This window comes from Bos indicus x Bos taurus, chromosome 6 (genome assembly GCF_003369695.1).
Source record: "Bos indicus x Bos taurus breed Angus x Brahman F1 hybrid chromosome 6, Bos_hybrid_MaternalHap_v2.0, whole genome shotgun sequence".
In the NCBI taxonomy this organism is placed as follows: domain Eukaryota; kingdom Metazoa; phylum Chordata; class Mammalia; order Artiodactyla; family Bovidae; genus Bos; species Bos indicus x Bos taurus.
In genome coordinates, this window is record NC_040081.1 from 5711376 (window position 1) to 5783464 (window position 72089).

The following is a 72089-nucleotide window of genomic DNA, read 5'->3' on the forward strand; positions in this document are numbered from 1 at the left end:
GTACATCATGACGATTCATTGAGTTCAGGTTCAGCTGCTCAGATCGTGTCCACTCTTTGCTCCCCAAGGACTACAGCTTGACCCCATAGCCTTTGGGTCGAGACGGCAGCACGGCCAGGCCTCCCTCGTCCATCACCAACTCCCGAGCTTACTCAAACTCTCACGTGCCTTTGAATTGGTGATGCGTCCACCATCTACATCCTTCTCGTCCTTGTCCTCTGCCTTCAATTTTCCTCAGCATCAGGGTCTTCGTTCCATGAGCTCAGTTTCTTCACATCAGTGACCAAAAAGCATTGGAGTTTTAGCTTCAGCATCAGTTTGATTGCGTTGTTTGGGGTGGCCTTTCTGTATTCTGGGCAGCTTGGTGGTTCTCTTTTTATTGTGGAGATTCCTCACTCCTGTGTGGGATTGTATGATGGGCTTCGTTCAAGGTTTCCCCTGCTTAAGGGAAGCCGCCGTCCCTGTTCTGGTGGGTGGAGCTGGACTTCTCTCCAGAGTGCAAATGAAAGTTCCCAGTAGTCGAGTTTTGAGATGTCTATGGGTTTGCTGTGAATTTGGGCAGCCTGTATATTGAAGCTCAGCGGCTATGTTCCTGCGTTGTTGGAGAATTTGTGTTGTAAGTCGTGCTCTGGAACTTGTTGGCTCTTGGGTGGTGCTTGGTTTCAGGTGTAAGGTATGGAGGCTTTTGGATGAGGTCTTGTCCATCATAATGTTCCCTGGAGTCAGGAGTTTCCTCTGGTGTTCTCAGGTTTTGAACTTAAGCCTCCTGTCTCTGGTTTTTCAGTCTATTCTTAGAAGTAGCCTAAGACTTCTCATCTGTACAGCACCGATGAAAAAACATCTAGTTAATGAGAATAAGCTTCTCACTGTGAGGGACACCCTGAGAGTTTCACCAAAGTTAGATGTTGAAGAGAATAAAGGAGGAGGGGATAAGAAGTTTACCAGGAGAAGAAGAGGGGGAACAAAAAAGGGGAGAAGAGCAAGCTAGCCAAGTAATTCAATATTCGCTATGTGCTCTCCACACAGTCTGGGCCCCTCAGAGAGGCTCTCATGCACTTACCCAGAGAAGGAGAAGGAAGAGCAGAGAGAGGTGATCAGGGATAAGAAAAGAGGAACAAAGGAGAAGAACAGATCCGCCAGTAATCAGTTTTCCCAAAATGTCTCCATAAGCCGCGGAATACACAAGAGATCACAGAGTGGTAGGGAAGAAAAGGGTGAGAGGAGATAGGAGGCGACCTGGTGGAGAAAAAGGAGAGTCAAAAGGGGGAGAGCAAATCAAGGCAGTGATCACAACGTCCCAAGTAAATGGGTAAGTGAAGATGGTTCTTAAACGTAACAAAATTGACAACAAATACCAAAAGCAATATAATTAAAGTGTACAGTAAAGGTTAGAGTCTCCCAAATACAGATTAAGAAACAAAACAAGTCACAAACAATAACAAAACATATATAATGATTTGAGGTAATAGTAGGTTATAAAATTAAAAAATTAAAGAAAGTAATCAGAGGACTTAAAATTAAAAAATATTTTTATATGAATAATACTAAAATATATCTAGGAATTTCTCTACGGTGTTTGTGGGCAGTGTGGGGTTAGGTTCAGTTTCCAAGATAGTTCCAGTGATCACAGCTTATAGTTCTCAAGATCTATAGGCTGCCTTCCAAATGTAGTCAGTGCTAACTAAGGTTTTTAATCTGTTGCAACTGTCTTATCCAGAGCGGTTCCTCTGTTTATTTAATTCTTCTATTTGCTGGTGTCTAATTTCGCCTGACTCATGTGGGGTGAAGGTGTCACTTATTTAGGTCCCTTATTCATTGTGCTGTGGGGACGGAGGAGCACTGCAAACACAATATCCTGGCAGTGCTCACATGTCCTGGCCGCACTGGGTTTGCCCGCTCAACGTGTGTGTATCCTTTCCCAGTCACACTGCTCAGGCTCCAGGTTGCTCTGGCTGCAACCTGGTCCTGAGGCAAGGCCCTGGTTCGCGTGCACTTCCCAGGTCTAAGCCGTTCAAGTGTTCAGGTTAGTTCTCAAGGTGCTCCACAAAGGCACAGACCAGTCGGACTGCGTTTTTGGTGCCTTAGCCCAATGTCGAAAGCAGTCAGCGACCAGGTGCTTAGCGACCCCCCAGGTGTGTGTGTCTTAAATGACCTCCCCATCCCAGCCGCGTTGATTTGCTGGGTGGCAAGCAGGCCTGCCTGTCTAGGTGGGCCGTGTTGTCTCTTCTGGGGAGCTTGAGTCTTCTGGCCCTGCGACCTGTCCCCATAGATGTCACACCCCCAGAATCGCCAAAGTCATTGGTTACGGCAAATGGGAAGCTGCTTGCAGTTGTAGAGGATGCTCTCTCTGGGGCTGAGATTCGCCCTTTCAGGCTCCTGCTGCCCCGCTGCCTCCCCCTGTCTCTTGGTGGGAGGAGAGTCAAGTGCACAGCAGCTGCTCTGCTCTGGTATTCTCCAGTCCTCTGCCTCTGTGATGGGCCAGGGAAGGTGCCTTAGATTAGGGCTTTTTCACAGGAACAGTTTTTTTTTTTTTTTCTCTCTGTCTGGCTATCCCACATTTGGTTGCATCTCACATAGCTCCCTCAGATTGCCCTCAGGGCACTCAGGCCTGGCCCTTCCCTAAGCATGCACCGCACCTTCCATGTCAGAGCCCAGTTTGCTGGTGGCAAAGTGTGAGTGGGTTCCCTGGACTAGTTCCCTGGCGGATAGTTGTGTTAGGCATGCAATCTGTGGGTTTCTTCTTTCTTCCTTTTTCCCATCCCCGTTATGTTACCCTCTGAGATCCAAAACCCCCACTGACCTGCCATGAGAGGTTTCCTAGTGTTGGGCAAACTTCTCCCTCTTTTAAGACATACCGTCCCAGGACAGATCTCTGTCCTACCCTTCTTGTTCTCTCTTTTTTCTCTTTTATATTTTGTCCCACCGCCTTTTAAAAGACAATGGGCTGCCTTTCTGCGGTGCCTGCATGTTGCTCATGGCAGCATTCTAGAATTGTTTTTGTGGAATTTGCTCAGCATTCAATGTTCTTTTGATGAATTTGTGAGGAAAAGTCGTTCTTCTGGTCTATCTCTCACCCCTTAGGACTGCCTCTGAGGACGTGAACTCTGGAGTTCTAACCCCACACAAAGCTCTGTTTCCATTCTGCTCAGACCTAGGTGCAAATGACACTGGACTGAATGTTTATATGTCTGTTTGTTTTTATAAAGTCTTCCTTCTTGCAATTATCCCTACTACCATTCCAGTAATTGTCCTGACATTTCTTTCGTCTGAAAAAATGTCTTACAATTTAGCAAGCTACGGGGGCCAGAATAGAATTTCACTTAATGTATTTGTAATTCCTATAATAGTTATTCTATCCGCCAAAGCTACACAATTTCAGTTTAAATTCAACCCTAATTTGAAGCATGAAGGAAACACTAACCTAAATCTTCGCCCAGATTGTTTAAGAAAGATGAGGTTGTAAGTAACCTTGTTTTCACAGTCCTGGCACCCCTCCAGTCATTAATTCCAGGAAGCACCAACGGACAGGAGCCTGACAGGCTATAGTCCATGGGGTCAAAAGAGGTGGACACGACTGAATATTGACACATACTTTCCGTGGATATGTATATAACAGTTTATTGGTCGCACTAGAGCCCACAAGAAAACTCCTAACACACAAACTCAATGTACATTAAAAAGGCCATCTAGCCCGAACAATAAAAGCGTAGGCCTTAATGTCTATTTTGCTTTCATCTAATTGCTTATAGGCTACTGGCCATATAGCTTTGTACCAACTGATAGAGCTTTCTTCCTATAGAAGTATTTTTATTATTAAAGCTGAACATGAAATTGAATACATTTTAAAAACATGAATACCTGTGGGTAGTTTAGAAATAAAAGATCAGGTTAAAGAGTAGGGAAACCAGGTGCATAAAGCACCTCAACCCATATATAACATGTATCTTTTAACGTTTGTACATATTAATTAGGAGAATCTGTTCCTGAATTAAAATGCAATTTGCTTTCTCATTATCTCCGTTGTTAAAAAATGGAGGTAGTATGAATGTCAGGGCAGAAAATAGCCTAAGGCAAAAGTGATGGCATTCCTTCAGGAATGCACACCTTCCTGGAGGCTACACAGTCAAATGGAGAATGGGGTGCGTCCTGCTTAGGGGAGGCGACTGATGTCTAGCTGCCCTTAGCCTTCTGAAGGAGGGAAATAACGCTTTACTAATAGCTGCTATGTGCCATGTCTTGTGCTGGTATACAATATGTTAGTAGTCCAAGTCAGGTGTAAGTAGCCTCATTTAATGTTACTATTTTGAGCAAACTGAAGGCTCAAAAGAGTTTTACGGTACTCATCAATTAAGGAGAGCAGAATAGGAGCCTTCTGGGTTCTCTCACCCAGCACAAGTGGTTCAATCATTTGAATGGAATGGTGAACGCACTCACTTGTCTCCGAAAGCAAGTGAATGGGCATTTTAAAGATTTGGTTAAATTTCTTCTGTTTATTTTTCTACAAACTGGGTTCCTCTAATTGACTTTCTTTAAGCTGGTTATTTTAAGGAATATAAGACAGGTTTATGGAGGAACAATCAGAAAACATTCAAAGCTGGGCTACGAGAACAACTTTGGAACTCAATTCTTCACTGCTGAGTCAAGTCTTTTTTGAAAAATATTCCTTCTGACAGCTGTTGGTGTTAAAAATTCATCTTTTGGGTTATCTGAGACAATGTGTCACACACAACAAAAATGGCCCCCTGTAATCCTACCATATGGTCTGCAATTTGACTACTTCTCAAGGACCTGAGGCAGGAAGTGTTCTTGGAGCTGACTGAGGTGTGTGGCCCCAGAGGAGAGGTCCAAAGAGGCTGACAAGCCACTGTCAGGTAGATGTCTCGTGAAAGGCGATTCTTCAAAGGGAGAGAAATTGTGCATGAACTGGGTACTCAGAAACCAAAACAGGTTAACTGAACCAGAGGAGAAACTTTCCTACAAGATGTGCTTGATTTGATATTTAAAGAAATTTTGGCCTTTAAAAATGAGGGAATCTGAAACAAGAACTCACTGATATACTCAACATTAGGAAACCTGTATAACTAAGGTTAAGTGACCTCTGACACAAGGGCAAAGGGATATAGGAGCACTGTCTGGGGAATACTGTCACAGGGAGAATCTACCCTGAGTCTGACCACGCCTCTAGTTTTAACTACTGGTTTGCAGATATGGGCAAAGAAGAACATGGTAACACACAAGGATGCAATTAGCCTGCCTTCAGAATGAAGGGAAATGCTGATGTAACAATGGTTCGGTTTTCTCTCTTTCAGCACTCTGCCATGAACATGCTGCTGAAATGTAAGTGGGGAAAAGATCAGGCTAAAATAAGCTAAACTAACTAGTAGTGAAATCTCTCTTCTACATTAGTTCAGACAAGAAGACAGTTAGAAGAAGTTCTTCCAAACTGGCCTTTTGGCTTATCTATCCAGGACTGCAAGGAACCAAACACTCATTCACACCCACAAAGCCAAAACAGCTCTTGGGCTCCTCTGAGCGAATGTTGATAATGACACCCTGCCCCCCAATTCTGGTAGGTCTTAATTTTGTTTCTGTAACTTCCGAGAAAGGGGGAGTGCTGAGAAGACCAATGTTCTCTTCCAAATCTACCCCAAATGAGAAAGTCTGGCTTTGTCCGCTAAGAATTCATAACATCTACTTCAAAGAATAAGAATCTGAATTAGGTACTGCCAGGTCAGAAGGCAAGTACAAAGATGAAAAGATACTCGCATCCCATCGCTGATTCAACAAAGACGCCATCTATACCAGCTCAAAGACCAAGTTAACATGGATCTGAAAGTTAAGGCAGCTAGAGAAGGGCGAGGTGAGATAAAAGAATGAGAGCAGTCCTTTTCAGATCACCTTTATGCAGGAGAAAGGGGGCTTCTAGTCAGATTAGTGAAGCTGGCTGCCCTTCCAGAACAAGGAAGTAATAAAGGCCAACCGTATGTGGAAACGTCTCGTCTTAAGGGGCCTAGTTTCTGCAGGTTGCTCAGTAAGTAGTTATCTTAGACCAGCTGCGGCAGATTATGTAGAGAATCAGCTCTCAGAGAGCTGGTGACACGGCTGGCTGGGCAAATCAAGCCCAATGTCCATTATTTTCCCTTTCGGCGTTTATCGAGTGCTCTGTTTTTGCATAGAAGTGGGCGGAGTCGGCTGGAGGCGAGTTTTAACTCACAGGCATTTTGACCTTGCGGTAGCATTTCCTTCAGTTGACTCTTGCGTCGTAAGAATATCTTGAGTTCCACTCTCATCTCCATATCTCCTCCTGCGTCTCCTCATAGTCTCCTTCAGCCTGCCGTCTTCTCCCCCTTATGCATGCAAAATGTCTCCACGGATTTTGATAGGGAAACTCAAGTGTTTAAAGAGAAAGTAAGCATCCTCTGGCAAGATGAATCATTTGCTCTAGACAGAAGGGTCAAAAGAGAGTCCACAGAGTTTCGGACCGTGCTAATCAAATTAGTGATACTGAACTGTAAGCATTCAACTCCTTGTTCCTGCCCACATCTCTCCAAGCACTGCAAAGATGCAGGGAATTTTATGGTATAATGAAGGATTTATCATACTGCTACGCCGTCTAAGCTACCTACCCCAGAACTTGCATCTTTCAAACAGAAAAAAAATTAGGAGCGTAGCCATGACTTCATGCACCCCCACTTCATAAATGATAAACAAACGAGCCTCACCCAAGTAGTGCTATGCCCAAAGTCACACATGGATGACTGGCTCAAACAGATTCCCACATTCCTTGGTAACAACCTGGCTCCAATATCTCTTATGTTCTAAAACTGCAAGACGCAGAGGACATGAAAATACAAGGAAAGGAACTAGAAGCTAGATGAGACAGGAATGTCATCGGAGAAGGAGGAAGGCGTATTGAGCCTGATTTTGAGGGGAGGGAATAAGGAAACAGGACTGAATGGGGTGGACAGTCCCTGAAGGGGAAGAAACAAATGGAGCATGACATATGGCAAAAAGATTTTCCACACTTAGGGAAGACCATGATAATTGAAATAAAGAGAAAGCAGCGGTAAACGAAAGAGAGTGTGAAATCTACAACAGGCCTCAAAAGCAGAGGCGTTAAACACAGTAATTCACTGAAAACGGCAAAATCTGATTACACAAGTTTTACAATGTTCAGTGTATGAATCGTCAATAGATTGTTTGGGTGAAAATATATTAGAGACACTGAAAGAAAAAATTTCAAATTGACTTCGGTGCTGTCTTTTAATGTAACCCTCATATACACAGTCCTTCAAAACAGCAGCAAGCTTGGTGCTCCTGGCTTCTAGACATGAAAGTCCACAGTTTTCTTTTCTCTTTCCTTCCCTATAGGTATGCTTCTATTATTCATCAAAAAAGGGCCGTTCACAGAAGGCATCTTCAAGAAAATCCACCCCAGTATAAAATCATGCAGAGCCCTAGAAGAAGAAACTAACTGTGGACGACACAGTGAACTTGAAATGAGGAACAACTTCTTGTTATTGGCTACCGTCTTAAAGGTAAGGAAGTTTGCCCATTATGCCACACCGGTATAATCTTGGAAAGGTTATATGAACTGATCCTTCATTATGAATGCCCAAAACCTAATAGGCCACATAGAGAGGAAAGAGCTTGAAAAGTGAAAAACACTTCAAAAGCCAAACTGAAAGGAAGTAACGCGCAGATGTTATAAGCCATACATTAGATGATTTCCTTTTTCAATTGCACCATCTTGACTCTGAAACACTTCCATGCAAAGGAATAAACAAATTATTTCAAACTACCCCACTTACACAATTGAGTGTTTACCAAAACAGCTTCTGCTTTGGATGATATTCCTCATCACCTTCCCTAATGAAGGCCACATTTCCAAATAAAATTCATATGAAAGCTTTTGGAAACAAGTTAAACAGAAGTAAACCCCGGTGGCTCAGAACAGTAAATGAATCCCGCCTTCAATGCAGGAAACCTGGGTTTCCTCCCTGGTTGCCAGATCTGTAGTCCAGTCAGGTGTAAGTAGCATCATTTATGTTACATTTGAGCAAACTGACGCTCAAAGACTTTTAGGTAACTCATCCAATTAAGAGGCAGAATAGGAGCCTTCTGGTTCTCTCACCCAGCACCACAAGTGGTTCACTTACTTGAATGGACATGGTGCGGCACTCACTATGTCTCCGAAAGACAAGTGGATGGGCATTTTAAAAGATTTGGTTAAATTCTTCTGTTTATTTTTCTACAACTGGGCTCCTCTAATTGACTTCTTTAGCTGGTTATCTAAGCAGGTTATTTAAGGAAATATTAAGCAGGTTTATTGAGGAAATATCAGGAAAACATTCATAGCTGGACACGAGACACTTTGAACTCAATTCTTCATTGCTGATCACTCTTTTTTGAAAAACAATCCTTTGACAGGGGCTGTTGGTAGTTAAAATTCATCTTTGGGTTAGCTGAGTAAGGTGTCACACACACAAAAACTGGCCCCCTGTAATCTTACCACATTGTCTGCAATTAATGACTACTTCTCAAGGACCCTGAGGGCAGGAAGTCATCCTTGGAGCTGACTGTGGTGTGTGGCCTCCCAGAGGAGAGGTCGAGAGGCTGACTGATAAGCACTGTCAGGCAGGATATCTCGTGAAAGGCGATTCTTTTCAAGGGAGAAAATTGTGCATGACTGGGTACTCAGAAAGCCAAACAGGTAACTGAACAGAGGACGGAAACTTCCTACAAATGCTGCTTGATTTGAATATTAAATAATTTTGCCTTTCAAATGAGATCTGAACCCAGAATCCACTGATAACACTTAATATTAGGAAACTTGTGTAACTATAGGTTAAGTGTCTCATGCCACAGGGCAAAGGGAATAGAGAGCACTGTCTGGGGAATACTGTCACAGGGAGAATCAACCCTGTGTCTGATCACGCCTCTAGGTTTAACTACTGGTTTGCAGAATATGGGCAAGAAGAACATGGTAACACCACAAGGATGCAATTAGCCTGCTTTAGAATAAGGGGAATGCTATATAACAAATGGTTCAGTTTCTGTCTTTCAGCCTCTGCCATGAACATGCTGCTGAATGTAAATGGTGGAAATCAGGCTAAATAAGCTAAACTGCTACTAGTGAAAATCTCTCTTCTACATTAGTTTCAGACAAGAAGACAGTTAGGAAGAGTTCTCTCAAAAACTGGGCCTTTGGCTGTATCTCCAGGACCTGCAAGGAGAACCAACACCCGTCTCTACCACCCACAAAGCCAAAACAGCTCTTTGGAGCTCCTCTTGAGGATGTATGTGATAATGACACCCTGCCCACCCCAATTCTGGTAGGTCTTATTTTGGTTTCTGTAACCTTCCTGAGAAGGGGAGTGCTGAGAGACCAAGTGTTCTCTTCCAAATCTACTCCCAAATGAAGAAGTCTGGCTTTGTCCGATAAGATTCATAACATTACTTCAAAGAATAAGATCTGATTTAGGTACTGCAGAGTCAGAAGGCAAGTACAAGATGAAAAGATACTCTCATCCATTCCGCTGATTTCAACAAAGACCCATCTATACCAGCTCAAACCAGTTAACATGGACTCTGTAAGTTAAGGCAGTTAGAGAAGGCGAGGTTGAGGGAAAGAATGAGAGCAGTCCTTTACAGATCACCTTTATGAGGTGAGAAGGGGCAGCAGTCAGATTAGTGAGCTGCTGCCCTTACCCAAGAAAAGAGGAAGTATATAGAGGCACGTATGTGGAAAGCTCCTGTCTTAAGGGGGCCTGTTCTTCTGCAAGGTTGTTCAGAGTAGTTATCTCTTAAACAGCTGTGGCAAGGAATTGTGGAGATCAGCCAGAGGCTGGGACAGGCTGGGAGCTGGGCAAAATCAACCCAATGTCCATTTTTTCCTTCGGGTGACAGAGTACTTGTTTTGCATAGAATGGTGGGGAGGTCCTGGAGGCGAGTTTTAACTCCAGGCTATTTTGACCGCGTAGCTTTCCTTCAGACTCTGTGTGTAAGAATCTCTGAGAGTCCACCTCATCCTCATATGTCTCCTCGTCTCCTCAAGTCTCCTTCAGCTGAGTCTACTCCCCCTTATGATGCAAAATGTCTCACAGGGATTTGATATGGAACTCAAGTGTTTAAGCAGAAAGTACACATCCTCTGGCAAAGATGAATCATTTGCTCCTGACAGAATGTGTCAAAAGAGAGTCACAGAGTTCGGACTGTGCTATATCAAATTAGTGTACTGAACTGTAAGCTTTAACTCTTGTTCACTGTCCACTGTCTCTCCAAGCACTACACTAGATGCAGGGAACTTTATGGTATATATGAAGAAATTTATCGTACTAGCTACGTGCTAGCTACTACCCCAGACCTCGCGTCTTTCACAGAAAATTTAGAGGGTAGGCATGACTATCATCACCCCCACTTCATCAATGAAAAACAAAAGAGCCTCACCCAAGTATGTGCTATGCCCAAAGTCACACAGTGGATGACTGGCATAACAGATTCCACATTCCTTGAACAACCTCGCTCCAATATCTGTTATCTCTCTAACTCTGCAGACAGCAGAGGACATGAAAATACAGGAAAAGCAACTAGAAAGGCTGATGAGACAGGAATGTCATCGGAGAAGGAGGAGAGGCGTATTGAGCCTGATTTTGAGGGCAGGGAATACAGGAAACAGGACTGAATGGGGTGGACAGTCCCTGGAAGGGGAAGAAACAAATGGAGCATGAATATGGCAAAAAGATTTCCACACTTAGGGAAGAGCATCTATAATAGGCAATAAAGAGAAAGGAGCAGTGAAGGAGGAGAGGGTGAATCTACAAAAGCCTCAAAGCAGAGACGTTTAACACAGTAAATTCACTGAAACAGAAAATCTGATTACCAAGTGTTTACAGTGTTTCAGTGTATGAATGTCAGATCAATTGTTGGGTCGAAAATATTTTTAGAGACACTGAAGAAAAAAATTCAAATTGACTTCGGTGCTGTTCTAGAACTGTACCCTCATATACCACAGCTCTGTCAAAACAGGAGCAAGCTTGTGCTCTGGGCTTCTAGACATGAAATATCCCACAGTTTTCTTTTCTTTCCTTCCCTATAGGATATGCTTTACTTTATCAATCAAAAAGGGCCATTCACAGAAGGCATCTTCGGAAAATCACCCAGTATAAAATCATGCAGAGCCCTAAAGAAGAAACTAAACTGTGGAGACACAGTGAACTTGAATGAGGAACCAATTCTTGTTATTGCCTCCGTCTTAAAGGTAAGGAAAGTTTGACCATTATCCACGCACGGTAAATCTGAAGGTATATGACTGATCCTTCATTATGAATGCCCAAGAAACCTAATAGGCATAAGAGAGGAAGGAGCTGAAAAGTGAAAAACACTTCACAAAGCCAAAACTGAAGGAAGGTACCGCAAATGTTATAAGCCCCATACATTAGATATTTTCCTTTTTCATTGCACATCTTGACTCCTGAACACTCCATGCAAAGGAATAACAAGATATTTCAAAATACCCACTTACACATTGAGTGTTTACCAAAACAAGCTTCCTGCTTTGGATGACTTCCTCATCACCTTCCTAATGAAGGCCACATTTCCAAAATAAAATTCATATGAAGCTTTTGGAAACAGTTAACAGAAGTAACTTCCCAGGTGGCTCAGACTGTAAAGAATCCGCCTTCAATGCAGGAAACCTGGGTTCCATCCCTGGGTTTCCAGGATCCCCTGGAACAGGGACTGGCATACGACTCCAGTACGGTTGCCTGGAGAATCCCATGGACAGTGGAGTCTGGCAGGCTATAGTCCATGAGGTGGCACAGAATTGGACACGGCTGAAGCAACTTAGCATGGATGCAGGACAGATGTTTACTCACTATGGTAAACTCACGTGTTTAGTGTGTGTGTTTCTGTTTCTGTGTGTGTGTGTGTGTGTGTGTCTGTGTGTGTTAGTAGCCTCCTAACAGCCATCTCTCTGTGATCCCATTGACTGTAGCCCAGCAGACTCCTCTGTCCATGCAATCCTTCAGGCAAGAATACTAGAGTGGGTTGCCATGCCCTTCTCCAGGGGATCTTCCTGCCAGGCATTGAACCTGCATCTCTTGCATCTCCTGCATTGGCAGGCAGGTTTTTTACCACTAGCACCACCTGGGAAGCCCATTTGTCTTACAATGAATCAAAAAACGCTTAGTGAGGCCACCAAAATCTCTGATCACTGCATCATGCTTGCTTCCCCTGCGTCTCAATGCCTTTTACTTGTAAATTAGTGTAGGGATAACGCCACCATTTGTTCCTTCTTTTTCCTCCTTTTATCTCCCTTACCATTTTTTTTAAATTTTATTTTTAAACTTTACATAATTGTATTAGTTTTGCCAAATATGAAAATGAATCCATCACAGGTATACATGTGTTCCCCATCCTGAACCCTCCTCCCTCCTCCCTCCCCATACCATCCCTCTGGGTCGTCCCAGTGCACTAGCCCCAAGCATCCAGTATTGTGCATCGAACCTGGACGGACAACTTGTTTCATACATGATATTTTACATGTTTCAATGCCATTATCCCAAATCTTCCCACCCTCTCCCTCTCCCACAAAGTCCATAAGACTGTTCTATACATCAGTGTCTCTTTTGCTGTCCCGTACACAGGGTTATTGTTAGCATCTTTGTAAATTCCATATATATGTGTTAGTATAGTGTATTGGTGTTTTTCCTTCTGGCTTACTTCACTCTGTATAATAAGCTCCAGTTTCATCCACCTCATTAGAACTGATTCAAATGTATTCTTTTTAATGGCTGAGTAATACTCCATTGTGTATATGTACCACTGCTTTCTTATCCATTCATCTGCTGATGGACATCTAGGTTGCTTCCATGTCCTGGCTATTATAAACAGTGCTGCGATGAACATTGGGGTACACGTGTCTCTTTCCCTTCTGGTTTCCTCAGTGTGTATGCCCAGCAGTGGGATTGCTGGATCATAAGGCAGTTCTGTTTCCAGTTTTTTAAGGAATCTCCACACTGTTCTCCATAGTGGCTGTACTAGTTTGCATTCCCACCAACAGTGTAAGAGGGTTCCCTTTTCTCCACACCCTCTCCAGCATTTATTATTTGTAGACTTTTGGATGACAGCCATTCTGACTGGTGTGAAATGGTACCTCATAGTGGTCTTGATTTGCATTTCTCTGATAATGAGTGATGTTGAGCATCTTTTCATGTGTTTGTTTGCCATCTGTATGTCTTCTTTGGAGAAATGTCTACTTAGTTCTTTGGTCCATTTTTTGATTGGGTCATTTATTTTTCTGGAGTTGAGCTGTAGGAGTTGCTTCTATATTTTTGAGATTAGTTGTTTGTCAGTTGCTTCATTTGCTATTATTTTCTCCCATTCTGAAGGCTGTCTATTCACCTTGCTGATAGTTTCCTTTGATGTGCAGAAGCATTTAAGGTTAATTAGGTCCCATTTGTTTATTTTTGCTTTTATTTCCAATATTCTGGGAGGTGGGTCATAGAGGATCCTGCTGTGATGTATGTCAGAGACTGATTTGCCTATGTTCTCCTCTAGGAGTTTTAATGGCTTTGTTAACATTTGTAAGTTTAGCCCACCACTCAAGGTTACAGTTACATGGTAACCAGTTTTACTACATGCCTAATCTTATAAATCTTATTTTCAAAGGGAGTGCAACAATCAAAATCTGTTTGGAAGTTTGCAAAATTCAATAGGTTTATACAAAACATAGACTGAGTTTCAAATGATACAGCTAAATCACCCGTGTGTAGTTAAATTTCTACCAGGGCGATAATACAACAGAAAGAAAAAATTAATCAGTCCATCTTGGTACTTGTTAGCAGCTATGAACAAAAATATATTGATGTAGTAATAACTACAGACAGGTTATTAAAATTATCTTAGAAACCAAATAACATATGGTGTTTCCTTGTCCCCTATTAATGTTCGATTGTATGATAATAGAAACAGTGCAGGTATTATTTAGAGTTGACCCCTTGACACTTGACCCATAATAATACACACTAGGTATGCAAATAGCAAGTAGAGTGCTACCCTCTAAAAGGTGCACACTTGGAACTGATTTCACTTTTGAGCAAGTGTTACTAGGCTCTTGCCTGTTTCCATGCTATAAGCACAGACTAGTAAGAGGGTGGCTACTTATGGGTACAGGTCTTTGACAGTCCCAAAGTTTTCTCTTCCTAAAGTTGATTGATCTTGGTGGGGAATCAAACCTTGGAACTTTGGCCTTGAGAATACCATATGTCAAAGCAACCATGGAGTTGGTCTAAATCAGAAATGAATATATAGTCAGAACCACATTGAGTTTGTCATTAAACTGTCTATAAACAGTGGTCCAATAGCAAATACCCACGGAATATTCTGCATGAGTCATGTCCTGGCTTATCCATACTCAGTCTCACCAATCGATTCTACAGCACAGGGTTCAGGAGAGAGAAGAGACACACTCCAAGTGCATGTAGTTTGGTACACAAGGCAAAGGCCCTGCTGCACACTCCCAGACTCCCAGAAGCCAAAGCCAGATGACGTGGTTGAATGGCATCACCAACTCCATGGATGTGAATTTGAACAAGACCCAGGTGTTGCTGATGGACAGGAAAGCCTGGTGTGCAGTCCATGGGGTCACAAAGAGTAGGACAGGACTGAATGGCTGAACTCACATGGAGTGCTTCCTCCTTCCAAATGTACTGCGGACACTCCATAAGAAGCATAGTGAAACCCTGATGACCAGCATTGGGTACTCTATACCAATTCCAAGAAAAAGTATGAGAGGACTGAGACTTTGTACATTATCTTCATACTCTATCCTCAGTACTCAAGAGAGTGCCTGACACAAACAGCAGCTCAATAAGTACTGAAACAAGCGAACACTAACAGGATTGTAATCATGATAGTTGCCTTAGAAACACTGTGTAAAGAAGATACTATTAAGAGAAGTCAGGCTGTATATTAAGACCAGTGGAAGCAAGTTGTGCCTTTGAAACTGGCAAGGCAATGCAATCATTTCCCCTCAGTCTTGCACAACAGGTTACAACTTCATCCATTTTAATAGGCCCCATTCTCCGATATTAAGACTTGGTCATCAATATAAAGTTTGCAGGCCTCCACTTAGGAAGCTGACATTTGCATATTCTATCCCACAGGTGTCAAGTTGCAATGAATCTAATTTTTCAATTTTCTCTTTGGGTGGATATATACAATTCAAAGAGTTGTAAGGGTAACATGTAGTTTACCATTGGGGCTTTAGATTTACTTCTAACACCTGCTGCTTAAAAGTCTGTAGAACTGAACTTTTATATGATTTTTAAAAAAAAAAAAAAAACATTGAAGCAATTTCGGTACTAGCTTTTTCGCAAAGAGCACACATACTTCAGGTTTTCTCTTAATATGTGTAGAAGACCATGTAGGGGTGTAATTTTGTTTATTTCAGAACTTCTCTTTCTTGAATCACAAGCAAGCATGTGTCTGAAGTAAACAAACAAAATGGGCATGTGCGTTTCTTTTCAAGAAACTAATAGGATTTAGGATCAGTTATCACCAGGCCTTGCCAGTTTGTACTAATGTGTTAACATGTACACAGAGATAAGTTCCAGGTGATAGAAGGAGCTTTAGCTGCATTCTCACTACAGCCTAGACTCTGCTTTTATGCTTCTTATTTTAGTTGGGGAAAATCCAACCAGTACTTCTGGGTGTGCAAGGCTGTGGAGAATGACAGCCAAACTCTGTGTGAATCAGTCTGCGTGGCTGTGAAGGAATTGTGGACTGAATTGAAGTTTTCCACTAAATATTTTCTTTGCAATTTCTCCATTGAATTTATCCTAAGAATAATACATACTTTTTGATCTATATAAGGATTTTCTTCGAAATATCCAAGGAAGCATATTTTCAGCCAGTCTCTATGATAAATGGCTTGATGTTATTGATCAAGGCGAGGAGGAAGACAAAATAACCGCAACCCAGAGGTAATGATGCCATAATTACTCAACTCTGAGAAAATATAACCAACATACTCTTAGGAATATATTAGCTTATAGTTTACAGCTGTGTCCTCTAAAATAATGATCAGTATCACGGGGTTTCACTTGATCATGCCCATGGAAGCTAGTTTGAAGAGAGATGCATGCCTTACTGGTGACACTGTAATTGGTGTTTTTCTCCTAATCTCATTATCATGGACTGCTTGACCATTTTACACCTTCTGAATACATGAAACTGTTGGAGATGAAATCCACTGGTCTAAATTGAGATGATAAAGAACCAATCCGCCAGTGGTATGATCTTAAATACAAACACATAACTAACCAGAGTAGGTCTTACCTGGTTCAGGAATTAAATTCAGTGAAACATTTTTGTATGCATTCATGCCTGGAACTGTGAGAATGGACTGTGTACATGGTATAAAAAGAAGTACTTTGTTCTCTGTATTTCCACTTACTAAGCAAAATGACTCGCTTTATTTATAAGTGTTTTCTCTGTCCTTAGGCTTCTAGACCAGCTGCCGAGAGCCAATGTAGTTTTTCTGCGATATCTTTTTGCAGTTTTATACAATATTGAGCAACATTCCTCATCCAATCAGATGACAGCTTATAATTTATCAGTGTGTATAACCCCAAGCATGCTTTGTCTGTCTAATTCTGGCAGCTCAGAAAACTTCACCAAACAGGTAACGAGATCTCTCATTTTTATGCCTTGCGGAGCAGAGTCCCCATCTTGAACCTGAAGTCTGTAGTATTAACTCTGATGAACCAGTTTTTAAGTGCACATTTTAATTACACTGCTTTGGAGTGGCAGAGTCCTACTCTGGTTGGGCATGGGAAGGTGTATTATAACTGAGAACAGTTGACTCACTTCCCCTTTGCCATCCAAGAGACTAAACGATAGAGAGGTAAGAGTAGGATGATATGATAGAAAAGAACCTGGCTTTGGAATCAGAGAGCCAAGGTTCAACTCTCAGCCTAATCACTGAGGGTGTACAAGCCTCCAAACTATGATTTCATCATTACACAATGATGACACCCAATACATCTGGTCACTTTCGGCACATCTTAGCGGCCTGGGCAATATGAGCACCTGAGGCTCCACACATACTGGCCGCACTCTGCCACCGGTGGGTCATTCAGGAAAATACTTGGCTTCTATTGTGTCTCTGCCTGAGGATGAGGAAGCTAGTAAATATTTCAGAACATCCTAAGAGAGCCACAACATGCCTAATAAGATCACAGCTCTTCTCCAAGCTCCCCCGGACAGCAAGTGTGAGGCAAGGGAATGTGGTAAGACAGACAGACATGTTTTCTCTCCAGATGCTTTCTTCCTTCACAAAGCCCCCCGGCCAACACAGAAACCTCTGCTACCCAAGTTTCAGATATTTCTTCACTGAAGTGAAATTCACAATTGGTGTTGTATTTGATACTGTATAAATTTTAATAATATGAGATATAAAAAATCTATCTCAATAAAACTAGAAACAAATTTATTAAAAATAAATAAAACTTAATAAGAGAATATATATTTTTGTCCCAAAAATCCTATGCGGGATACTTAATAATCATCCTAGTTTTAAGCATGTTAACCATCATTACAAAATTTTAGCTATTAAAGCAGGGTACATAATAAAACTTTAGCACACTGACTAAAAGAATTTTAAAATTTGAGCCCAAACTACTCTTAAAAGTATCAGTTATGTCTTAGAAAAAGCTGATGTATATATATTTATATATTTTTTAATCAAGTCTGATTTTTTCTCAGATTTCTTTTGCATTTTTGGTTAGAGCCAAGATTCATGGATGAAATGTGATTTACTATTACACCATATGTAGAGTAATACCCCATTTTTTGCCCCTTCGTGTTACAGATTTCTTTCATACAATTTCTCATTGAAAACTGTCTCAAGATATTTGGAGAAGATATCACTTGTCTCTTTGGAGAGACGTCAGTGAGTTCTGATAACAGTGATATCACTGATATTACCGATAACAGTGAGAAGGTTGCAGGTATGTGAATAATGTAACTGGCTTTGATGCCAAAGACAGCAAGGCTGCCAGGGGTCAATGGGAGATCCTAGAGCCCAAAGCACATTCTAAGGGCAGTAATTTCCATCTGCTCCAAGACATGGGAAGATTCCCACCTGTGAGATCAAAGCAAGGATAAGACTGTTCTGATTTCAAGAAGCAACTAGTACAGCTTTAGGAGACATCACGATTCATTGAGTTCAGTTCAGCTGCTCAGTCGTGTCCAACTCTTTGCTACCCCAAGGACTACAGTGACCCCAAGTCCTTGGGGTCGAGGACGGCAGCACGCCAGGCCTCCCTGTCCATCACCAACTCCCAGAGCTTACTCAAACTCACGTCCTTTGAATTGGTGATGCCGTCCAACCATCTCATCCTCTCTCGTCCCCTTGTCCTCCTGCCTTCAATCTTTCCCAGCATCAGGGTCTTTTCCAATGAGTCAGTTCTTCACATCAGGTGACCAAAGCATTGGAGTTTTAGCTTCAGCATCAGTTAGATTGCTGTGTTTGGGGTGGCCTTTCTGTATTCTGGCAGCTTGTGGTTCTTTTTTATTGTGGAGATTCCTCACTCTGTGTGGGATTGTATGAGTGGCTTGTCAAGGTTTCCTGCTTAGGGAAGCCTGCGTCCCTGTTCTGGTGGGTGGAGCTGGACTTCTCTCCAGAGTGCAATGAAGTGTCCAGTAGTGAGTTTTGAGATGTCTATGGGTTTGCTGTGAATTTGGGCAGCCTGTATATTGAAGCTCAGGGCTATGTTCCTGCGTTGTTGGAGAATTTGTGTTGTAAGTCGTGCTCTGGAACTTGTTGGCTCTTGGGTGGTGCTTGGTTTCAGTGTAGGTATGGAGGCTTTTGGATGAGGTCTTGTCCATTAATGTTCCCTGGAGTCAGGAGTTCTCTGGTGTTCTCAGGTTTTGAACTTAAGCCTCCTGTCTCTGGTTTTCAGTCTTATTCTTAGAGTAGCCTCAAGACTTCTCTATCTGTACAGCACCGATGATAAAACATCTAGGTTAATGATGAAAAGCTTCTCCACTGTGAGGGACACCCTGAGAGTTTCACCAAGTTAGATGTTGAAGAGAATAAGGAGGAGGGAGATAGAGTTGACCAGGAGAAGAAGAGGGGGAATCAAAAGGGGAGAGAGCAAGCTAGCCAGTAATCAATTCGCTATGTGCTCTCCACAGTCTGGGCCCCTCAGAGAGGCTCATGCACTTACCCAGAGAAGAGAAGGAAGAAGCAGAGAGAGGTGATCAGGATAAGAAAAGAGGGAATCAAAAGGAGAGAGACAGATCCAGCCAGTAATCAGTTCCCAAAATGTTCTCCATAGCCCGGAATACACAAAGAGATTCACAGAGTGGGTAGGGAAGAAAAGGGTGAGGGAGGAGATAGAGGCGACCTGGTGGAGAAAAAGGAGAGTCAAAAGGGGGAGAGCACAATCAAGGCAGTGATCAAACTCCCAAGTAAAAATGGGTAGTGAAGATTGGGTTCTTAAACGTACAAAATTGACAACAAATACCAAAAAGCAAATATTAAAAGTGTACAGTAAAGGTTAGAGTCTCCCAAATACAGTATTAGAAAAACAAAACAAAGTCACAAAAAATAACAAAACATATATATGAAGTTTGCAGGTAATAGTAGGTTATAAAAATTAAAATTAAAGAAGTAATAGAGGACTTAAAAATTAAAAAAAATATTTTTTTAATGATAATACTAAAAATATATCTAGGAATTTCTCTTCGGTTGTTGTGGGCAGTGTGGGGTTAGTTCAGTTTCAGATAGTTCCGTGATCCAGCTTATAGTTCTCAAGATCTATAGGCTCCTTCCAATGTAGTCAGTGCTAACTACAAGGTTTTAATCTGTTGCACCTGTCTTATCCAGAGCGGTTCCCTCTGTTTATTTTAACTTCTTCTATTTGCTGGTGTCTAATTTCCGCCCTGACTCATGGGGGTGAAGGTGGTCACTTATTTAGGCTCCCTTATTCATTGGTGCTGTGGGGACGGAGGAGCACTGCAAACAAATATCCCTGGCATGTGCTCACAGTGTCCTGGCCGCACTGGGTTTGCCCCCGCTCACGGTGTGTATCCTTTCCCAGTCTACACTGCTCAGGCTCCAGGTTGCTCTGCCTGCAACTGTCTGAGGCAGGCCCTGGGTTGCGTGCACTTCCCAGGTCTAAGCCGTTCAGGTTCAGGTTCAGGTTCTCAGGTACTCCACAAAGGCACAGACTCAGTCGGACCTGCGTTTTGTGCCCTTCCCATGTCCGAGCAGCTCAGGCGACCAGGTGCTTAGCGACCCCCAGGTGTGTTGTGTCTTATCACCTCCCCCATCCCAGCCGCTTGATTTGCTGGGTGGCAGCAGGCCTGCCTGTCTCAGGTGGGCCGTGTGTCTCTTCTGGGGAGCTGATCTCTGGCTGCGACCGTCCCAGCAGATGTCAACCGCCCAGAATCCCAACAAGTCTTGGTTAGCAAATGGGAGCCTGCTTGCAGTTTTGTAGAGGATGCCTCTCTGGGGCTGAGATTGCCCCTTTCAGGCTCTGGCTGCCCCCGCCTGCCTCCCTGTCTCTGGTGGGAGATGAGTCAGTGCACAGCCAGCTAGCTCTGCTCTGGTATTCTCTCAGTCCTCTGCTCTGTGAGTGGGCCAGGAAGTGCCTTAGATTAGGGCTTTTCACAGGACAGTTTTTTTTTTTTTCTCTCTGTCTGGCTATCCCACAATTTGGGTTGCTATCTCACATTAGCTCCCTCAGATTGCCCTCAGGGCACTCAGGCCTGGCCCTTACCCTAAGCAATGCAGCCCGCACCTCCATGTTCAGGCCCCCAGTTTGCTGGTGGCAACTGTGAGTGTCTGGACTAGTTCCCTGCTGGAAGTTGATGTTAGGCATGCAATCTGTGGGGTTTCTTTCTTTCTTTCTTTTTCCTCCCCGTTATGTTACCCTCTGAGATTCCAAAACTCCCCACTGACCTGCCAATGAGAGTGTTTCCTAGTGTTGGGAAACTTCTCCTCTTTTAAGACTACCGTCCCAGGACAGATCTCTGTCCCTACCTCATTTGTCTCTCTTTTTCTCTTTTATATTTTGTCCCACCGCCTTTTAAAGACAATGGGCTGCCTTTCTGGGTGCCTGATGTGCTCTGGCAGCATTCAGAAATTGTTTTGTGGAATTTGCTCAGCATTCAATGTTCTTTTGATGAATTTGTGAGGAGAAAGTCGTCTTTCTGTTCTATTCCTCCACCACCTTAGGACTGCCTCTGAGACGTGAACTCTGGATTCTACCTCCACAGCAAGCTCTCTTTCCATTCTGCTTCAGACCTAGGTTGCAAATGGAACTGGACTGAATGTTTATATGTCTGTTTGTTTTTAAGTCTTTCCTCTTGCAATTATCCCTACTACCATTCCAGTATTGTCCCATTGACATTTCTTTCTCTGAAGAAAATGTCTTACTAATTTAGCAAGTACGGGGGCCAGAATAGAATTTCTACTTAATGTATTTGTATTCCTATAATAGTTATTCTATACCCACAAAGCTACACAATTTCAGTTTTTAACATTCAAACCCTAATTTGAGCATGAGGAAAAACACTAACCTAAATCTTGCCAGGATTGTTTAAGAAAGATGAGGTTGTAAAGTTAACCTGTTTCACAGTCCCTGGCAACCCACTCCAGTATTAATATCCAGGAAGACCAACGGACAGGAGCCTGACAGGCTATAGTCCATGGGGTCTCAAGAGGTGGACACGACTGAATAATTGAGCACCATACTTTTCGTGGATATAGTATACAGTTTTATTGGTCACAGAGCCCACAAGAACTCTAACACCAACCAATGTACATTATGAAAGGCCAATCTAGGCCCGAAAATAAAAGCGTAGGCCTTAATGTCTATTTTGCTTTGCATCTATGCTTATAGGCTAGCTGGCCATATAGCTTTGTACCAACTGATAGAGCTTTCTTCCTAAGAGTATTTTTATTAAAGCTGAACAATGAATGAATACATTTAAAATACATGAATACCTGTGGGTAGTTTAGAAATAAAAGAATCAGGTTAAGAGTAGGGAAACCAGGGTGCATAAAGCAACTCAACCCATATAAACATGTATCTTTTCACGTTTGTACATATTAATTAGGAGAATCTGTTCCTGAATTTAAGAATGCATTTGCTTTCTTCATTATCTCCTTTTAAAATGATGGTAGTATGAATGTCAGGGCAGAAATAGCCTAAGGCAAAGTGATGGCATTCCTTCAGGAATGCACACCTTCTGGAGGCTACACAGTCAAATGGAGAATGGGGGTGCGGTCTGCTTAGGGGGAGGCGACTGATGTCTAGGCTGCCTTAGGCCTTCTGAAGGAGGGAAATTACCTTTACTAAGGCTGCTATGTGCCATGTCTTGTGCTGGGTAGTACATTATGTTATGTAGTCCAGTCAGGTGTAAGTAGCCTCATTTATGTTACATTTGAGCAAACTGAGGCTCAAAGAGTTTTAGGTAACTCATCCAATTAAGAGGCAGAATAGGAGCCTTCTGGTTCTCTCACCCAGCACAAGTGGTTCACTCATTTGAATGGACATGGTGACGCACTCACTATGTCTCCGAAAGACAAGTGAATGGGCATTTTAAAAGATTTGGTTAAATTCTTCTGTTTATTTTTCTACAACTGGGCTCCTCTAATTGACTTCTTTAGCTGGTTATTTAAGGAAATATTAAGCAGGTTTATTGAGGAAATATCAGGAAAACATTCATAGCTGGGCACGAGACACTTTGAACTCAATTCTTCACTGCTGATCACTCTTTTTTGAAAAATATTCCTTTGACAGGGGCTGTTGGTAGTTAAAATTCATCTTTGGGTTATCTGAGTAAAGTGTCACACACACAAAAAATGGCCCCCTGTAATCCTACCATATGGTCTGCAATTAATGACTACTTCTCAAGGACCCTGAGGGCAGGAAGTCGTTCTTGGAGCTGACTGAGGTGTGTGGCCTCCCAGAGGAGAGGTCCAGAGGCTGACAAGCACTGTCAGGTAGGATGTCTCGTGAAAGGCGATTCTTTTCAAGGGAGAAAATTGTGCATGACTGGGTACTCAGAAAACCAAACAGGTAACTGAACAGAGGAAGGAAACTTCCTACAAATGCTGCTTGATTTGAATATTAAAGAATTTTGGCCTTTAAAATGAGATCTGAAACCAGAATCCACTGATAATACTCAACATTAGGAAACCTGTATAACTATAGGTTAAGTGCCTCATGACACAGGGCAAAGGGAATAGAGAGCACTGTCTGGGGAATACTGTCACAGGGAGAATCTACCCTGAGTCTGACCACGCCTCTAGGTTTAACTACTGGTTTGCAGAATATGGGCAAGAAGAACATGGTAACACCACAAGGATGCAATTAGCCTGCTTCAGAATGAGGGGAATGCTATGTAACAAATGGTTCGGTTTCTCTCTTTCAGCCTCTGCCATGAACATGCTGCTGAATGTAAGTGGTGGAAATCAGGCTAAATAAGCTAAACTACTACTAGTGAAAATCTCTCTTCTACATTAGTTTCAGACAAGAAGACAGTTAGGAAGAGTTCTCTCAAAAACTGGGCCTTTGGCTGTATCTCCAGGACCTGCAAGGAGAACCAACACCCATGTCTACCACCCACAAAGCCAAAACAGCTCTTTGGAGCTCCTCTTGAGGATGTATGTGATAATGACACCCTGCCCACCCCAATTCTGGTAGGTCTTATTTTGGTTTCTGTAACCTTCCTGAGAAGGGGAGTGCTGAGAGACCAAGTGTTCTCTTCCAAATCTACTCCCAAATGAAGAAGTCTGGCTTTGTCCGATAAGATTCATAACATTACTTCAAAGAATAAGATCTGATTTAGGTACTGCAGAGTCAGAAGGCAAGTACAAGATGAAAAGATACTCTCATCCATTCCGCTGATTTCAACAAAGACCCATCTATACCAGCTCAGACCAGTTAACATGGACTCTGTAAGTTAAGGCAGTTAGAGAAGGCGAGGTTGAGAAAAAGAATGAGAGCAGTCTTTTACAGATCACCTTTATGAGGCAAGAAGGGGCATCAGTCAGATTAGTGAGCTGCTGCCCTTACCCAAGAAAAGAGGAAGTATATAGAGGCACGTATGTGGAAAGCTCCTGTCTTAAGGGGGCCTGTTCTTCTGCAAGGTTGTTCAGAGTAGTTATCTCTTAAACAGCTGCGGCAAGGAATTGTGGAGATCAGCCAGAGGCTGGGACAGGCTGGGAGCTGGGCAAAATCAACCCAATGTCCATTTTTTCCTTCGGGTGACAGAGTGCTTGTTTTGCATAGAATGGTGGGGAGGTCCTGGAGGCGAGTTTTAACTCCAGGCTATTTTGACCGCGTAGCTTTCCTTCAGACTCTGTGTGTAAGAATCTCTGCGAGTCCACCTCATCCTCATATGTCTCCTCGTCTCCTCAAGTCTCCTTCAGCTGAGTCTTCTCCCCCTTATGATGCAAAATGTCTCACACGGATTTGATAGGGAACTCAAGTGTTTAAGCAGAAAGTACGCATCCTCTGGCAAAGATGAATCATTTGCTCCTGACAGAAGGTGTCAAAAGAGAGTCACAGAGTTCGGACTGTGCTATATCAAATTAGTGTACTGAACTGTAAGCATTAACTCTTGTTCACTGTCCACTATCTCTCCAAGCACTGCACTAGATGCAGGGAATTTTATGGTATATATGAAGGAATTTATCATACTAGCTACGTGCTAGCTACTACCCCAGACCTTGCATCTTTCACAGAAAATTTAGGAGGTAGCCATGACTATCATCACCCCCACTTCATAAATGATAAACAAAAGAGCCTCACCCAAGTATGTGCTATGCCCAAAGTCACACAGTGGATGACTGGCATAACAGATTCCACATTCCTTGGAAAACCTGGCTCCAATATCTCTTATGTCTCTAAATCTGCAGACAGCAGAGGACATGAAAATACAGGAAAAGGAACTAGAAAGGCTGATGAGACAGGAATGTCATCGGAGAAGGAGGAGAGGCGTATTGAGCCTGATTTTGAGGGGAGGGAATACAGGAAACAGGACTGAATGGGGTGGACAGTCCCTGGAAGGGGAAGAAACAAATGGAGCATGAATATGGCAAAAAGATTTCCACACTTAGGGAAGACCATGTATAATAGTGAATAAAGAGAAAGGAGCGGTAAACGAAGAGAGTGTGAAATCTACAAAGGCCTCAAAGCAGAGGCGTTTAACACAGTAAATTCACTGAAACGGAAAATCTGATTACACAAGTGTTTACAATGTTTCAGTGTATGAATGTCAAATCGATTGTTGGGTCGAAAATATATTTAGAGACACTGAAGAAAAAATTTCAAATTGACTTCGGTGCTGTTCTTTAACTGTACCCTCATATACCACAGGTCTGTCAAAACAGGAGCAAGCTTGTGCTCTGGGCTTCTAGACATGAAATGTCCCACAGTTTTCTTTTCTTTCCTTCCCTATAGGATATGCTTTACTTTATCAATCAAAAAGGGCCGTTCACAGAAGGCATCTTCAGAAAATCACCCAGTATAAAATCATGCAGAGCCCTAAAGAAGAAACTAAACTGTGGAGACACAGTGAACTTGAATGAGGAACCAATTCTTGTTATTGCCTCCGTCTTAAAGGTAAGGAAAGTTTGACCATTATCCACGCACGGTAAATCTGAAGGTATATGACTGATCCTTCATTATGAATGCCCAAGAAACCTAATAGGCATAAGAGAGGAAGGAGCTGAAAAGTGAAAAACACTTCACAAAGCCAAAACTGAAGGAAGGTACCGCAGATGTTATAAGCCCCATACATTAGATATTTTCCTTTTTCATTGCACATCTTGACTCCTGAACACTCCATGCAAAGGAATAACAAGATATTTCAAAATACCCACTTACACATTGAGTGTTTACCAAAACAAGCTTCCTGCTTTGGATGACTTCCTCATCACCTTCCTAATGAAGGCCACATTTCCAAAATAAAATTCATATGAAGCTTTTGGAAACAGTTAACAGAAGTAACTTCCCAGGTGGCTCAGACAGTAAAGAATCCGCCTTCAATGCAGGAAACCTGGGTTCCATCCCTGGGTTGCCAGGATCCCCTGGAACAGGGACTGGCATACGACTCCAGTATGGTTGCCTGGAGAATCCCATGGACAGTGGAGTCTGGCAGGCTATAGTCCATGAGGTGGCACAGAATTGGACACGGCTGAAGCAACTTAACATGGATGCAGGACAGATGTTTACTCACTATGGTAAACTCGTGTGTTTAGTGTGTGTGTGTGTGTCTGTGTGTGTTAGTCGCCTAGTCGCAGCCGACTCTCTGTGATCCCATTGACTGTAGCCCAGCAGACTCCTCTGTCCATGGAATCTTCCAGGCAAGAATACTAGAGTGGTTTGCCATGCCCTTCTCCAGGGGATCTTCCTGCCAGGGATCGAACCTGCATCTCTTGCATCTCCTGCATTGGCAGGCAGGTTTTTTACCACTAGCACCACCTGGGAAGCCCATTTGTCTTATAATGAATCAAAAAACCCTTAGTGAGGCCACCAAAATCTCTGATCACTTCATCATCCTTGCTTCCCCTGTGTCTCAATGCCTTTTACTTGAAAATTAGTGTAGGGATGATGCCACCATTTGTTCCTTCTTTTTCCTCCTTTTATCTCCCTTACCATCTTTAATGGGCTTTGTTAACATTTGTAAGTTTAACCCACCACCCAAGGTTACAGTTACATGGTAACCAGTTTTACTACATGCCTAATCTTATAAATCTTATTTTTAAAGGGAGTGCAACAATCAAAATCTGTTTGGAATTTTGCAAAATTCAATAGGTTTATACAAAAAATAGACTGAGTTTGAAATGATACAGCTAAATCACCCGTGTGTAGTTAAATTTCTACCAGGGCGATAATACAACAGAAAGAAAAAATTAATCAGTCCATCTTGGTACTTGTTAGCAGCTATGAACAAAAATATATTGATGTAGTAATAACTACAGACAGGTTATTAAAATTATCTTAGAAATCAAATAACATATGGTGTTTCCTTGTCCCCTATTAATGTTTGATTGTATGGTAATACCAACAGTGCAGGTATGATTTAGAGTTGACCCCTTGACACTTGACCCATAATAATACACACTAGATATGCAAACAGCAAGTAGAGTGCTACCCTCTAAAAGGTGCACACTTGGAACTGATTTCACTTTTGAGCAAGTGTTACTAGGCTCTTGCCTGTTTCCATGCTATAAGCACAGACTAGTAAGTGGGTGGCTACTTATGGGTACAGGTCTTTGACAGTCCCAAAGTTTTCTCTTCCTAAAGTTGATTGATCTTGGTGGGGAATCAAACCTTGCAACTTTGGCCTTGAGAATACCATATGTCAAAGCAACCATGGAGTTGGTGTAAATCAGAAATGAATATATAGTCAGAACCACATTGAGTTTGTCATTAAACTGTGTATAAACAGTGGTCCAATAGCAAATACCATGGCATATTCTGCATGAGTCATGTCCTGGCTTAACCATACTCAGTCTCACCAATCGATTCTACAGCACAGGGTTCAGGAGAGAGAAGAGACACACTCCAAGTGCATGTAGTTTGGTACACAAGGCAAAGGCCCTGCTGCACACTCCCAGACTCCCAGAAGCCAAAGGCAGATGACATGGTTGAATGGCATCACCAACTCCATGGACATGAATTTTAACAAGACCCAGGTGTTGGTGATGGACAGGAAAGCCTGGTGTGCAGTCCATGGGGTCACAAAGAGTAGGACAGGACTGAATGGCTGAACTGAAATGGAGTGTTTCCTCCTTCCAAATGTACTGCGGACACTCCATAAGAAGCATAGTGAAACCCTGATGACCAGCATTGGGTACTGTATACCAATTCCAAGAAAAAGTATGAGAGGACTGAGACTTTGTACATTACCTTCATACTCTATCCTCAGTACTCAAGAGAGTGCCTGACGCAAACAGCAGCTCAATAAGTACTGAAACAAGCGAACACTAACAGGATTACAATCATGATAGTTACCTTAGAAACACTGCCTATAGAAGATACTAGTAAGAGAAGTCAGGCTGTATATTCGGAGAAGGCAATGGCATCCCTCTCCAGTACTTTTGCCTGGAAAATCCCATGGATAGAGGAGCCTAGTAGGCTGTAGTCCATGTGGTCGCTAGAGTTGGACACGACTGAGCGACTTCACTTTCACTTTTCACTTTCATGCATTGGAGAAGGAAATGGCAACCCAGTCCAGTGTTCTTGCTTGAAGAATCCCAGGGAAGGGGAAGCCTGGTGGGCTGTCGTCTGTGGGGTCACACAGAGTCGGACACAACTGACACGACTTAGCAGTAGCAGTAGCAGGCTGTATATTAAGACCAGTAGAAGCAAGTTGTGCCTTTGAAACTGGCAAGGCAAGTTTGCACAACAGTTTACAACCTCATCTCTTTTAATAGGCCCCATTCTATGATATTAAGACTTGGTCATCAGGATAAAGTTTTCAGGCTTCCACTTAGGAAGCTGATATCTGCATATTCTATCCCACAGGTGTCAAGTTGCAATGTATCTAAATTTTCAGTTTCCTCCTTGGGTGGATATATTCCATTCAAAGTGTTGTAAGGGTACCATGTAGTTTACCCATGGGGGTTTTGATTTATTTCTAACACCTGCTGCTTAAAAGCCTGTAGAACTGAACTTTTATATATATATATATATATATATATATATATATTTTTTTTTTTTTACGGCCTTTGGAATTTTTAATTTCTATTCAAAATTACGAAGAACTTACACAAATTAATAAGAGAAGACTGTTGTATTAGTTTTCTTTCATGACTATAACAGCTTGCCACAAACTTAAGGGTTTAAAACAATAGTATTGTATTATGCTGCAGTTCTGCAAGTAGGAAATCTGTTACAGGTCCTAGTGGGCTGAAACCAAAGTGTTAGCAGGGTTGCATTCCTTTCTGCAGGCCCCAGGGACAAATCTATTTCCTTGCCCATTCAGATGTTGGAATTCAGTTCCATGCAGTTGTAGAGCTAAGATCTCCTCATCCTTGCTGTCAACTTGAGACTGCCCTCAGCTCCTAAAGACAACTTCCAGAATCAGCAACAAAATGTCAACTCATTCTCACACTGTCACCACTCTGACTTGACTTATTTTCCTTCTACTTACACTTTTTAGATTTCATATGAAATCTTAGGGCTTCCCAGGTGTCTTTGTTGTAAGGAATCTGCCTGCCAATGCAGGAGACGCAAGTTCGATCTCTGGGTTGGGAAGATCCCCTGGAGAAGGGAATGGCAACCCACTCCAGTACTCTTCCCTGGAGAATCCCATGGTCAGAGGAGCCTGGTGGGCTGCAGTCCATGGGATCGCCAAGAGTCAGACACGGCTAAGAGACTGAATGACAATAAAAAAATTTTTTTTTTTAAAGAAAAAGATTGAAGCTATTTCGATACTAGCTTTTTCCCAAAGAGCACACATACTTCAGGTTTTCTCTTAATATGTGTAGAAGACCATGTAGGGGTGTAATTTTGTTTGTTTTATTTCAGAACTTCTCTTTCTTGAATCACAAGCAAGCATGTGTCTGAAGTAAACAAACAAAATGGGCATGTGCGTTTCTTTTCAAGAAACTAATAGGATTTAGGATGAGTTATCACCAGGCCTTGCCAGTTTGTACTAATGTGTTAACATGTACACAGAGATAAGTTCCAGGTGATAGAAGGAGCTTTAGCTGCATTCTCACTACAGCCCAGACTCTACTTTTATGCTTCTAATTTTAGTTGGGGAAAATCCAACCAGTACATCTAGGTGTGCAAGGTTGTGGAGAATCACAGCCAAGCTCTGTGTGAATCAGTGTGCGTTGCTGTGAAGCAATTGAGGACTGAATTGAATTTTTCAAGTAAATATGTTATTTGAAAATTCTCCATTGAGTTTATCCTAAGAATAATATATACTTTTTGATCTATATAAGGATTTTCTTCGAAATATCCAAGGAAGCATATTTTCAGCCAGTCTCTATGATAAATGGCTTGATGTTATTGATCAAGGGAATGAGGACGACAAAATAAAGGCGACCCAGAGGTAATGATGCCATAATTACTCAACTCTGAGAAAATACAACCAACATACTCTTAGGAAAATATTAGCTTATACTTTACAGCTGTGTCCTCTAAAATAATGACCAGTATCACGGGGTTTCACTTGATCATGCCCATGGAAGCCAGTTTGAAATGAGATGCATGCCTTATTGGTCACACTGTAATTGTCACCAATCTTATTAACATGGAATGCTTGACCATTTTATGCCTTCTGAATACACGAAACTGATGGAGGTGAAATCCACTGGTCTCAAAAGAGATGATAAAGAACCAATCCGCCAGTGGTATGATCTTAAATACAAACACATAACTAACCAGAGTAGTTCTTATCTGAATCAGGAATTAAATTCAGTGAAACATTTTGTATGCATTCATGCCTGGAACTGTGAGAATGGACTGTGTACATGGTATAAAAAGAAGTACTTTGTTCTCTGTATTTCCACTTACTAAGCAAAATGACTCGCTTTATTTATAAGTGTGTTTTCTGTCCTTAGGCTTCTAGACCAGCTGCCGAGAGCCAATGTAGTTTTTCTGCGATATCTTTTTGCAGTTTTACGCAATATTGAGCAACATTCCTCATCCAATCAGATGACAGCTTATAATTTATCAGTGTGTATAACCCCAAGCATTCTTCATCTGCCTAATTCTGGCAGCTCAGAATTAGGAAACTTTACCAAAAAGGTAACGAGATCTCTTATTCTTATGCCTTGTGGGGCAGAGTCCCCATCTTGAACCTGAAGTCTGTAGTATTAACTCTGATGAACCAGTTTTTAAAGTGCACATTTTAATTACACTGCCTTGGAGTGGCAGAGTCCTACTCTGGTTGGGCATGGGAAGGTGTATTATAACTGAGAACAGTTGACTCACTTCCCCTTTGCCACCCAAGAGATTAAATGATAGAGAGGTAAGAGTAGGATGATATGATAGAAAAGAACCTGGCTTTGGAATCAGAGAGCCAAGGTTCAACTCTCAGCCTAATCACTGAGGGTATACAAGCCTCCAAACTATGATTTCATCATTACACAATGATGACAACACCCAATACATCTGGTCACTGTCGGCACACCTTAGCGGCCTGGGCAATATGAGCACCTGAGGCTCCACACATACTGGCCGCACTCTGCCAGCTGTGGCTCATTCAGGAAAGTATTTGGCTTCCATTGTGTCTCCGCCAGAGGATGAGGAAGCTAGTAAAATATTTCAGAACATCCTAACAGAGCCACAACATGCCTAATATGATCACAGATCTTCCCCAAGCTGCCCCGGACAGCAAGTGTGAGGCATGGCAATGTAGTTAGACAGACAGACATGTTTCTCTCCAGATGCTTTCTTCCTTCACAAACCCTCCCGCCCCGCACAGAAACCTCTGCTACCCACGTTTCAGTTATTTCTTCACTGAAGTGAATTTCACAATTTGTGTTGTATTCGATACTTTATAAGTTTTAATAAGATGCCATATATAAATCCTATCTCAATAAAACTAGAAAATTTTTAATAAAAATAAATAAAACTTAATAAGAGAATATACATTTTTGTTCCAAACATCCTATGTGTGGTGCTTAAAAGTCATCCTAGTTTTAAGCATGTAACCATCATTACAAAATTTAAGTTATTAAACCAGGCCACATATTATAACTAGCCCACTGACTTAAAGAATTTTAAAATTTGAGCCCAAAGTACTCTTGAAAGTATCAGTTATTTCTTAGAAAAAGCTGATGTATATATATATAATATATATATATATATATATATATATATATATATATATATACTTTAATCAAGTCTGAATTTTTCTCAGACTTCTTTTGCATTGTTTGTTAGAGCCAAGATTCATGGATGAAATGTGATATACTATTACACCATATGTAAAGTAATACCCCATTTTTTGCCCCTTTGTGTTACAGATTTCTTTCATACAATTTCTCATTGAAAACTGTCTCAAGATATTTGGAGAAGATATCACTTGTCTCTTTGGAGAGATGTCAGTGAGTTCTGATAACAGTGATATCACTGATATTACCGATAACAGTGAGAAGGTTGCAGGTACGTGAATAATGTAACTGGCTTTGATGCCAAAGACAGCAAGGCTGCCAGGCAGGGGTCAGTGGGAGATCCTAGAGCCCAAAGCACATTCTAAGGGCAGTAATTTCCATCTGCTCCAAGACATGGGAAGTTTCCCACTTGTGAGATCAAAGCAAGGAGAAGACTGTTCTGATTTCAGGAAGCTACTAGTAAGCTTTAGGAGACATCATGGTTCAGTTCTGTTCAGTTGCTCAGTCGTGTCTGACTCTTTGTGACCCCAAGGACTACAGTGACCCCAAGTCCTTGGGGTCGAGGACTGCAGCGTGCCAGGCCTCCCTGTTCATCACCAACTCCCGGAGCTTACTCAAACTCATGTCCATCGAATCGGTGATGCCATCCAACCATCTCACCCTCTCGTCCCCTTCTCCTCCTGCCTTCAGTCTTTCCCAGCATCAGGGTCTTTTCCAATGAGTCAGTTCTTCACATCAGGTGGCAAAAACATTGGCATTTCCAGCCTCAGCATCAGTCCTTCCAATGAATATTCAGGACTGATCTCCTTTAGGATGGACTGGCTGGATCTCCTTGCAGTCCAAAGGACTCTCAAGAGTCTTCTCCAATACCACAGTTCAAAACGAACCTCACAGTATATTATTGCATTTGGAAATTTTTAAAATAAAACTTGAAATGCAACTCATATATAAAAGATGTGCTCTGGCTTAACCTAGGTTGAGGGGCCCAGAGCACTGCCTGGTTTATTCCCCTCTCCTTCCTTTTTCAGGTCAGTGGTCCCTGAGGCACTGCAGGTTTCTAGTGCCTTTGAATTAGGTTGAAAAGAACCAGCATCACTGAGAAAAAAAGGACTAATATCAGAAAAACTTTCCAGACTATCAACTCTTGTACCACTATTTACCAGTTGGGTTAACTTTGGCCAATTGTTCTAGCTCAGTTTCAGTTTCTTCATCTCTAAAGTGTGAATAAAAAATATCTAAATCTTAGGATTGCTGTAAAGATTAAATAAGATAATTGATGTAAAACAAATCTGTAAAGAAGCAATTAATAGGGCTAGTAGAAGTCTCATGAGATTAGAGTTAGTACTACTTGAGCCTAGCAACAGTGGAAACAGTGTCAGACTTTATTTTGGGGGGCTCCAAAATCACTGCAGATAGTGACTGCAGCCATGAAATTAAAAGATGCTTACTCCTTGGAAGGAAAGCTATGACCAACCTAGATAGCATATTGAAAAGCAGAGACATTACTTTGCCAACAAAGGTCCGTCTAGTCAAGGCTATGGTTTTTCCAGTGGTCATGTACGGATGTGAGAGTTGGACTGTGAAGAAAGCTGAGAGCCGAAGAACTGATGCTTTTGTACTATGGTGTTGGAGAAGACTCTTGAGAGTCCCTTGGACTGCAAGGAGATCCAACCAGTCCATTCTGAAGGAGATCAGCCCTGGGATTTCTTTGGAAGGAATGATGCTAAAGCTGAAACTCCAGTACTTTGGCCACCTCATGCGAAGAGTTGACTCATTGGAAAAGACCCTGATGCTGGGAGGGATTGGGGGAAAGAGGAGAAGGGGACGGCAGAGGATGAGATGGCTGGATGGCATCACTGACTCGATGGATGTGAGTCTGAGTGAACTCTGGGAGTTGGTGCTGGACAGGGAAGCCTGGTGTGCTGCGATTCACGGGGTTGCAAAGATTCGGACACGACTGAGCGACTGAACTGAACTGAATATCTGAGAACATGTTCAAACTAAGATCTCTCTGCTTTCATTTCATCAGTGATAAAAGAACAATCTCTTGAATCTGAGCCAGTGAGAATGACAATGTTTTACAAAAAGGGACAACTGCAGTATGATGCCATGACCTCATCAAGGATGGGTCCATCCACTGACCTGTCTACAGTATTCTAAGTCCCCGAAGATTACAGTCCCCGAAGATTACAGTCTCCATAATCACACTTTATCCTTCCTTTTTCTTTATCCTATAATAAATATCTCACTCAAGAATACTTTTTACAAAATATTTGCATAATTTTGTTGAGTTTGAATTAAATGCTCAGATTTTATCCAGAAATAAATGAATTTCCTGGCACAAGAATGAACACGAGGCACTTCAACCAAGAAAACCACTTTGGATCATTCAATGAAAAATAAGACCTTTCAAGGTCCCAGCTTATACCATTTCAGTTTTTCTTGATCCCATATATCCGTATGTGAGAAAATATTCCCCCCAAAGTATCTCTTCTTTCATTCCTACCATATTTTTTGTACTGTGTTGTACATTTTTATATTGATGCAATAGAAATAGGTTAGAAAACTATTTCATTTGCTTATGATTCATTTTAACACTTTGGTAGAGGCTCAACTGGCAGTTTGGGTCTCAACTAAGATCACTTATGAACTTTTAAGCACTTGGCAGCTCAACCTGGAGTAAGCTACATGTCTGCTGTTTGAAGTTGGCTCTGGGTTGATCCCCATGTCTTCAACAAGAAAACCGGCCTACTTCATATGGTAGAAGAAGGGTTCCCAACAGCAAGAGAGGCTTTTCAAGAGTCACCGTAGAAAAGGGCTCCACAGAAGACTACAAAGACAGTGAGTTATTCATTATTTACTGAGGAAAGTAAGGGAGTTCCAGAAAAACATCTATAGTCAGCTTCACTGACTATGCTAAAGCCTTTGACTGTATGTATGCATGGTGCTCAGTTGTTTCAGTCGTGTCCAACTCTTTGCAACCCTATGGACTGTAGCCCACCAGCTCCTCTGTTCATGGGATTTTCCAGGCAAGAATACTGGAGTGGGTTGCCATTTCCTCCTCAGGGGAATCTTCCTGATCCAGGGATCAAATCCATGTTTCCTGAGACTCCAGTGTTGGAGGTGGTATCTTTACCTGCTGAGCTGTCAGGGAAGTCCTTTGACCATGTGGATCACAACAAACTGTGAAAAATGATTAAAGAGATGGGAGTACCAGACCACCTTACTTGCCTCCTGGGAAACCTGTAAGCCGGTCAAGAAGCAACAGTTAGAATCGAACATGGAACAGAGGACTGGTTCATAGTTTAGAAAGGCTGTATATCATCACTCTGCTTATTTAATTGATATGCAGAGTATATCATGCGAAGTGCTATGCTGGATGAATCAAGTTGGAATCAAGATTTCTGGGAGAATTATCAACAACCTCAGATATACAGATGATACCGCTCTAATGGCAGAAAGTGAAGACAAACTAGAGTCTCTTGAAAAGGGCGAAAGAGGAGAGTGAAAAAGCTGGTTTGAAACTAACCACTAGAAAAACTAAGGGACAGCTAGATCATTTCCTCAGAGGAGAAGAAATTACAGAAGCATAAGAGAAAAAGAGAGCATTTTATGGCTTATGAGTTTTGAAAACTTAGTTTCCTAGGAAACAGAAACAACACATGGCAGAGGGTAAAAATCTAGGTGGAAACCTCATGGGAAAATCCTTAAATCATTAGGTGTATGGAACACATGCCACATTTCATAAATAGAAACCAAGGGGAATTAGGAAGCCCCCAGAGAACAATTAAATAACATGTCTAAGAAAGATGGGGCATCATACATTCATACAGAATTTCTTGTACCTCAACATGGAACAGATCAGTGAAGTTATTCCCAGCAACATGAGACTTACCATATGGAAGGAACAAAGAGAACCACTGGATTTGAGTAACACATGTCTCAGCAATAGTGGTACAGGCCAATCACCTGGGACAAGAGAGCAAGTAGGACATTTCAGCAGATGTCCAGCATACACAGATGACACAGTGGATAAATGCCATGCCTCATTCCACAATCACCTAACTCCTTAGCATAAGAAGACTCCAGAACATGATACATTCATGGAGAAAATGGAAAGACCTTGAATTTCTGCCAATCTGGGAACAAAGGATTACACTAGAAATGTACCATTTAAAACTATACAACAGTACATATCTTAATATATTACAGTTTGTCGACTGAGATGGATACCAATATATATAGAATACTTGATCCATGCATTGTTTCCATAGCAAGGGTTCCAGGGTCAAACAGATTTGGGAAATGCTATATTTTCCTACCGGAAATCAAAATGCCCATTAACATATTAATGTCTTAGAGAAGACTCACAGTAAAGAAACTCAGTATTTTCCACATCTGACCTGAGAGGTCGTTTTGGAGGAACCCTATTAATGAACAATCCTAGGAACATACATATATAAACACTGCTCTTAGTTTACCTTCTTAGGTCACAGAAGATCCTCTACAATGCAACCTGCTCCAGTAATCCATTTTTTCTTCACTATCTCTCAGTGTAGATCCTTTTCTTTAGCTAGGTCAGACACTTCACTGTTTCCTGAACAAGACACACACATATCTCTAAGTATAATTATCAACTCCTCTTTGTCTCTAAATATACACAAACTAGATAGCTACTTGGGTTCTACTCACTCAGAAATTTCACAAGAGACACCTGTGACCATTCCAGCTCAAATTAATTGCTCTTTTATAATGCATAAACATTTGACCCCATTAGATATTGGCTCATATGCTGCTATGCACCATCAGGAATTACACTGGTATTTTTATACATAGCTCAACAATCCAAATTCCTGTGGTGAATGATTACCCGTTGTGTTAATTTTATATTACTTTTAATGCCTGGGTAAATGTCTACTAAAAAAGGTATAAATGAATTTCTGAATTTTTCTAAGAGTACAGAAATTTTACATTGACTGGTAATGACTGCAAATTTTAAAACCGAAGAGGTAGAAAACAGCACAAATGGAATTTCAGTGAGTAGCAGTAAGACATAAGTTTTAGATATGACCTTAAAGTCTTTACTGTTCACAAGTTCTGGTAGTCACTGTTTTTATTCATCTAGCAAAAATGGGATATCGGTGTGATATATTTGGGAATAATTGCATGCTTGTATAAATTTTCTTTTAAGTAGAAACAATTCCATAACAAAAAGGGGTAAAAACATGGCTGGGCAGTGTATCTGTGCGTTTTTAGGCCAAGAAAGATACACAAAAGTCTCTCAAATCTGAAGAGGAGAAATAACAGGAGATAAAGAAAAGCTGAAAACAGTCTGTCAACTGTAACTCACAGAGGAGATTCTTGCCATGTGGAAATGGCGAATAAAGGTCAGCTTCCCCCTAGGATACTCACCAAGAAAATCAAGTTATTAATTTTAGAAAAGATTCTAGGAACTGATAAACTATAAAAGGACCCACCTGTCTAATGTAGAATGAATAAAAGGCAATTCGATTTTCTGGTATTAGTCTTTACTATAGCTAGTAAGATCTGTGTAATCATCAGACAATTTTCACTTAGTGATGTAATTAGGGTTAAATATTTTCAAAAGCAAAGCAAAGATACTAAGGATGAAAATATTGATTGATTCCAGAAAGAGAGCTATTGAAAGGCTTTAAGAGGAAACTAATTCTCTTTATGGTGATTAATAATTATGATATATTGACTAGAATATGAATGTAATATATATATTCAATTTTTATTCCACTGCATTAGCTATATCTCAAATAATTATTTTTATTTTTTAGTATTTTAGTTTTTCAATCATTCAGTCAATACATGTTATAATTTTGTGAATTATTCTTTAATCCATACATTGTTTATGCTTTTCTTTTTTTTCAGGTTCCCATACTGAAGGATTTTCATTACTATTTGTAACAGCTAATTTCTAACTTTAATAGAGTAGTGACTAGATAATATGTGAATGATTGTGATTCTTTGCGACTGCAGGTATATAGTAAATTTTAAACGTTTAAATGTTGCATGCATGCTTTAGAAGAGTGTGTATTCTCTGTTGGGTTCTCTTTTGGGTACAAAGATATATATGTATATATATATATATATATATATATTATTTATTTAAAATCATGCTATATATGTTACTCTGGAGAAGGACATGGCAACCCACTCCTGTACTCTTGCCTGAAAAATCCCATGGGTGGAGGGGCCTGGTAGGCTACAGTCCATGAGATGGCAAAGTCAGACACGACCGAGCGACTTCACTTTCACTTTTGACTTTCATGCATTGGAGCAGGAAATGGCAACCCACTCCAGTGTTCTTGCCTGGAGAATCCCAGGGACAGAGGAGCCTGGTGGGCTGCCATCTATAGCGTCGCACAGAGTCGGACACGACTGAAGCGACTTAGCAGCAGCATATGTGTTACTCAAATCCTCTCTGTATATTCTCCAAATTAGAGGTTTCTAAGAGAGGTGTTAAAGTCTCCCATTATGATATTAAGTTTGTCAATTTTATTTTGTAATTCTGAGTTTTTATAGCTGTTTTTTTTTTTTTTGGAGGGGGGTTACAGTCTACATCTATATTAAGCATACACAAAGTTATAATTTTTATACTCTTCATAAATATTCTTTATTAATGTTAATGCATCTGCTTTATATGCTATTTTGAATAATATTTTTATTTCAGCTCTTCTTTTGGTCCATATATGCCTAGAATATCTCTTTTGCTTTTTCTCTTTTTAAATTTTCTGTTTTAGGGTGGGTGTGCACAGATTTGGTGGTGTGCGTGTTTTTGTGTCAGTGTCTCCTATAAACACCATATAACTGATTTTTTTAAAATATCTAAGCTAGTAATTTTATTTTTAATTTAACCAGAGTCATGTAATCTATTTACATCTGTTGTCACTACAATGTATTTTGAGTTACACCATTTTATTCCATAGTTTAGTTTCATCAGCAGTTTCTAATGGCTTCATTTGTCCTCCTTCTTCTAACTTTTATTGGATTAGTACACCGTAGATAAGTGTTTACCTTATTGATTTTTATTTATACATATTAAAACTTCTCAGACATTATCTCTCTGAATATGCTGCTGTAACATTCCTCTATTATCTTTTGCTAGCATCCCATTAAAATTCTATTAAACAAGGATTCTTGAACATGATATCTCAAAATTGTTTCAATGTTTTTCTTTATGCTGCATCTTGGGTACAATTCTTAGTTCTCTCTTCCAGTTTGTTAGGGCTTTAACTTTGTCCCATTCCAGAGTTTATGTTTTAAATTTTATGAGTTTTCAAATGCTGATATATTTTCTAGGGCTACCAACTGGATCTTTTTCCTATCCTTATGATTTTATACATATATTTTTAATACAGATCATTCCTTTTCCTTTCTGATTCTGGTACCCCAAGAAATAGCCTGCTGCTGTATCAATACCTAAAAATGTGGAAGGGGCTTTGCAAACTGGGTAGTGAGCAGAGGCTTGGAGGAGTTTTTGAGATACATGCTAATAAAAGCCTGAGTTACTGTGAGAACAATATTGGTAGAACTATAGATGTTAGAGGTGATTCTAGTAAGGATTCAGAAAGAAAAGAGGAGAGCTTGAGAGGCAGTCTATCTTCTTAGAGAATAAACAAATAATTATGAACAGAATGTTAGTAGAAATATGGAATTCAAGGTCATCCTGGTGAAGCCTCAGATGGAAATGAAGAAGATGTTACTGGAAACTAAGAAAAGATAACCATGTGATAAAAGGCAAAGAACTTGGTTGAACTGGTGTTCTAGTTCTGTGAAAAAGAGAACTTGCAAGCAATAAAAATGAGTATTTATTTCAGCGGCAGTGATTCACCCTCCTCTGTCTTCTGGCTCACTGATCTGTTGCCCTGTACCATTCAATCTACTGTTGATTCCTTCGAATGCATTTTTTACTTCAGTTAGTGTGCTCTTCATCTCTATTTGGTTTTTTGGCTCTTTGTTAAAAGCTTTTAACTTCTCACTTAGTGCATCCATTCATACTGTGGAAAACACTTCAGAGGTTTCTAAAAAAAAAACTAAAAAGAGAACTACCATATGACTCAGCAATCTCACTCCTGGGTATATATCTGGAAAATACAAAAATTCTACTCGAAAATATACATGCACCCCAATGTTCATAGCAGTATTATTCCACTTTCAAGACACAGAAGCAACCTAAAGGTCCATTGACAGATGAATGGAATGCACATATATACAATGTAATACAACTCAAACACACTGAAACCATACTCACAGAAAACTAGTCAATCTAATCACACTAGGACCACAGCCTTGTCTAACTCAATGAAACTAAGCCATGCCCGTGGGGCAGGTCATGGTGGAGAGATCTGACAGAATGTGGTCCGCTGGAGAAGGGAATGGCAAACCACTTCAGTATTCTTGCCTTGAGAACCCCATGAACAGTATGAAAAGGCAAAATGATAGGATACTGAAAGAGAAACTCCCCAGGTCAGTAGGTGCCCAATATGCTACTGGAGATCAGTGAAGAAATAACTCCAGAAAGAATGAAGGGATGGAGCCAAATCAAAAACAATACCCAGCTGTGGACGTGACTGGTGATAGAAGCAAGGTCCGATGCTGTAAAGAGCAATATTGCATAGGAACCTGGAATGTCAGGTCCATGAATCAAGGCAAATTGGAAGTGGTCAAACGAGATGGCAAGAGTGAATGTCGACATTCTAGGAATCAGCGAACTGAAATGGACTGGAATGGGTGAATTTAACTCAGATGACCATTATGTCTACTACTGCAGGCAGGAATCCCTCAGAAGAAATGGAGTAGCCATCATGGTCAACAAAAGAGTCCGAAATGCAGTACTTGGATGCAATCTCAAAAACGACAGAATGATCTCTGTTCTTTTCCAAGGCAAACCATTCAATATCACAGTAATCCAAGTCTATGACCCAACCAGTAACGCTGAAGAAGCTGAAGTTGAACGGTTCTATGAAGATCTACAAGACCTTTTAGAACTAATACCCAAAAAAGATGTCCTTTTCATTATAGGGGACTGGAATGCAAAAGTAGGAAGTCAAGAAACACCTGGAGTAACAGGCAAATTTGGCCTTGGAATACGGAATGAAGCAGGGCAAAGACTAATAAGAGTTTTGCCAAGAAAATGCACTGGTCATAACAAACACCCTCTTCCAACAACACAAGAGAAGACTCTATACATGGACATCACCAGATGGTCAACACCGAAATCAGATTGATTATATTCTTTGCAGCCAAAGATGAAGAAGCTCTATACAGTTAGCAAAAACAAGACCAGGAGCTGACTGTGGCTCAGACCATGAACTTCTTAGTGCCAAATTCAGACTTAAATTGAAGAAAGGAGGGAAAACCACTAGACCATTCAGGTATGACCTAAATCAAATCCCTTATGATTATACAGTGGAAGTGAGAAATAGATGTAAGGGCCTAGATTGATAGATAGAGTGCCTGATGAACTATGGAATGAGGTTCGTGACATTGTACAGGAGACAGGGATCAAGACCATCCCCATGGAAAAGAAATGCAAAAAAGCAAAATGGCTGTCTGGGAAGGCCTTACAAATAGCTATGAAAAGAAGAGAGGAAAAAGCAAAGGAGAAAAGGAAAGATATAAACATCTGAATGCAGAGTTCCAAAGAATAGCAAGAAGAGATAAGAAAGCCTTCTCCAGTGATCAATGCAAAGAAATAGAGGAAAACAACAAAATGGGAAAGACTAGAGATCTCTTCAAGAAAATCAGAGATACCAAAGAAACATTTCATGCAAAGATGGGCTCGATAAAGGACAGAAATGGTATGGACCTAACAGAAGCAGAAGATATTAAGAAGAGATGGCAAGAATACACAGAAGAACTGTACAAAAAAGATCTTCACGACCCAGATAATCATGATGGTGTGATCACTGACCTAGAGCCAGACATCCTGGAATGTGAAGTCAAGTGGGCCTTAGAAAACATCACTACGAACAAAGCTAGTGGAGGTGATAGAAATGCAACTGAGCTATTCCAAGTCCTGAAGGATGATGCTGTGAAAGTGCTGCACTCAATATGCCAGCAAATTTGGAAAACTCAGCAGTGGCCACAGGACTGGAAAAGGTCAGTTTTCATTCCAATCCCAAAGAAAGGCAATGCCAAAGAATACTCAAACTACTGCACAATTGCATTCATCTCACATGCTAGTAAAGTAATGCTCAAAATTCTCCAAGCCAGGCTTCAGCAATATGTGAACCGTGAGCTTCCTGATGTTCAAGCTGGTTTTAGAAAAGGCAGAGGAACCAGAGATCAAATTGCCAACATCTGCTGGATCATGGAAAAAGCAAGAGAGTTCCAGAAAAACATCTATTTCTGCTCTATTGACTATGCCAAAGCCATTGACTGTGTGGATCACAATAAACTGTGGAAAATTCTTCAAAAGATGGGAATACCAGACCACCTGACCTGCCTCTTGAGAAATTTGTATGCAGGTCAGGAAGCAACAGTTAGAACTGGACATGGAACAACAGACTGGTTCCAAATAGGAAAAGGAGTACGTCAAGGCTGTATATTGTCACCCTGCTTATTTAACTTATATGCAGAGTACATCATTAGAAATGCTGGACTGGAAGAAACACAAGCTGGAATCAAGATTGCCGGGAGAAATATCAATAACCTCAGATATGCAGATGACACCACCCTTATGGCAGAAAGTGAAGACGAACTAAAAAGCCTCTTGATGAAAGTAAAAGAGGAGAGTGAAAAAGTTGGCTTAAAGCTCAACATTCAGAAAACGAAGATCATGGCATCCGGTCCCATCACTTCATGGGAAATAGATGGGGAAACAGTGGAAACAGTGTCAGACTTTATTTTTCTGAGCTCCAAAATCACTGCAGATGGTGAGTGCAGCCATGAAATTAAAAGACGCTTACTCCTTGGAAGGAAAGCTATGACCAACCTAGATAGCATATTGAAAAGCAGAGACATTACTTTGCCAAAAAAGGTCCGTCTAGTCAAGGCTATGGTTTTTCCTGTGGTCATGTATGGATGTGAGAGTTGGACTGTGAAGAAGGCTGAGCACCGAAGAATTGATGCTTTTGAACTGTGGTGTTGGAGAAGACTCTTGAGAGTCCCTTGGACTGCAAAGAGATCCAACCAGTCCATTCTGAAGGAGATCAGCCCTGGGATTTCTTTGGAAGGAATGATGCTAAAGCTGAAACTCTGGTACTTTGGCGACCTCATCCGAAGAGTTGACTCACTGGAAAAGACTCTGATGCTGGGAGGGATTGGGGGCAGGAGGAGAAGGGGATGACAGAGGATGAGATGGCTGGATGGCATCACTGACTCGATGGTCGTGAGTTTGAACTCCGGGAGTTGGTGCTGGACAGGGAGGCCTGGCGTGCTGCGATTCACGGGGTCGCAAAGAGCTGGACACGACTGAGCGACTGATCTGATCTGAATACAACTCAGCCATAAAAAAGAAAAGTTTTTTTGCCATTTCCAGCAATATGGATGGACCTGGCGCAGAGGATTATGCTAAGTGAAATAAGTAAGACAAAGAAAAATACTGTATGATATCACTTATATGTGGAATCTAGTGAATAAAAGAAAAAAGAAGCAGACTTACAGATATAGAGAACAAATAGTGGTTACAAACTGGGAGAGGGAAGAGGGGAAGGGCATGATAAGAATAGGGAATTAAGAGGTACAAGCTATTAAGTATAAAATCAGCTACAAGGATATTGTACAACAAGGAAATAACAGCAAATATTTTATGATAACTATAAACTATAACTATAAAGGTTATATTTGGAATATAACCTTTACAAATTATGAATTACTATATCAGACACTGACAACATATAGCAACTATAAAAATTGATTTTTATAATAAAATAAAATGGAATACCCAAAAAAGTGGGTTTTTAGCTGTAGAGGTTGCTCAGCAAACTGTTAAAGGACCAGTGTGGTTCCTCCTGACTGCTTCTAATAAAATGCAAGAAGAGGGAGCTGAACTGAAGAAGGAATTGTTGAGCAAAAAGGAAGCAGCACTTCAATACTTAGAAAATTTTCAGTCTCTACATTTTACACACACACACATACAAAAGTAAGCTTTTTCTAAAGAAAAAATAGAGGGCATGGCTATACAACCTTTGAAAATAAGACTAGTAGGGATTAGAATCACAAAATTATCCACCACCTCAGCAAAAACCAGGAATAGATATAGGATTTTATTAGCAGAAACACTGCCAATTAGGGATACTGAAACAGGACGAAATGAAAGAAGGCTGTTAAACTGCTTAGATTCTGTAAGAGGGAAGCTATTTGCAGCTATTTGGCTGCAAATGTACACTATTCTTTAAGAAACAAAAAGAAAGACTCCAAAGGCCATTCAGAGATCATCAGATTCCTTCTTAAGCTTCAAAGCCTGGGCCGTCACCTTGGTTTCAACAGGCCAGATGGCCTCCAACTGAAGCCTTGGGGATGAGACCTCCACCTGGCAAAGCCACAGGACTGACACCCCAGTGGGTCCAGAAGGCGGGGTGTGGAGCCAAAGAGGATTATTCCCAAGAAAATTTATAAACAATAAATGCTGGAGAGGGTATGGAGAAAAGGGAACCCTCTTACACTGTTGGCGGGAATGCAAATTGATACAGCCACTATGGAGAACAGTATGCTACTACTGCTGCTAAGTCGCTTCAGTCGTGTCCGACTCTGTGCGACCCCATAGATGGCAGCCCACCAGGCTCCCCCGTCCCTGGGATTCTCCAGGCAAGAACACTGGAGTGGGTTGCCATTTCCTTCTCCAATGCGTGAAAGTGAAGTTGCTCAGTTGTGTCCGACTCTTCATGACCCCATGGACTCCAGCCTACCAGGCTCCTCTGTCCATGGGCTTTTCCAGGCAAGAGTACTGGAGTGGGGTGCCATTGCCTTCTCTGGGAGAGCAGTATAGAGGTTCCTTAAAAATTAAAAATAGAACTATCATATGACCCAGAAATCCCACTCCTGGGCATATACCTGGAGAAAACCATAATTCCAAAAGATATGTGCCCCTCAATGTCCATTGCAACACTATTTACAATAGCCAGGACATGGAAGCAACCTAAACACCCATCAACAGAGGTATGGATAAAGCATGGATATGTATGTATGTATGTATGCATGCATGCATGTTAAGTTGCTTTAGTTGTCTTTGACTCTTTGCAACCCTATGGACTATAGCCCACCAGGCTCCTCTGTCCATGGGATTCTCCAGGCAAGAATACTGGAGGGGATTTCTAACATCTCCTGGAAGGCAGGTTCCTCACCACTAGCGCCATCTGGGAAACCTAATATGTGTGTGTGTGTGTGTGTGTGTGTGTGTGTGTGTGTGTGTGTGTATCAGTTCAGTTCAGTACAGTTGCTCAGTCGTGTCTGACTCTTTGCGACCCCATGGACTAAAGCACACCAGGCTTCTCTGTCCATCACTAACTCCCAGAGCTTGCTCAAACTCCTGTCCATCAAGTCAAAGATGTCATCCAACCATCTCATCCTCTGTTGTCCCCTTCTCCTCCCACCTTCAGGCTTTCCCAGGATCAGGGTCTTTTCAAGTGAGTCAGTTCTTTGTATCATGTGGCCAGAGTATTGGAGTTTCAGCTTCCACATCAGTCCTTCCAAAGAATATTCAGGACTGAATTCCTTCAGGATTGATTGGTTGGATCTCCTTGCAGTCCAAGGGACTCTCAAGAGTTTTATCCAACACCATAGTTCAAAAGTATCACTTCTTTGGCACTCAGCTCTTTATAGTCCAACTCTCACATCCATACATGACTACTGGAAAAACCATAGCTTTGACTAAACAGACCTTTGTTGGCAAATTAATGTCTCTGCTTTTTAATATGCTGTCATAACTTTTCTTCCAAGGTACAAGTGACTTTTAATTTCATGGCTGCAGTCACCATCTGCAGTGATTTTGGAGCCCCCCCAAAATAAAGTCTGTCACTGTTCCCACTGTTTCCCCATCTATTTGCCATGAAGTGATAGGACCAGATGCCATGACCTTACCTTTCTGAATACTGAGCTTTAAGCCAACTTTTTCACTCTCCTCTTTCACTTTCATAAAGAGGCTCTTTAGTTCTTCTTCACCTTCTGCCATAAGGGTGCTGTCATCTGTGTATCTGAGGTTATTGATATTTCTCCTGGCAATCTTGATTCCAGCTTGTGCTTCATCCAGCCTGGTATTTTGCATGATGTACTGTGCATGTAAGTTTAATAAGCAGGGTGACAATATATAGCCTTAACATACTGCTCTCCTGATTTGGAACCAGTCTGTTGTTCCATGTCCAGTTCTGACTGTTGCTTCCTGACCTGCACACAGATTTCTCAAGAGGCAGGTCAGGTGGTCTGGTATTCCCATCTCTTTCAGAATTTTCCAGTTTGATGTGGTCCACACAGTCTGCATAGTAAATAAAGCAGAAGTACATGTTTTTCTGAAAGTTTCTTGCTTTTTTGATGATCCAGTGGATGTTGGCAATTTGATCTCTGGTTCCTCTGCTTTTCTAAATCCAGCTTGAACATCTGGAAGTTCATGGCTCATGTACAGTTGAAGCCTGGCTTGGAGAATTCTGAGTATTACTTTGCTAATGTGTGAAATGAGTGCAATTTTGCAGTACTTTGAACATTCTTTGACATTGCCTTTCTTTGGGACTGGAATGAAAACTGACCTATCCTAGTCCTGTGGCCACTGCTGAGTTTTCCAAACTTGCTGGCATATTGAGTGCAACACTTTCACAGTATCCTCTTTTAGGATTTGAAATAGCTCAACTGGAATTCTATCACCTCCACTAACTTTGTTCACAGTGATGCTTCCTAAGGCCCACTTGACTTTGCATACCAGGATGTCTGGCTCTAGGTGAGTGATCACACCATCATGATTACATGGGTCATGAAGATCTTTTTAGTATAGTTCTTCTGTGTATTCTTGCCACCTCTTCTTAATATCTTCTTCTTCTGTTAGGTCTATATCATTTCTGTTCTTTATTGAGCCCATCTTTGCATGAAATTTTCCCTTGGTACCTCTAATTTTCTTGAAGAGATCTCTAGACTTTCCCATTCTCTTGTTTTCCTCTATTTCTCTGCACTGATCACTGAGGAAGGCTTTCTTATCTCTCCTTGCTGTTCTTTGGAACTCTGTATTCAAATGGGTATATCTTTCCTTTTCTCCTTTGCCTTTTGCTTCTCTTCTTTCCACAGCTATTTGTAAGGCCTCCTCAGACAACCATTTTCCTTTTTGCATTTCTTTTCCTTGGGGATGGTCTTGTTCCCTGCCTCCTGTCATGAACCTCTGTGCATAGTTCTTCAGGCACTCTGTCTAACATATCTAATCCCTTGAATCTATTGGTCACTTCCACTGTATAATGTATAATATATATGTGTGTGTGTGTGTGTGTGTATACATATATATATATATATATAGGCAATGAAATATTACTCAAACATAACAAGAAACAAAATTGAGTCATCTGTAGAGATGTGGATAAATCTAGAGACTGTCATATAGAGTGAAGTGAGTCCAAAAACCAAATACTGTATATTAACACACCTATGTGGAATCTAGAAAAAAGAGTACAGCTTAACCTATTTGCACCAGGGCTTCTCTGGTGGCTCAGCTGGTAAAGAATCCTCCTGCAATGCGGGAGTCCTGGGGTCAATCCCTGGGTTGGGAAGATCCCCTGGAAAAGGGAATGGCCACCCACTAAACATTCTTGCCTGGAAAATCCCATGGACTGTATAGTCATGGGGTCACAAAGATTCAGACATGACTAAGTTGACTTTCACTTTCACCTATTTGCAAAGAAAGAAACAGAAACACAAATATACAGAACATACATATGAACACAAAGGGGTGAAGAGAAGGGCTGGGTGAATTGGTAGATTGGGATTGAAATATATACATTACTATGCATAAAACAGATAACTAATGAGAACCTACTGTATAGCTAGGGAACTCTGCACAGTGCTCTGTGATGACCTAAATGGGACGGAAATCCAAGAGTGGATATCTGTATACATATAACTGATTTACTTTGCTGTACAGTAGAGACTAACAACACTGTTCAGCAACTACACTCCAATACTTTTTTTTTTTTTAATCTAAAGGAATTTGCCTTGCTAGGTTTTGGATTTGCTTGGGACCTGTCACCCTATCCTTCTTTCCTATTTCTTTCTTTTGGAGTGGGAGTGTCTATGCCTGAACCACCACTGTACTTCAGAAGCACATGATTGTCTGATATCGCAGGTTCACAGCTGGAGAAGAACTTTTGTTTCAGGATGAAATGTACCTTGAATCTCATCCATATCTGATTTAGATGGTATTTAGATTAGACTTTGGACTTTAGAGTTGATGCTAGAATGAATTAAGGCTTTGGGGGCTATGTGGACAGAACAAATGTATTTTGCACATGATAAAGACATGAATTTTGGGCAGCTAGAGGCATATTGCTTTGAAGTGAATTGTGTCACCTCCTCAAATTTGTATGTTGAAACCCTAATCGCCCATGTGACTGTATTGGTAATAGAGTTTTCAAGGTGATTAGGGTTAAAAGAAGTCAGAAGGGTAGTAATCTGATACATTGGAACTGATGTCCCTATAAAAGTGGAAGAGCCATCAGCTCTCTCTGACCTGTGACGACAGAGTGAGAAGGCAGCCCTCCAGAAGCCAGGAAGAGAGCTCTTGCCATTAGCAGACCCTGCCAGCACCTTGATCTTGGACTTAACAGCCTTCAAAACTGTAGGAAAATAAATGGTTTTTTAGCCATCTAGTCTATGGCATTACATTATGGCAACCTGAGTAGACTAAGATAGGATTTTAAAAAGACTTAAAGTCATTTTAAGACTGCTCAACACTTTTCAGTTTTATCTGGAATGAATTCATCTCCTGACTGGTTATTTTTTTTTTTTTTTTTTACTGTCTTCACATCTTATATTTTATTTCAGTTTGATGGCTCACCTTGAAAACAAATTTTAAAAGCTGCTCCTCTGCCCTTGCCATTCTCATTTAATCTTTTTCAGCTGTCCCGATCTAACCCCCTAAAACTACTAAAGAAAGATTTTTATATCAGTAGCACAGAGCTTCATCAGCATGAATATTGGGAATATCAGAGTCAGCCCCAGTACTTCAAGGCTAATTCAGTTCCTGCCTTATACATGGTTCCCTAGGCAGTTTTTCGGTGTTATGGGCCTATTTTATTTATAACAGTTTAGGATTTTCTGGTCGATCATTAGTAGATCAGAGCTATATACTAGGTAGTTCCTGGATTACATACTCACTAGCTTGGAAGAACTGGAGGGCTGACACCCTCCCAGTGTCAGCCAATTTTTTAGGGACAATAAACAACTCTCCCTTGCATGTGCTTTTCAAATGTAAACCAAACAATCCGGAGTCCATATCCCCAACCACCTTCTTTATTGGGCTCTTACACTCCAGGGTAATATTCCCTTGTCTCAATCACTCCAAAGGCTAAGTACCAGACAACAAATCCCTATGCTCCCAGAGACTGCGGAAATTACTCACACTAGCCAATCCTAACCCTGCTTGCTCCTGCTGCTGCTGCTAAGTTGCTTCAGTCGTGTCTGACTCTGTGCAACCCCACAGACGGCAGCCCACCAGGCTCCCCCATCCCTGGGATTCTCCAGGCAAGAACACTGGAGTGGGTTGCCATTTCCTTCTCCAATGCATGAAAGTGAAAAGTGAAAGTGAAGTTGCTCAGTCGTGTCCGACCCTCAGCAACCCCGTGGACTGCAGCCTACCAGGCTCCTCTGTCCATGGGATTTTCCAGGCAAGAGTACTGGAGTGGGGTGCCATAACCCTGCTCACACTGCCTCAATTGTACCTGCCCATGGAAACCACAGTAAAGGCCCCTGCCTATGATTTCTCCCACACCTTCTGCCTACTGACCAGTTTTGGAGCTTCTCCATGTGCCCTCCGCCCAAACCTGCAGGGTAGGCTATGCCTCCTGTTTCTAAGAATCTGTGACGGTTCTTGCTGCATAAACACTCATTTCCAAGTCTGTGTGTCTTACAACACATGATTAAAATAAATTCCAAGTACTATCAAAACTATGAAAGTGAAAGTGTTAGTCACTCAGTTGTGTCCGACTCTCTGAGACCCCATGGACTGTAGCCCACCAGGCTCCGCTGTTCGTGGAATTCTTCAGGCAAGAATACTGGAGTGGGGTGCCATTCCCTTCTCCAGGGGATCTTCCCAACCCAGGTCTCCTGCACTACAGGCAGATTCTTTACCATGTGAGCCACCAGGGAAGCCTATTATCAAAACGATGATATACTTCTTAAAAGATAGAAAAAGTAACTTGTGGTAGTAGAAAACATGCATCTCAGTACTTGGCTAACTTTAGTACATTTAACAAAACAATCGTAAAGTCTTTTGGAGTTGGCAATGTGTTGCTTTCATAATACTGTGAATATTATCAAGAGTTCAAATCAATATTGGGTTATTACTGTGAAATATAATTGCGGTAATAATGTGCTTAGTCGGTCAGTCACGTCCGACTCTTTGCAAACCATGGACTGTTGCCTGCCAGGCTCCTCTGTCCATGAGGACTCTCCAGGCAAGAATACTGAAGTGGGTTGCCATGTTCTCCTCAAGGGGATCTTCCCAACCCAGGGATAGAACCCATGTCTCATTACAGGTGGATTCTTTTTACCTTCAAGCCACTGGGGAAGTCCTACATTAATAACACATTAATAATCAGTCAGTCAGTTCAGTCGTTCAGTCGTGTCCAACTCTTTGCGACCCCATAGACTGCAGCATGTCAGGCTTCCCTGTCCATCACCAACTCTCACAGCTTGTTCAAATTCATATCCATCCAGTCAGTGATACCATCCAACCATCTCATCCTCTGTCATCCCCTTCTCCTCTGCCTTCAATCTTTCCCAGCATCCGGATCTTTTCCAAGGAGTCAGCTCTTCACATCAGGTGGCCAAAGTATTGGAGTTTCAGCTTCAGCATCAGTCCTTCCAATGGATATTCAGGACTGATTGACTTGTTGGATCTCCTTGAAGTCCAAGGGACTCTCAAGAGTCTTCTCCAACACCACAATTCAAAAGCATCAATTCTTCGGCACTCAGTGTTCTTAATACTCCAACTCTCACATCCATACATGACTACTGAAAAAACCATAGCTTTGACTAGACGGACCTTTGTTGGCAAAGTAACGTCTCTGCTTTTTAATAATGCCATCGAGGTTGGTCATATATTTTCTTCCAAGGGGCAAGGGTCTTTTAATTTCATGACTGCAGTCTCCATCTGTGGTGATTTTGGAGCACCCCAAAATAAAGTCTGTCACTGTTTCCCCATCTATTTGCCATGAAGTGATGGGACCGGATGCCATGATCTTAGTTTTCTGCATCTTGAGCTGTAAGCCAAATTTTCACTCTCCTCGTTCACTTTCATCAAGAGACTCTTTAGTTCTTCTTCACTTTCTGCCATAAGGGTGGTGTCATCTGCATATCTGAAGTTATTGATGTTTCTCCCTGCAATCTTGATTCCAGCTTGTGCTTCATCCAGCCTGGCATTTCTCATGACATACTCTGCATATAAGTTAAATGAACAGGGTGACAATACACAGCCTTAACATAGTCCTTTTCCAATTTGGAACCAGTCAGTTGTTCCATGTCTAGTTCTAACTATTGCTTCTTGACCTGCATGCAGATGTCTCAAGAGGCAAGTCAGGTGGTCTGCTATTCCCATCTCTTTAAGAATTTTCCACAGTTTTTTGTGGTCCACCTCGTCAAAGGCTTTGGCATAGGCAATAAAGCAGAAGTAGATGTTTTTCTGGAACGCTCTTGCTTTTTTGATGATCCAACAGATGTGGGCAATTTGATGTCTGGTTCCTCTGCCTTTTCTAAATCCAGCTTGAACATCTGGAAATTCATGGTTCACATACTGTAGAAACCTGGCTTGGAGAATTTTGAGTATTACTTTGCAACTGTGTGGCATGAGTGTAATTGTGCAACAGTTTGAACATTCTTTGGCATTGCCTTTCTTTGGGATTGGAATGAAAACTGATCTTTTCCAGTCCTGTGGCCACTGATGAGTTTTCCAAATTTGCTGGCATATTGAGTGCAGCACTTTCACAGCATCATCATTCAGGATTTGAAATAGCTCAACTGGAATTCTATCACTTCCACTAACTTTGTTCATAGTGATGCTTCCTAAGGCCCACTTACTTTGCATTCCAGGATGTCTGGCTCTAGATGGGTGATCACACCATCGTGTTTATCTGGGTCATGAAGATCTTTTTGTATCATTCTTCTATGTATTTTGTGTATCAATGCAGAGAAATAGAGGAAAACGACAGACTGGGAAAGAATAGAGATCTCTTCAAGAAAATTAAGAGATACCAAGGGAGCATTTCCTGCAAAGATGGGCATATTAAAGGACAGAAATGGTATGGACCTAACAGAAGCAGAAGATATTAAGAAGAGGTGGCAAGAATACACAGAAGAACATTAATAATACACAGTTTAAATATGAGACCTATAGGAGGAAATAGCACAATGTACTTGTCTAATTTAGAAAGATGTTGCTCTCCCATTACCTCCTGAATCAAATAAAATTTCCTCATTTTACATGTAATTTTAAACATCCAATATGTATTGGGTAAAGTTATAAATGCTGGATGTTTAGAGGTAACCCAATACCTCAGGGTCTCAATCTTTCCAAATGTGTTTCAACTAGTACTCATTGTGCAGGCTCTTTGTTCCACATGGTCAGTCTCCCAATATCAAGTTCCGTCATTCCAGCTCCAGCACTGGTGTTCCCGCTGTCGCTGCTCTTATGTGGTTCCCTTCTTGTCCTCTTCTCCTGTCCAGATTCAGCATATCGAGTGTCAGCTTCCCAGTGAAGACTGTCTTGATTTGTTCAGTCAGACTGGCATTTCCTCTTCTGAATTTCTACAGCCTTGTAATCATTTTCACATAATTTTTGTGAAATGTAGTCTTAAGGCATGTGTGTGTGTGTGTGTGTTTTTTTTTTTTTTTTTGGCTTTTGGACTCTGTGGGAGAGGGAGGGGGGATGATTTGGGAAAATGGCATTAAAACATGGATAGGCTGAACAACACGCTGCTGAATAACCAACAAATCACAGAAGAAATCAAAAAAGAAATCAAAATTTGCATAGAAACGAATGAAAATGAAAACACAACAACCCAAAACCTGTGGGACACGGTAAAAGCAGTCCTAAGGGGAAAGTTCATAGCAATACAGGCACACCTCAAGAAATAAGAAAAGAGTCAAATAAATAACCTAACTCTACACCTAAAGCAACTAGAAAAGGAAGAAGTGAAGAACCCCAGGGTTAGTAGAAGGAAAGAAATCTTAAAAATTAGAGCAGAAATAAATGCAAAAGAAACAAAAGAGACCATAGCAAAAATCAACAAAACCAAAAGCTGGTTCTTTGAAAGGATAAATAAAATTGACAAACCATTAGCCAGACTCATCAAGAAACGAAGGGAGAAAAATCAAATCACTAAAATTAGAAATGAAAATGGAAAGACCACAACAGACAACACAGAAATACAAAGGATCATAAGAGACTACTATCAACAATTATATGCCAATAAAATGGACAACGTGGAAGAAATGGACAAATTCTTAGAAAAGTACAACTTTCCAAAACTCGACCAGGAAGAAATAGAAAATCTTAACAGACCCATCACAAGTACGGAAATTGAAACTGTAATCAAAAATCTTCCAGCAAACAAAAGCCCAGGTCCAGACGGCTTCACAGCTGAATTCTACCAAAAATTTAGAGAAGAGCTAACACCTATCCTGCTCAAACTCTTCCAGAAAATTGCAGAGGAAGGTAAACTTCCAAACTCATTCTATGAGGCCACCATCACCCTAATACCAAAACCTGACAAAGATGCCACAAAAAAAGAAAACTACAGGCCAATATCCCTGATGAACATAGAGGCAAAAATCCTTAACAAAATTCTAGCAATCAGAATCCAACAACATATTAAAAAGATCATACACCATGACCAAGTGGGCTTTATCCCAGGGATGCAAGGATTCTTCAATATCCACAAATCAATCAATGTAATACACCACATTAACAAATTGAAAAACAAAAACCATCTGATTATCTCAATAGATGCAGAGAAAGCCTTTGACAAAATTCAACATCCATTTATGATAAAAACTCTCCAGAAAGCAGGAATAGAAGGAACATACCTCAACATAATAAAAGCTATATATGACAAACCCACAGCAAACATTATCCTCAATGGTGAAAAATTGAAAGCATTTCCTCTAAAGACAGGAACAAGACAAGGGTGCCCACTTTCACCATTACTATTCAACATAGTTTTGGAAGTTTTGGCCACAGCAATCAGAGCAGAAAAAGAAATAAAAGGAATCCAAATTGGAAAAGAAGAAGTAAAACTCTTACTGTTTGCAGATGACATGATCCTCTACATAGAAAACCCTAAAGACTCCACCAGAAAATTACTAGAACTAATCAATGACTATAGTAAAGTTGCAGGATATAAAATCAACACACAGAAATCCCTTGCATTCCTATACACTAATAATGAGAAAACAGAGAGAGAAATTAAGGAAACAATTCCATTCACCATTGCAATGGAAAGAACAAAATACTTAGGAATATATCTACCTAAAGACACTAAAGACCTATACATAGAAAACTATAAAACACTGATGAAAGACATCAAAGAGGACACTAATAGATGGAGAAATATACCATGTGAATGGATTGGAAGAATAAATATAGTGAAAATGAGTATACTACCCAAAGCAATTTATAGATTCAATGCAATCCCTATCAAGCTACCAACTGTATTCTTCACAGAGCTAGAACAAATAATCTCACAATTTGTATGGAAATACAAAAAACCTCGAATAGCCAAAGGGATCTGGAGAAAGAAGAATGGAACTGGAGGAATCAACCTACCTGACTTCAGGCCCTACTACAAAGCCACAGTTATCAAGACAGTATGGTACTGGCACAAAGACAGAAATATATATCAATGGAACAAAATAGAAAGCCCAGAGATAAATCCACGCATATATGGACACCTTATCTTTGACAAAGGAGGCAAGAATATACAATGGATTAAAGACAATCTCTTTAACAAGTGGTGCTGGGAAATCTGGTCAACCACTTGTAAAAGAAGGAAACTAGAACACTTTCTAACACCATACACAAAAATAAACTCAAAATGGATTAAAGATCTCAACGTAAGACCAGAAACTACAAAACTCCTAGAGGATAACATAGGCAAAACACTCTCTGACATACATCACAGCAGGATCCTCTATGACCCACCTCCCAGAATATTGGAAATAAAAGCAAAAATAAACAAATGGAACCTAATTAACCTTAAAAGCTTCTGCACATCAAAGGAAACTATAAGCAAGGTGAAAAGACAGCCTTCAGAATGGGAGAAAATAATAGCAAATGAAGCAACTGACAAACAACTAATCTCAAAAATATACAAGCAACTCCTACAGCTCAACTCCAGAAAAATAAATGACCCAATCAAAAAATGGGCCAAAGAACTAAATAGACATTTCTCCAAAGAAGACATACAGATGGCTAACAAACACAGGAAGAGATGCTCAACATCACTCATTATCAGAGAAATGCAAATCAAGACCACTATGAGGTACCATTTCACACCAGTCAGAATGGCTGTGATCCAAAAGTCTACAAATAATAAATGCTGGAGAGGGTGTGGAGAAAAGGGAACCCTCTTACACTGTTGGTGGGAATGCAAACTAGTACAGCCACTATGGAGAACAGTGTGGAGATTCCTTAAAAAACTGGAAACAGAACTGCCTTATGATCCAGCAATCCCACTGCTGGGCATACACACTGAGGAAACCAGAAGGGAAAGAGACACGTGTACCCCAATGTTCATCGCAGCACTGTTTATAATAGCCAGGACATGGAAGCAACCTAGATGTCCATCAGCAGATGAATGGATAAGAAAGCAGTGGTACATATACACAATGGAGTATTACTCAGCCATTAAAAAGAATACATTTGAATCAGTTCTAATGAGGTGGATGAAACTGGAGCCTATTCTACAGAGTGAAGTAAGCCAGAAAGAAAAACACCAATACAGTATTCTAACGCATATATATGGAATTTAGAAAGATTGCAACAATAACTCTGTGTACGAGACAGCAAAAGAGACACTGATGTATAGAACAGGCTTATGGACTCTGTGGGAGAGGGAGAGGGTGGGAAGATTTGGGAGACTGGCATTGAAACATATATCATGTATGAAATATCATGTATGAAATGAGTTGCCAGTCCAGGTTCGATGCATGATACTGGATGCTTGGGGCTACTGCACTGGGACAACCCAGAGGGATGGTATGGGGAGGGAGGAGGGAGGAGGGTTCAGGATGGGGAACACATGTATACCTGTGGCGGATTCATTTTGATATTTGGCAAAACTAATACAATTATGTAAAGTTTAAAAATAAAATAAAATAAAAAAGTAAAAAAAAAAAAATGTATAATATAAGAAACGAATTGCCAGTACAGGTTCGATGCAGGATACAGGAAGCTTGGCGCTGGTGCACTGGGATGACCCAGAGGTATGGGGAAAGAGGTGGGAGAGGGGTTCAAGAGGGGGAACATGTGTACACCCATGGTGGATGCATGTTGATGTATTGCAAAACCAATACAATATTGTAAAGTAAAAAAAAAATAATAATAATAATAAAAAACTTTTTTAATGTCTGAAATTGAAATATTTCTTTATATATATAATGAGTTGTTTTTTCCCCCCAATGATTCTCTGCCTCCAGGCAAATCTATTTAAGTGAATGTGTACACATATAATCCATGGGTTCTAGAAACTGAGAAAATAGGAAATCTTGACCTCTCAATGGCTCTCAGGTGGTGTTCCACAGCACCTCCAGGAGCACCAGGAACAGGACTGAAGCAGTGAGAAACCAAGATACACCAGTGATGCCCTGCTCTGGTCACTCCTATAACTTCAACAAGCAGCTCAACTTATTCTCTTTTTTTTTTTAATATAATTTTTGCTTTATTATTTTATTCATGCATATGAAGAAAAGGTTTTGTGAACCTAAAAATATTTATGTAAATGCTTAGTATGTTTTAGCTTTGTCTTTCTCATTAGATTCCAGGCTTCTGCACCCAAAGGGCCGGGCACAGTAATTGCTAGATAATTGGGTCAGTTTGTTCCTGATTGGCTCCTCTGCAAATGTACAGATGACAACCACAGTGATCATGTCTCTTAATCTTTTCAAACAACTCTATTCTAGTCTCCTAAACGCTAGTTCCTTTCTGTGTTCTCTCATTTTCTTAAATAATGGTGTCTTGGGCCTCCCAGAATGAACATGAATTATAGCTCCATTATGTCTTTATAGATAGCAAGTTTTAGCTTTCTTTCCAAAGCACACAAATGGATTTTAAGGAGATCTGTAAATGGTTATAATTTAAGATCAGAGGGTATTATCCTTGAGATAAGATTAGAATTTGGCAGGGAAAAAAAAAAACAAAAAACACAACTTTTATTTAGAAACTTGGCAACTTGAACATAGAAGCTTACTGCAGCAGAATTTCAAGTCAGATACTTGGTTGGGATGCAAGAAGTAAAGGTTGGAAAACAAGAAGTAGGTTACATTTGAAAGGACTAAGTAGTGAGTGAATTTACTTCTTAAACTGTTATCTTCTTCCCCATATTTACTCTGTTGTACTGAAATGTTTGTTTTGTTGTTTCAGGCAGAGAGAGAGAGAATGCACAAGCACTTCATCATAAGAAACTAGCTTACATGTTCATGATGGCTGACAAGTTCGAAATCTGGAGGGCAAGCTGACAGGCTAGAAATTCACGTAAGATTTAACGTCACAGTCTTGAGTCGAAATTCTGAAGGCTGGTGAGGCAAGTGAGCAACTCAGGCAGGGTTTCTACATTGGAGTCTTGAGGCTGAATTCCTTCTTTGGAATCTAGGCTGGCGCTGACCGAACTACTGCACACCACAGGCTAGTCGAGTTGACATAGAAAATTGACCATCACTGTGTCTTGTTACTGATCAGCCTCTGGTTTCTAAAATCTTTTCCTCAGTCAGCTCTACTCAGTTCCACCTCACTTCACAAAGTAAAATAAAGCTTAATTTTAGTCTTTTAAGGGTCTTCCATTTGCTAGAGACCAGCCATCCCTGAACTAGTCTGGATTTCCGAGAGCTTCTGGATGACACAGCCACACAGGCCAAATCCCCAAGCAGCCTTGTGTGACAGAGGCATTCCTGGCTGGTAGGTTTGGCAGAAGAGAGAGCGGAGAGAGAAATGGATTATGTGAGGTAGGTTGACCCCAGAATTTCAATACAGACTTATCAGCTAATCAGTACTATTACAGACAGTATATCATTTGTATCATTATTGCTAAAATTTTCAAGAAGTCTGAGGCAGTCCACCTTTGAGGTACACACTTCAAGAATGTGGCTAAGGGCGGCTCTGAACTGCTCTTTCATCCTGTGTTCAGAATCTCAGTGGTCATCTCCATGGATTTGTTTAGAGAAGAACTGAGGTATTCAACACCATAATTCAAGCTCCCAAAATGACATCTGTCCAAATGAACACAAGTGGCTGCATAAAATGAGCACTAAAAAATGAGGTTAACCGTAGTCATGCTTCATGAGCTCTCGTATGCTGTTTCAGTCTGCTTAAAAAGCAGACATATGACCCAGGATGGTATGGGGAGGGAGGAGGGAGGAGGGTTCAGGATGGGGAACACATGTATACCTGTGGCGGATTCATTTTGATATTTGGCAAAACTAATACAATTTTGTAAAGTTTAAAAATAAAATAAAATTGTAGTTGGAGGAAAAAAAAAAGCAGACATATGCATTTCTATATTTGATGTCCTACAGATAAGTATCTGGTGATATTCAGATTTCACTTGCTAAAGGACAAATAGTAAACACTGGGGTCAGAACTAGATCACAGCCTTTTCCACTATGTCATCTAGTCTGTTAAACATTCGTAATTACTATTCTGGGAAATAGAATCATTAGGCTTCTAAAGTAAATTATGGACAAGCAGCACGGAACTTACTTGTTTTAGAGGTAGGGGTTCTGACAGAAAACGAAAAAAAAAAAAACCAGTGGCATCACTTTGAAAATCTCTTACTGTGAACTGCCATAGAAAAGTTAAAATTTACATGAATCCCACTGATAAACTGTAACATTAAAAAAATGGAAGAATAAAGAAATGGTGTTTTTCAGTTATGATAATAAAGGAAGCAATTTTCTTTTGTGCCTGGCAATTACACTGAAAACATAACTGCAAGTCAAATTTAGCTGAATCTTTGAAGAAGTAGAGCAGGGTAAGAGACTCATTTGTGGGTTCTGAGAATCAGCTTGATCTTTCCTTCCATCACAAAAATCAAAAAGGTTATTGTAACTTGAGAAGGAAAAGCAAGATTCAACAATGGCTGAGATGAAAGACACCGGGAGCAGATTTGCTGCCTTTTCAGTATTTTCTAACTGGGCATCCTGTCTCCAACTGGATACTCTTCTAATTGATTCTTCAAAATCTTAACTTCCAATAATTAAACTTCCATGGGGTCGCAAAGAGTTGGACACGACTGAGCCACTGAACTGATACAGAGGTGAGAGTCCAGAAGGAAATTAGCATTCATTGGATACCAGTCAGCTTCTTTCATGTTGCCTTGTTTTATTTACTTCAGAGCTTTACCTACTGCCTGAAACGACCTCAGTTGTTTGTGGTTGGTCTACCCTTACTAGAATCAAGTTCCCTGAAAGCAGAGCTCTGCTCTGTCATGTCTTCCAGACGCTGAGGCACCAAAAGACCATAGTTGACACGTAGTAGGAGTTCACGTTTTGTCAATAAACTCTAGGCCTGGTGGGCTGCCATCTGTGTGGTCGCACGGAGTCGGACACGACTGAAGTGACTTAGCAGCAGCAGCAGCAGGCACAAGACTAGACACATTGTGAATCTTACATCATATGCTCTCAAGTGATCTTGAAATGCAAATACTATCATTCCTGTCTTCAGTAAGAAATCAAGGTTTAGAGGAACTAAGTAACTTGTCAAAAATCAGGCAATTAAGGAGAGGGGATTTGAGCTAAGGTATGATGCACATTGCTTGTGGTCCATGTCATAAGGCATGTTTCCCAAAATAAACCGTGGTTGGAAATAAGATGTTCGTGGGCATTTTTGGACATGGTGGTGGGGGAGGGTGAATTGAGAGAGTAGCACTGAAACATATACATTACCATATGTAAAATTAGATAGCCAGTGGAAATTTACTGCATGATGCAGGGAGTTCAAATCCAGTGTTCTGTGACAACCTGGAAGGGAGGGCTGGGATGGGAGGTGGGAGGGAAGTTCAAGAGGGAGAAGACATATGCATACCTATGGCTGATTCATGTTGATATGTGGCAGAAAGCAACACTATATGGTAAAGCAATTATCCTCCAAATAAAAATAAATAAAAAATTTAAAAACTGGCATGAAGTAACATAGCATTAGATCATAAGACACCCACTCCTTTATAAACTTCCTTTGGTTAACTTGATTGCATCAATGGTAAAGACTGAGATTAGTGCCAGTGTGTATTTAATGCTTCTCTAATAACTGCTACTCTCTCTCGCCCTCATTCAGTTGAGAGCTGGTAAGAAAATAAAGCCAAAGCTTTGTTTCCAGGCTTTTATTTTAATCTATATAATTATTCTATAGGTGATTATACCTATAAATTATATGCTTGTGCATGCCTGGTCGCTCAGTCTTGTCCGATTCTTTTGTGAACCAATGGACTGTAGCCCGCTAGGCTCCTTAGTCCATGGCGTTACCCAGGCAAGAATATTGGAGAGGGTTGTCATTTCCTCCTCCCGGGGGTCTTCCTGAACCAGAGATGGAACCTACATCTCCTGCGCTGTAGGCAGATTCTTTGGAGTCTGCCGAGTCATTGGAGAAGCCCATTATATAAACATAGTCTATTTATAAAGGATCTACACAACTATTGCAAATCACTTGCCTTATTCTGTTTTTCCATTTGCAATAGTTAGATAGTTCCTTCACAAGTAAATTTTAGATAAAAGTCTCAAATTTACTTGAAAATATTAATTAGGTAACAGTGCAGATGATCTATTTGGCAAAAACTGTGGAGGTTGGTATACACTGTCTAGTTTGAAAAACCCTACTGTGAAGCAATTTATAGGTCCTAGAATAGAAATAAGCAATAGAACGAATCGCTGTGATAAGGAAACTCAGACATGGAAAATAATTCTCCCCAAAGTACTGTAAAACTTGTGTGCTTGAGGTACAAAAGTTAAAGAATCCTAATTCTTGACATAACTGGGGAAAATGCTGAGAGTATAATTCAATTATAGTCCCTGGCTAGTTGTGCCTAAAATATAGAGGGGGAGATATTCAAATAATCAGAATACAAGTTAGGAGACAAAAAAATGCCCAAAGGAAAAAAATACATATGATATGAGAATTCATAGTTCTACAAAGTATGAACTACCCTTGTTATCATTAAATTTGTAACTAATAATTCATTATATTGACTACACATTTTATTTGTTATAATATATAAATTACAGAAATACCATAAGTTCATTCACTTGGTTATAAACTTCTAATTAACAATTTTATCATGCATGCTCAGAATAATAATGAATATCCTTGCTGACTCTGCATGCATGCATGCTAAGTCACTTCAGTCATGTCCAACTCTTTATGACCCCATGGTCTATAGCCCACCAGGCTCCTCTGTCCATGGCATTATCTAGGCAAGAATACTGGAGTGGATTGCCATGCCCTCCTCCAGGGGATCTTCCCGACCCAGGGATCAAACCCATGTTTGTTAACGGCAGGTGGATTCTTTACCAGTAGTGCCACCTGGGAAGCCTGACTCTCATATACAGAAATAAAAATGCTGGGTCCCCTGTTTGGGATGAGCAACAACTGAAAAATATTCACTTGCCAAAGTGCAAGGCATTTTTTTTTTCTATAATTGAGAAAAGCTTTGAGGGGTCTGGCAAAGATAAACTGCTAAATTGCCAGCCGTTTAAACAATAATCAAATTCATAACCCTGGTCAAGCTTACACATCTTTAATATGGCACAAAGTTAGAGCTTCACTAATGTTGGGTGCTGCCTGAGAAACTGTCATCACTTAGTTTATTTTAGGATAAACTTTTAACAACAAAGGGACTGGTTTTCCTCTTAAAATTTTTTTATGCTGACATCTGTTTATACAGAGTATCAAAATAAAATCACATGGTCCAAAAGCTTGGACTTTCTGTGTGGCTGCTTCAGTAAACTGGAGTACAGAACAGTGCTTATCTCATTAAGCTATTTTGAATGTTAAGTGAAATAAAGCAAGCCAATCTGAGTTATCTGGCACATAATAAGCCCTTAGTTATCATTTAGCAACTAAATATTAGCCTGTGTTAGGAAGCACAGTGTTCTCTCCTCTGGGCTTTCCCAGACACCTCAGGAAACATGAACTTTTTAACCTTTCTTGGGCTGGTACCTACACTAATGCTTCAGCCAGGTCACCCTAGGTGTACACCTCACTCTGTGACTCAGGTCTGTTTCGCTCTGCTAGTACAACCAAGGGCTTCCAGGTGGTGCTGTGGTAAAGAACCTGCTTGCCAACACAGGTAGATCCCTGGGTTGCGAAGAACCCTAAAGAAGGGGTTGACAGCCCACTCCAGTATTCTTGCCTGGAGAATCCCATGGACAGAGGAGCCTGGCAGGCTACAGTCCGGGGTTGCAAAGAGTCGGACACGACTGAGGCGACTTAGTACGTTACAGGACAGCCAAATAGAGAGGTTGCATTCAGGCTTCAACAGGGCCTTTTTGATTTATCCAAACCGTGAGCAGTGACTTTTTATCATACCCCTTGTCGTCTCAAACACCCTTCTCTTTTGTCATTTTTTTTTTTTTTTCAGCTAGATCAGCTAAGGGTAACATTTAATACAATGCTTCTCTTAATCTTTTTATAGCCACTAACTATAGCTCTCTGGAAACTTTTGCCTCTGACAAACAGTATGTTAGACATTTTCCCAAACAATATGTAAAGAAAATGTTGGACGCAGCCTGTTCTATTTTTGCATACCTTTTTCTTACAGCCAAGGGCTAGGATAAAGAGGATGTATAAGTTCAGTGAGATTTTAAGAAAAGAGTATTCCCTTAGACTCATTCATTTATGTATAAAACAAAATGCTTTAATTCTTTGGAAAATCTATTTGGAGGAAGAATCATTCCCAAATTTTATATTTTCACCAATGTATGCTGATTGTGAATTAAGCCCCTATTGCTCTGTTCTATGTCCTGTCAGGATGACCACAGGTGATTGATCCGACAGTCAGTTGGATTCTTGAGAGCCAGCTGGAGCCACGAAATGACAGAACTCTTACTTCTGAGATCCATAGAATCACCCTGGTTTTCACTCTTCCTAGTTCAGTTCAGTTCAGTTGCTCAGTCGTGTCCAACTCTTTGCGACCCCATGGACTGCAGCATGCCAGGCCTCCCTGTCCATCACCAACCCCAGAGCTCGCTCAAACTCACATCCATCAGTCGGTGATGCCATCCAACCATCTCACCCTCTGGTGTGTTCACTCTTCCTAAGGCGTTTTCAAATCTCCTTGCTTACTCAACATATCTGAATATCCTCATTGTAAATTTCCTCTTTCAGCTCAACCAAGTAGAAGTGGATATCGGTTACCTATAAGCTAAAGAATCCTAGCTTATGATTTCCATTTTAAAAGTTACAGATATCAAGTATGTCAGTAACATATCAGACTTTTGCATGTTTCTAAACATATTAAATATGGGATGAGAAAGACAAAACATTTTTTTCACTATAAAACACATGCTACTTGTTTCAACAAGCAGTTAACTGCCTATAAAAATTCCAGGAAAAAGAAACACTCTTATTCAGTGAATTTCTCAAAGTAACAGCTACTTCCCAGGTGGTGCAGTGGTAAAGAATCCACCCGCCAATGTAGGAGAATTGGGAGACACAGGTTCGATCTCTGGGTCAGGAAGACTCCCTGGAGTAGGAAGTGGCGACCCGCTCCAGTATTCTTGCCTGGAAAACTCCATGGACAGAGAAGCCTGGGCAGGCTACAGTCTATGGGACTGCAAAGGGTCAGACACGACAGTATACACACACAGTCTCAAAGTAACAGGGCATGTTTTTTTAAATACACGTAACATTTCAGATTTCTTCATTTTACTCTCATCAAAATTATTTCATTAAAATGACATAAATCTTTAAAATAATAGGAGTTTCTTGTGATATTCAAGTAAATAGTACATATAAAATTTAAAGTAGTGATATGATGTACTTCTGCAAATAGGTATCATTTCTAATAGCAACAGATTTTAAGTAATTTGATATACTAGGAAGTCACAGTAACTATCCTACTTCTTTTTATAACATATATGTTATGAAATTTGGCCCCAATATACTTTCTGTTTCTTCTTTTACTACACATACTCTTCCAACATACAGTTTCTTATCTCTGTACATTTAATATCGTGGATGTGATCTAAAATTCTATCTCCACATCTCTCCCAAGCTAATTGGAAAGGAAAACTCATATTATCCTGCAAGGCCCTACATAATATCACTTCTGGCAAGTATTCTTCATGCACTTTCTACATTTCTTTAACCAGATTCAATTTTACTTCTCATCTATTTTTTACCATATCATTTTGTAAATCCTCTAGTGCTTCCATGATCTTCTCTATTAGTAATTTCAGGTCTCTCGCCTGAAATTATCCATGAATCTCTTTTGGCAAGGACTTTGTTGAACAAACACTTGTTCATATTTGTGTCTTTTTAGCAAGTACTCATCTGAACATTTCAATTCAGAAAAATGTGAGGGAAGTTTGAGATGGTCTGAGTAATAATTTTGAGAACTACTAGAATGTTCTTAAATATAATATTGGGACTTTTTATGGTTTGGATATATTTTTTCAATTTAGGAATTTATTAAAAATTGCTAAGAGATTTTTAAAACACTTTTAAACAATTTCTATTCCTAGCAATAGCATATGAAACTTCCAGTTGTTCCATACCTTACCAACACTTAGTATTTTCAAATTTATATATTTATACATACATACACACACACACACACACACTGCTTGATTTGGTTGGGCATTAAGCATTTTTGTTTCTAATGTTGTAAGTGAAATTGGTCCATATTCATTAATTTCTGTTCTTAATTCAATCATTTCCTTCATTCTATTTTCTTTGTGTACACTCTTGCTTTTTTCTAGTGTTTTATATTGGATACTTAGGTTCACACAGGTATAATTCTTTATATATATATGACCTGCCTATTGAGAAATCTGTATGCAGGTCAGAAAGCAACAGTTAGAACTGGACATGGAACAACAGACTGGTTCCAAATAGGAAAAGGAGTACGTCAAGGATGTATATTGTCACCCTGCTTATTTAACTTTTATGCAGAGTACATCATGAAAAACGCTGGGCTGGAAAAGCACAAGCTGGAATCAAGACTGCTGGGAGAAATATCAATAACCTCAGATATGCAGATGACACCACCCTTATGGCAGAAAGTAAAGAGGAACTAAAAAGCCTCTTGATGAAAGTGAAAGTGAAGAGTGAAAAAGTTGGCTTAAAGCTCAACATTCAGAAAACTAACATCATGGCATCCGGTCCCATCGCTTCATGGGAAATAGATGGGGAAACAGTGGAAACAGTGTCAGACTTTATTTTGTTGGGCTCCAAACTCACTGCAGATGGTGACTGCAGCCATGAAATTAAAAGATGCTTACTCCTTGGAAGGAAAGTTATGTCCAACCTAGATAGCATATTGAAAAGCAGAGACATTACTTTGCCAACAAAGGTCCGTCTAGTCAAGGCTGTGGTTTTTCCTGAGGTCATGTATAGATGTTAGAGTTGGACTGTGAAGAAGGCTGAACGCCAAAGAATTGATGCTTTTGAGCTGTGGTGTTGGAGAAGACTCTTGAGAGTCCCTTGGACTGCAAGGAGATCCAATCAGTCCATTCTGAAGGAGATCAGCCCTGGGGTTTCTTTGGAAAGAATGATGCTAAAGCTGAAACGCCAGTACTTTGGCCACTTCATGCAAAGAGTTGACTCACTGGAAAAGACCCTGATGCTGGGAAAGGTTGGGGGCAGGAGGAGAAGGGGTGACAGAGGATGAGATGGCTGGATGGCATCACTGACTTGATGGACGTGAGTCTGAGTGAACTCTGGGAGTTGGTGATGGACAGGGAGGCTTGGCGTGGTGTGATTCATGGGGTCGCAAAGAGTCGGACACGAATGAGCGACTGAACTGAACTGAACTGATGTGTGTCTGTATATAAACAAATGTTTATATATTAGCTAGAATTTTATATATATATATATATATCTCTAAGTAATATCTTAGTAATATATTAATAGTACTAATATTGTTATATTAATGGTATTATCAATATTGTATCTTATATATTAAAGTATCTACTTTTTACTATAAGTATTTTACTAATACATTGATAAATAATGTAATTACTATATTAATATTAGCTATGTTAATACTGGGCAAAACTTTTTTCTGGATAAAGAAGCTTAAGATCTGATGAATTATATAAACATAGATTATATATAAAAAGTATAATGTATACTAGGTATATCTATATCATATATAGAGAGACCTAGGATTCCCTGGTGGCTCAGATGGTAAGAATCCGCCTGCAATGCGGGAGACCTGGGTTCAATCCCTGGTTTGGGAAGATTCCATGGAGGAGGGCATGGCAACCCATTTCAGTATTCATGCCTGAAGTATCCCCATAGACAGAGGATCCTGGTGGACTACAGTCTGTGGGGTTGCAAGGAGTCAGACGCGACTAAGTACACAATATAAATATATATCATGTGATATATATTGTGTGATATAAATATATATCACAAGACCTTATAGTTCTTTATTAAAAAAAAGTTCTAACTGAAGATACATTTTTTTCCAATGTTAACACAGCCAAATAAGTTCCCTTTTTCTTTGTAATAGCCTGATGCCATTATTTTCTCTTTACTTTAGACTTTTCTGTGTCATTATGTCTTAGGTATCTCTTTTAAAACAGAATACAATAAGATTTCTAAAATCCAATTCATAGACTTTGATTATCTCTGTCTTTTAACTGGAAAGTTAATTCTATTTAAAAAGTGACACTTTGGGAATCTTCCTATATCTTATTTTGTAATTTTGAGGTATGATACTTTTCTCCCTTTTCTTTCCATCCCACTTCCCTGATAGCTCAGTTGGTGAAGAATCCTCCTGCAACGCAGGACACCCAGATGATTCCTGTGTCGGGAAGATCCCCTGGAGAAGGGATAGGCTACCCACTCCAGTATTCTTGGGCTTCCCTTGTAGCTCAGCTGGTAAAGAATCTGCCGGCAATGCGGGAGACCAGGGTTTGATCCCTGGGTTGGGAAGATCCCCCGGAGAAGGGAAAAGCTACCCATGCCAGTATTCTAGCCTGGAGAAATCCAGGGACTACACAGTCCATGGGGTCGCAAAAAGTCAGACACGACTGAGTGACTTTCACTTCACTTTCCATCCCACTACTACATTCTACTAGACTGAGCAAGTGTACTAATTTTCCCTTTTCCTTTTACTGCTTTAAAATGTATATATTCTTTTTTTTCTATATTGCTGGGTTTCAAGGAGGATGCTCATTACTATACACTGTAATATCCAAAGTTATGTAAATCAATTCAGGCACCTTCCCAAAAGACAGCCATATTCTGGGCACCCTATCTAGTAGGCATGACAGGTTAACAGGGACCATGAGCAGAGCTGATTTAGAGTACAGTACTGGTATTACTGGGTTCAAGAGTTTAATTTTGTTTCTGATGTTTGGCAAAGTGTATTTTGATTCTAATTTGTGCAGGACCAATAGTATTTCCCTTGCCTGCTATGCTATGTCTGTCATGTCCAACTCTGCAATTGTATGGATTGTAGCCCTCCAGATTGCTCTGTCCATGCGACTCTCCAGGCAAGAATACTGGAGTGGGTTGCCATGCCCTCCTCCAGGGGATCTTCCCTACCCAGAGATCAAACTGGAAATCTCTTGCATCTCCTGCATTGACAGGCAGGTTCTTTACCACTAGCACCACTATATTTCCCTTGAAAGAAAGTGAAAGTTAAGTCGCTCAGTCATGTCCAACTCTTTGCAACCCCGAGGACTGTAGCTTACCAGGCTCCTCTGTCCATGGTATTTTCCAGGCAAGAGTACCAGAGGGGGGTGCCAGGTCCTTCTCCAGGGGATCTTCCCCACCCAGGGAAGACCCACCCAGGGTCTCCCACATTGCAGGCAGATGCTTTACCTTCTGAGCCATCAGGGAATTCCTTGGGTGGCAACAAACGCTTAAGATCCGGTTTTATGGTCTCAACATGTGATGAACTTGATCATTGAGAGATATCAAAGAGTTTTGTTTTTTTTTTCCCCCCTTGTTTTGTCTTTTTGTGCTTCAATTTTATTGGAGAGAAGAACACATTGCAATGTTAACAACTGTGATATAGTGCTTCTGTACTTACTTTTGACCTATTACTAAAGGTATAAAACTAGATACAAGATCTTTTCTATCTACAATTGAGAACAGTCTTTATCTCTCAATGTAAGCATGAAATATTTTCAGTCACAGTCATTAATAAATTAACTTCTATAAATCAATAAATGAAAGATCTTTTAAAATAAAAATCAATTCTGATTGGTTTATAGAAAATTTAGGTGTTTACATAAATATAATATTCCTAGAATCCCACATACAAAGGAGCAGACTTCTAATACTTTAGCTGTGCTATTAAGAGAAAAATGATCCTTCCACAGCAACTTTTTCTATTAAAACTGTTCATGTAATCAAGGTAATTTTTTTTTTGATAAATCAGACTGCTTTGGTAATTTTGGTTTAAGAATGCTTCTGAGTTCTCTGTTTTATAAATGTGGAATATAATGCATAATGTAATTTTTAAATATGTCTTATATGTGCTTTCTTATGAAGAGACCAGTTGACCTGAACTTCCTAAAGTTTTCCCATCAGTTTACTGATCAGATAAGGTAGTATTATTTGCACAGTGTTCAAGATGATGGAAAATATAAAATTGTATTTAACTAATAACTAGAAATGGAAGATCTGTACATTGAAAACTACATAACATTAAGGACAAAACTGAAGTAAACAGAAGCAAATGAAAAGTTATTCCATGCTTATGAAGTAGAAGAATTAACAGTGTTACTATATCCATACTAACCACAGCATTCTACAGATTCAGTGCAATCCCTATAAAATACAGTAAGTCCCCTACATATGAATGAGTTCCATACCAAGAGCACATTCCTAAATCAAATTTGCTCATAAGTCCAACAAAGTCAGCCTAACCCAACTAACACAATTGGCTCATAGCAGTGTACTGACTTACATGACTGGACATGCAAATGCACATTCACATCTTTGAAAGTTTGCAGCTTGAGGGTTCGTATGTAGGAGATTTACTGTACAAATGGCATTCTTCACAGAAAAGAAAAAATAATTACAAAATTTGCACAGAAACACAAAAGACTAGAATAGCCAAAACATTCATGAGAGAGAACAAGTCAAATTGGAGGCATCATGCTTCCTGAGCTCACAAATTACCGAGACATTCACAAGTACCTCGGCAAGTTGGAAAGCAAGATAGACTGAGGGCAGAACACAGGTTCCACCACTTACCAAAGAAGAGTTTCGGTTAATTCATCTCTAAACAGGGCTAATAAAGCCTACTTTGCTGTGGGGTTGTAAGTTCTGAGATCACGACTGAGAAGCATTGTGGTGGGTGGTGGTGAAACTAATGCAAAGAAAAAACTGCATTTAACTAAACTGAAATATAACTCTGACAAACTTTTTTTTAATCAGTAGTAATTATACTCAGTGGCATGTCCACTTAGATATAATTTCCAGATTTTTTAGTTAACTTTAAGACCAGTACTAATATTGGATTATTTAATAAATAATCTTTGAATACTTAATTTCTATATGAAATAGAATACTGAAATATTAGTCAGGAATATTTGCTTATTATTTATGTATTTACATTTTATTATTCTTCACATTTCATATTATGTACATATGTGCTGATTTGCTCAGTCACGTACGACTCTTTGCAACCCGCTGGACTGTAGCCTGCCAGGCTTCTCTATCCATGGAATTTTCTAGGTAAGAATACTAGATTGGGTTTCCATTTTCTACTTCAGGGGATCTTCCCAGGGATCGAATCCAAGTCTCCTGCTTGGCAGGTGGATTCTTTATCACTGAGCCACCTGGGAAGACTCCTTCAGTTCAGTTCAGATCTGTTCAGTCACTCAGTCATGTCCGAGTCTTTGCAACCCCATGGACTGCAGCACACCAGGCTTCCCTGTTGCCCCCTTATTTACATATAAAATACTTTTTATTTACTGAACACGTTTATTTTTGCCACTTTATAGAATTGTAAAAATGATAGCTGTAGGTAACTGCTTTATGTGTGCTCGTGAAATTTGCTGGTGTGCTACCAAGATTGTGTATGAAACAGTTACTCCTTATCTTTCAATTTTCTGTGTGAAAAATAAATTGGATATTTAGGTTGAAAATTCATGCTGGAGCTATCCTGGGAACAATGATTAAAAGATTAAATGTGTAGACAAAGTAATGAGATGCATTTTTGCTTATCAATGGGAAAACAGAGTAATTTCTTCTTAAAGCAAATATTCTGTACAGCAAGTACAAGATAGTAAAAAAAAAAAAAAAAAAAGCTTGTATGGACAGAGAAAGTTTAGACAGTTTCAAGAAAATTAACTTTGTCTTAGGATACCTTCCCAGATGGTGCTAGTGGTAAAGAACCCGCCTGCCAATGCAGAAGACACAAAAGGCTCAGGTTCGATTCTGGGTCAGTAAGATCCCTTGCAGAAGGGCATGGCATCTCATTCCAGTATTCGTGCCTGAGGATCCCACAGATAGAGGATCCTGGTGGGCTACAGTCCAGTGGGTTGCAAAGAGTCAGACACAACTGAATGACTAACACTTTACTTATACTTTTGGTTTATAAAAACTGCAAATGATCAGTCTCAGTTCAGTTCAGTTCAGTCACTCAGTCTCTTTGCAATCCCATGGACTGCAGTATGCCAGGCTTCCCTGTCCATCACCAACTTCCAGAGTTGACTCAAACTCATGTCCATTGAGTCGGTGATGCCATCCAACCATCTCCTCCTGCCTTCAATCTTTCCCAGCATCAGGGTCTTTTCAAATGAGTCAGTACTTTACATCAGGTGGCCAAAGTACTGGAGTTTCAGTTTCAACATGAGGCCTTCCAATGAATATTCAGGATTGATTTCCTTGAGGATGGACTGATTGGATCTCCTTGCAGTCCAAGGGACTCTCAAGAGTCTTCTCCAACACCACAGTTCAAAATCATTAATTCTTCAGTGCTCAAGTTTCTATATAGTCAAACACTCACATCCATACATAATTACAGGAAAAATCATAGCTTTGACTAGACAGACCTTTGTTGGCAAAGTAATGCCTCTGCTTCTTAATATACTGTCTAGATTGGTCATAACTTTTCTTCCAAGAAGTAAGAGTCTTTCAATTTCATGCCTGCAGTCACTATCTGCAGTGATTTTGTTGCCCAGAAAAATAAAGTCTGTCACTATTTCCATTGTTTCCCCATCTATTTGCCATGAAGTGATGGGACCGGATGCCATGATCTTCATTTTATGAACGTTGAGCTTTAAGCCTACTTTTTCACTCTTCCACTTTCATCAAGAGGCTCTTTAGTTCTTCACTTTCTGCCATAAGGGTGGTGTCATCTGCATATCTAAGGTTATTGATATTTCTCCTGGCAATCTTGATTTCAGCTTGTGCTTTATTCAGTCCAGAATTTCTCATGATGTACTCTGCATATAAGTTAAATAAGCAGGGTGACAATACACAGCAATGACATACTCCTTTCCCGATTTGGAACCAGTTTGTTGTTCCATGTCCAGTTCTGTTGCTTCCTGACCTGCATACAGGTTTCTCAGGAGGCAGGTCAGGTGGTCTGGTATTCCCTTCTCTTTCAGAATTCTCCACAGTTTGCTGTGACCCACACAGTCAAAGGCTTTG

At 40.5% G+C, this 72089-nt stretch overlaps 1 protein-coding gene and 1 long non-coding RNA gene across 2 annotated transcripts; both read left to right on the top strand.

The window, feature by feature from the left end:
• Window positions 1-17857: 17857 nt before the first annotated feature.
• LOC113894777 (rho GTPase-activating protein 20-like) lies at window positions 17858-30845 on the top strand. Its single transcript, XM_027545427.1, has 5 exons — window positions 17858-18014; window positions 23547-23722; window positions 25488-25649; window positions 29987-30096; window positions 30608-30845. Exons 3-5 carry the CDS (start codon window positions 25491-25493, stop codon window positions 30843-30845), a joined length of 507 nt encoding a protein of 168 aa, XP_027401228.1. The 5' UTR covers window positions 17858-18014; window positions 23547-23722; window positions 25488-25490.
• Window positions 30846-32017: 1172 nt separating this feature from the next.
• LOC113893987 lies at window positions 32018-34143 on the top strand. The gene is made up of 2 exons (XR_003511421.1): window positions 32018-32156; window positions 33915-34143. It is a non-coding gene; the product is annotated as an uncharacterized LOC113893987 (long non-coding RNA).
• The last annotated feature ends 37946 nt before the right edge of the window (window positions 34144-72089 follow it).

What these genes read in the sequence shown, in the direction of transcription:
- LOC113894777 (XM_027545427.1), top strand. Translation starts at nt 25,491, where the DNA reads ATGCTTTACTTTATCAATCAAAAAGGGCCGTTCACAGAAGGCATCTTC. An exon ending in TTATTGCCTCCGTCTTAAAG is followed by an intron (nt 25,650 to 29,986) that starts GTAAGGAAAGTT and finishes GATCTATATAAG; the next exon opens with GATTTTCTTCGAAATATCCA. An exon ending in AAAATAAAGGCGACCCAGAG is followed by an intron (nt 30,097 to 30,607) that starts GTAATGATGCCA and finishes TTCTGTCCTTAG; the next exon opens with GCTTCTAGACCAGCTGCCGA.